Source organism: Bombina bombina, chromosome 4, assembly GCF_027579735.1.
Source record: "Bombina bombina isolate aBomBom1 chromosome 4, aBomBom1.pri, whole genome shotgun sequence".
Taxonomy (NCBI): Eukaryota; Metazoa; Chordata; class Amphibia; order Anura; family Bombinatoridae; genus Bombina; species Bombina bombina.
The window spans coordinates 1,037,463,895-1,037,535,983 of NC_069502.1; positions in this window are offsets into that span (position 1 = coordinate 1,037,463,895).

The following is a 72,089-nucleotide window of genomic DNA, read 5'->3' on the forward strand; positions in this document are numbered from 1 at the left end:
CTGATTGGATCAGCCAATCGGATTGAACTTGATTCTGATTGGCTGATTCCATCAGCCAATCAGAAAATTCCTACCTTAATTCCGATTGGCTGATAGAATCCTATCAGCCAATCGGAATTCGAGGGACGCCATCTTGGATGACGTCCCTTAAAGGAACCGTCATTCGTCGTCTAGTCGTCGGAAGAAGAGGATGGATCCGCGCTGGAGGTCTTCAAGATGGAGCCGGTCGTCATCGGATGGAAGAACATAGAAGATGCCGCTTGGAGAAGATGTTTGCCGGTCCGGATGTCCTCTTCTTGCCGGATAGGAGGAAGACTTTGGAGCACCGGATTATGGATCGCCAACCCCCGCTTGGGTTGGATGAAGATCTTGGAGCCAGGACGGATCGGTGATACCTGGATGGTGAAGACAAGGTAGGAAGATCTTCAGGGGATTAGTGTTAGGTTTATTTAAGGGGGTTTGGGTTAGATTAGGGGTATGTGGGTGGTGGGTTGTAATGTTGGGGGGGGGGTATTGTATGTTTTTTTTTACAGGCAAAAGAGCTGAAATTCTTGGGGCATGCCCCGCAAAGGGCCCTGTTCAGGGCTGGTAAGGTAAAAGAGCTTGTAATTTTTGTATTTTAGAATAGGGTAGGGAATTTTTTATTTTGGGGGTCTTTGTTATTTTATTAGGGGGCTTAGAGTAGGTGTAATTAGTTTAAAATTGTTGTAATATTTTTCTTATGTTTGTAAATATTTTTTTATTTTCTGTAACTTAGTTCTTTTTTATTTTTTGTACTTTAGATAGTTTATTTAATTGTATTTATTTGTAGCAATTGTGTTTAATTAATTTATTGATAGTGTAGTGTTAGGTTAATTGTAGGTAATTGTAGGTAGTTTATTTAATTATTTTATTGATAGGGTAGTGTTAGGTTTAATTATATCTTAGGTTAGGATTTATTTTACAGGTAAATTTGTAATTATTTTAACTAGGTAACTATTAAATAGTTCTTAACTATTTAATAGCTATTGTACCTGGTTAAAATAAATACAAAGTTACCTGTAAAATAAATATTAATCCTAAAATAGCTATAATATAAATGTAATTTATATTGTAGCTATATTAGGATTTATTTTACAGGTAAGTATTTAGCTTTAAATAGGAATCATTTATTTAATAAGAGTTAATTTATTTCGTTAGATAAAAATTATATTTAACTTAGGGGGGTGTTAGTGTTAGGGTTAGACTTAGCTTTAGGGGTTAATACATTTATTAGAATAGCGGTGAGCTCCGGTCGGCAGATTAGGGGTTAATAATTGAAGGTAGGTGTCGGCGATGTTAGGGAGGGCAGATTAGGGGTTAATACTATTTATGATAGGGTTAGTGAGGCGGATTAGGGGTTAATAACTTTATTATAGTAGCGCTCAGGTCCGCTCGGCAGATTAGGGGTTAATAAGTGTAGGTAGGTGTCGGCGACGTTGTGGGGGGCAGATTAGGGGTTAATAAATATAACATAGGGGTCGGCGATGTTAGGGGCAGCAGATTAGGGGTACATAGGGATAACGTAGGTGGCGGCGATTTGCGGTCGGAAGATTAGGGGTTAATTATTTTAAGTAGCTTGCGGCGACGTTGTGGGGGGCAAGTTAGGGGTTAATAAATATAATATAGGGGTCGGCGGGGTTAGGGGCAGCAGATTAGGGGTACATAAGTATAACGTAGGTGGCGGTCGGCAGATTAGGGGTTAAAAATTTTAATCGAGTGGCGGCGATGTGGGGGGACCTCGGTTTAGGGGTACATAGGTAGTTTATGGGTGTTAGTGTACTTTAGGGTACAGTAGTTAAGAGCTTTATAAACCGGCGTTAGCCAGAAAGCTCTTAACTCCTGCTTTTTTCAGGCGGCTGGAATCTTGTCGTTAGAGCTCTAACGCTCACTGCAGAAACGACTCTAAATACCAGCGTTAGAAAGATCCCATTGAAAAGATAGGCTACGCAAATGGCGTAGGGGGATCTGCGGTATGGAAAAGTCGCGGCTGTAAAGTGAGCGTTAGACCCTTTAATCACTGACTCCAAATACCAGCGGGCGGCCAAAACCAGCGTTAGGAGCCTCTAACGCTGGTTTTGACGGCTACCGCCGAACTCTAAATCTAGGCCTTAGTGAGAGGAGGGACAGTGTAGCTGCTGCTGATTTAATAGGGAGATCGATAGCTAGGCTAGTGTATTCAGTGTCCACTACAGTCCTGAAGGACTCATCTGATCTCTGCTGTAAGGACAGCACCCCAAAAAGCCTTTTTTAGGGCTAGAACATCAGTCTGCTTTTTTTTATTTTTTTCCCTGTGTAATCTAATTGCAGTTGCCTGCCTGCCAGTGTGTGTGTCAGGCTCACAGCGTATACTGTGCCCACTTGCCCAGTGCCTCCACTCATATCTGGTGTAACAGTAGTGTACATTTAAAAAAAAAAAACTTTTTTGACTGTGAAATAATAGCAGACAGTTGCCAGTACCCAAGATGGCCGCCAATAAGGCAGATGGAGAGGGTTAGAGAACTGTTTTTTTTTTGGGGGGGGGGATCAGGGCGGTTGGAGGCTAAGGTGGGATGCTACACCACAGCATATGTAAATATGCTAAAAAATGATTTTTTTTTAAAAAACCTTTTATTTTAGTATTCGCAGACTTTCTGCCATTACTAATTACCAGAAAGCAACGCCAAAGTCATATATGTCTGCTATTTCTGAACAAAGGGGAACCCAGAGAAGCATTTACAACCATTTGTGCCATAATTGCACAAGCTGTTTGTAAATAATTTCAGTGAGAAACCTAAAATTGCGAAAAAATTTAATTTTTTTTTAAATTTGATCACATTTGGCGGTGAAATGGTGGCATGAAATATACCAAAATGGGCCTAGATCAATACTTTGGGTTGTCTACTACACTACACTTAAGCTAAAATTAACTCTACAAGCTCCCTACATGCTCCCTAATTAACCCCTTCTCTGCTGGGCATAATACACGTGTGGTGCGCAGTGGCATTTAGCAGCCTTCTAATTACCAAAAAGCAACGCCAAAGCCATATAAGTCTGCTATTTCTGAACAAAGGGGATCCCAGAGAAGCATTTACAACCATTTATGCCATAATTGCATAAGTTGTTTGTAAATCATTTCTGTGAGAAACCTAAAGTTTGTGAAAAAGTGAACAATTTTTTTTATTTGATCGCATTTGGCGGTGAAATGGTGGCATGAAATATACCAAAATGGGCCTAGATCAATACTTTGGGTTGTCTACTACACTATACTTAAGCCAAAATTAACTCTACAAGCTGCCTACATGCTCCCTAACTAACCCCTTCTCTGATGGGCATAAAACACGTGTGGTGCGCAGTGGCATTTAGCAGCCTTCTAATTACCAAAAAGCAACGCCAAAGCCATATAAGTCTGCTATAATGGCATGTCTGGCACACAGTGTTGGGGCAAGGGTCCATCTGACCACTGATACCTGGTCTGCAAAGCATGGTCAGGGCAGGTATATCACCTACACTGCGCACTATGAAGCGGGCGTAACCCTTACACGTAACCCTTACACTACCTGATCGATACAACATCATACCTGATGTTTTAAAGCACATTATTCCAAACAATTTAGGAATGTTAGGTGATTTATGCCCTTTATGGATGAAAACCAGACTCTGCATCAACTATGTAATTTTCCGTGGGAGTTTTGCCATGGATCCCCCTCCAGCATGCCACAGTCCAGGTGTTAGTGCCCTTGAAACAACTTTTCCATTACTATTGTGGCCAGAAAGAGTCCCTGTGGGTTTTAAAATTCGCCTGCCTATTGAAGTCTATGGCGGTTCGCCCGGTTCGCCAACATTTGCGGAAGTTCGAGTTCTCCGTTCGCGAACTCAAATTTTTAGGTTCGCGACATCACTAATTAAGGATAGTAGTTCCTTATTCAAGGTAGAGTTATAACAAAGATTCTCAAATCCTGACAATGATCGCAGGATTTGTGTTTTGAGGGGGTGGGTTGAGATAAAATGTGATAGTTGGGAATATGTGTACCAGTGTAAGTCGCGGGTCCCGGTATAGTTATCAGTTCAGATGAAGTTTTAAGTTTTCAATCAGTCAGTAATATAAAGCAGGGAACAAAATTGTGGAATTTAGGGTCATTATGTAGTGGTGGTCGCAAGGAGAAGATAGGGTTTTCTAGCAATTGGGTAAGTGGAGAGGCTATGGTAGAGATATGGGAGTATTTCTTCATGTGTGTATCCCAAACTTTAAATGTTTCTTTGATCAACAGGGGGAGGGGTTTTAGGAAGTGTCTTTGGTTTTGATGGAGCCAGCATTTGCTACCAAGGGGGTCTGTAAAAGTTAATTGATGTTCTAGTTGTATCCATTCATTTGTGAGTTATATGTCTACACCAATTAACAATTCTGGTTAGGAAAGTGGCTATTTTATAGTGTATTAAATTGGGTATTCCAATTCCATTGGGTGTTCTTTTGGATGGAATAGTGTGGCTGTAGCTACACAAGGGAGTTTATGAAGCCAGATAAAAGAGATAAGCAATTTTTGTAGGTTATGTATTAGTTTATCTGTTAGCGGTATTGGGAGGGCCTGAAAAGGGTAAAGAATTTTTGGTAAAATAACCATCTTTACTGCATTGATCCTACCTAGCCAGGAGAGAGGTTTGGCGCTCCATGTTCTTAAAGTGTTTTGAATATTGTCCCTCATGTTGTTGTGATTTAGTTCTATCAATGTTGTTAGGTGTGGAGAGATATGCATGCCTAGATATTTTATTGCAACTGATTGTGTGCGGAAATTAAATTGGTTATGTATTGTGCGTATATCGTAAATAGGTAGGGCAATACTTAGTAACTTGGATTTGAGGATATTCATTTTAACATTTGAGTAGGTTCCATAGGTATTTAAAATTTGGATTAGGGGGTTATTGATGTGGTGGGGTTAGTGATATCATCCGTATAAAGTGTGATTTTGTAGTCGTGGTCCTTTATTTTAATACCTGGAATGTCGGGTAATTTTATTATGACTGACACAAGGGTTTCCATAGCTGGGATGAACAAAATAGGGGAAAGAGGGCAGCCCTGTCTTGTACCATTCTTGATGTTAAATGGTTGAGATATTGGCGCCCATTTAACAAGCTCTGTAGTGAGCTTGTGGGCCTGTGTTTCTGTCGAGTCGGAAGACTCGCCAGAACAAGCAGTTATGAAGCAGCGGTCACAAAGACCACTGCTCCATAACCTGTCCGCCTGCTCTGAGCAGGCGGACAGACCGCCGGAAATTAACCCGATCAGGTTGATTGACACCTCCCTGCTGACAGCCCATTGGCAGCGAGTCTGCAGGGGGCGGCGTTGCACCATCGAGGTCTGGCGGACCTGATCCACACTGTTGGATCAGGTCCGGCAGACTTTGTTAAATAGAGGCCATTGAGTCATTTAGTTTAATTGATGCTTGAGGATTATTATATAGGGAGAACATTTTCCCGACAAATTCTTAGGTAAAGCCAAATTTAAGGAGAGTTTTTTCAGGAAAAGCCAATCTAGCCTATCAAAGGCTTTCTCTGCGACCATCGAGATGAACACTGAGGAAAGTTGGTTGTGGGTGGCATATTCCATTAGATTGATCATTTTGGTGGTATTGTCTCTGGCCTACCTATGGGGTGTGAATCCTGCTTGATTAAGATGTATCAGAGTTGGGAGGACAATATTTTTGCGTGTTGCAAGTATTATTGCATACATTTTAATATCTACGTTCAGTAGAGAGATTGGACAGAAATTTGCCGGTGTTGTGGGAGGTTTGCCAGGTTTGGGGATTACTACAACTTGGGCTTCTAGCATGGTGGGAAAGGGTTGTCTGCGGCAGTTTCGTTGAATATAGTGATGAGGTGTGGGGATAGTAAGGAGGAAAATAACTGATAGTATTATGTTGAAAATCCATCTGGACCTGGGCTTTTCCCTTTTTTTAATGTTTTGATCACATTTTTAGTTTCTTAGGTTGTAAATGGTGTACTTAAAGATTGTAGCTGTTCTGTACTAAGGGAGGGTAAATGGCATTTATTATTATAGGATATCATGTTGGATTAATGATCAGGAGCAGGGTTTCATCTTGTAGGTTATGTAATAAAGTGTATTATTCATGAAAAGAGTGCAGAATATCTTTTGTGGTCCTTAGAGTTACATTATGTGGTTGTTTGAGTTCATATATGCATGGTTTAAAGTGTTTTCTTTTTAGTGCTCTAGCTAGCAATTTTCCAGATCTGTTGGATTCAAAGTAAAACATGCTATTGGTTTTACGGCGTAATGATTGATATTCAATCTGTAAGAAATTATCTAAATTATCCCTGGCTTTTTGTAGATCTGCGGTTATTTTAGGGTCAGTGGGTGTTGTTTTGTGAGCATAATATAGGTGAGTGAAGGTTTCAGTTAGTCTTTTCAAGATGAGTGGGTTGAAACAGTCGGGCTGAGAGTTGCTTGTCTTAAGGGTGATGTTTCTAGTGGTATGTTTTTCCTAGAGTTCACTGTGTGCCAGGATTCAATTGTTCCACTGAGATTTTTCTTCTTTAGTGTGGTGGGTCTGGTAGATGGCACAGGTTCTGTGGGAACATCTATTCCTAGGGAGGTGCAGAATGAAGGAAAGTCTTCAGGAGATTTACATATGTAGAGAGTATTGTTTTGAATGGTCCACAAATGAGTAGGGAACCCCCACCTATACAGGATTTTTTTGTTTCTCAGCATGGGTGTGAGGGGGGAGAATTCCTTTCTTCTCTGTAATGTTTTAGTAGATAGATCATGGTAGAATTGTAGTACATTGCCCCTGAACCGGACTGGTTGGTTTTTCCATGATTGGGCCAGGAGCATTTCCTTGTCTTGGAAATTTTTAAAACGAATATTAATGTCTCTCGGGGGAGCAGTTTCAGAAGGTTTAAGTCTTAGGGTTCTGTGCGCTCTCACCCAGGGTATGTCATTCGGAGGTTGGGAATCTTGTAGGTGGTGGAATAGAGATTGTAGGTATACTAGAAAGTCTCTGGGCAGTACTTATTCAGTCACGCCTCGGATTCTCATGTTTTTTCTGCTGCTTCAGTTTTCCAGATCTTCTAGTTTCATTTGCAATGTGTTTATAGCTTCTTGTTGTGAGACCACTTGGTCTGTTAGTTGTTGAATGTCCTCTTTTATTATGTATTGATTGCCTTCTAATGATTCAACCTGAAAACCGAGGGTATGTATGTCTTGTTTTATAGTGACTAACTCTTCCCTGATGTATGTACACACTATATCTGCTATGTCTTGCTTTGAAGGGAGGTTTTGTAAGATAGAGGCTGAAAGTTGAGTTTCTACTCTTGGAATATTTTGTGAGTTAGGATCTTGTTGTATACCAGTTGCAGACTTGGCACCCTGAGGTGAAGTGCGTCTTAGGTATCCATGGATTCTGAACTCTGAAGAAATGATGACATTATAAGGGATTTCCCTATTGTAGTTTTAGTGGTTTTGTAATTTTTCAGAGTTCTTCTGGAAGTCATCTTGCGTCTGTGTATATGAACAGACTAGTGTATAAGAAGATGGCTTGTAGGTGTATTGCAGTGCCTTATGTGCACACTGTTGTCAAAGCAGAGAGGTGTTTTGCAGTATAGGGGTATTCTTCTTTACATTGACCGTAGAGAGTTAAATCAAAAGTGTCACTTAGACCCAAACTTTAGGTTTTAAATAATGTTCTGTATTTAGGGTTCAGGTGTGGCGGTAGTTGTTTGCAGGAGATAGAGCTGCATCAGATCTTAACAGTCTCTTGAGTCTGGCCTGAGGCCCACTTTCTAATGTGGGGCTTAATGAGATGAGAAGGGTCCCCCAAGCAAGATCTGCAGTTTATATTCTGTAGGGCCTTTATTAGCTTTAACCCTTAAGATTTATGGGCTATAAAGTGTTTTAATTTTTGGTGTGCTTACCAGGATAGGTATATATGTCACTGCCTTTGTGATCCGGTCAAGGCCAGCAGCCTGATATAGTCGGTATCGCGGTAGATGCGTCACAGGCCGTTTAATATCTGCTGCGGATGTCTCAGTTTTTGTATAGCTCAACAGGGCCTCTTATCAAGTGTCAGCTTGTGTTAAGGTGAACGGATTCACTGATCGCTCCGGTTTTCCAAGGAGCTTGATAGTGTGGTTGCGGCCTGTTCCGGCAGGCTCTAAGGGCTCTCTATTAGGACGCTTTGCTGCGTGGTCTCCAGGTATGCGTGGGAAGGCTGTAAACGCTTCAGTGGAGGTTAGGCAGGTTCCCACAGGTTTTGGGCATATCTGTGAGGGTTGATGGCCAAGATTTGACTGCGAACTTGGGGCTAGTGAAGCAGAGCTCCAGAGTTACACTGCACTCATGGCACTGCCAGCTCCCACTATAGGTTTTGTGTTTCAATAAGGAAAACAAAAATAATTTTTATTAGGGAATTACAATCCAGCATTAATTATTGTTGTTGTTTTTAATACAGCAACAATAGATTACGAGTGGAGTGCTAACTGTAGTGCACGAGCAATATGGGCTGTTTTTTCAGCTCTTTACGTGCGAGTTGAAAGTAAATGTATTCACTTAAGCAGTAGAAAGTAATGTACGTCAGTGTAGCGCAACTTCAAAGCTCTGGTTAACTGTTACACGAGACAAAACACATACAAAATAAATTGAACAGTACAGTTACACTCATAATAATACTGATAAAAATTATTTAAAAAAATAATTGCATCAAAAAGTTATAAGGGCTCAAGGATATGAGGTCTCAGGTGTTAAAAAAAAAGGCTGCCAAAGGGCTTTAACTTAAAGGTACATACTGTATACAGGCGTTTATGTCACAAAAGTAAAAAAAATATTACTTTTGATTTAAAGTCCAGTGACTGTGGATCCTTATATCTTTCAATACATGTCCAACCCCTTACACCCTCGCAGTTGTCAAGAGGTGAGAGTGCAGATCCATAGCAGTATATATATAGATAGATAGATGTTTATATGTGTACAAATGTATTTATATGTGTATATATGTATTTACAGACATATATACACATAGAAACACATAAATACATAAGTATACATATATAGACATATATAAGTGCATTGGAGCCCTTTGCAGTCAAGTAGCTGAAAACATGAAAAATCATATTTATGCAATATTCATATTTAATAAAGTGTTTAACTGTATATGTACTGTAAATATTTCCTATTCCAATGTTCTTCACATAAGGAAACATTCAAATTATATTTAAATATATATATATATCTGTGTATATCTATACCTATATATATATATATACTCAGTCCTAATAAGACCTTTAGTGCTACCTTAATAACCTAACAGAGTATTCTTGGCAGCCCCAGCCGCCAAAATTACAGAGTCTGTAAATTGAAATGAATGTAAAGATTGGTGGTAGGCGCAAGAACAGGGTTTATAACTGAAAGTTATTCAGTGTATATCAGCAAACAAAATAATACAATAAAATGATACAATGCAATAAAATAAACTCTTAAAATGTGTGTATATATGTATATATATATATGCATAAAAGTTGTTACAACCAGTCCAGTGATAATAGTCCCAGAAACAATCTAAAAATCTGAAAAAGTTTTCACGTGAAAGAAATTCTTCTAAAAGACAAACTCCAGGTAAATTGGTGTGCCCAAAATGACCAATAGGGATAGATGAACTTCCTACTTACAAAAAACTAACTCAATCAAAATGAGGTAATTGCCGAACAGATTGTCAAGTAGTTGGCTCTCTAGTCATTGGCTCTTCCCCACAGGTAGATCTGCTTCCTTCAATGCCCCTTGCAGAAAGATTTCCTTATTGTTTATTCTCTCAGAGTAGTTGTAATCCCATTCAGAATTGATATGGAGAGAAAAATAAATAGAAAGATAGTGCAATATTGTTTTTATAAAGCACACTCAGTATTTTTATTAAATTAAAAAACAAAGGTAAAACTTGCTTACATTCTTTGACCTCAATATACATATGAGGTATCAATATCGTTTGTTATAACAATCCTTCCAAGTAATAACAACAAGTGGGGAAACCCTTTCTTGTTTAAACAATGGTTCACATATAAAATCAGCTGTTTAACCAGGGGAACATAGATTTCATCAAGATAAATCGTCCTTACGCATTTCAAAGGATCCTCTGGCGAAGAAGGCAGGTATCATCCATAAGTCACCTTTGAAACCTATGGCGAGGAGCCAATGACTAGAGAGCCAACTACTTGACAATCTGTGCGGCACATACCTCATTTTGATAGGGAGTGGCTTGATAACAGAGGGATGTACAAATGTGGTTATGGGCCATGTATTCCATGTCGTTTATAGAAAAAAAGACAAAGTTTTGCCACAGGAAGGGAAAACCAATTGAATTCTTGTGTCAATTGCCGTAGCAAAAATGTGGTATATTTGTTATGGTGTAGTTGCAATAATAAACAATTTGTTGGTTGCACTACATGAGAGGTGAGGGAGAGAATCCGTCAACATCTCAAGAGGTCCAAATACAGCTCTGATTTTGCCAGACACTTTATCCTAGATCATAAAAATGATAATACAACATTCAATTGGATGGTCATTGAACAGGTGAGAGTACCCAAAAGGGGTGGTAATATCACCAAATTGGTACACAAATGTGAAGCTTTTTGGATCTTTACCCTAGGGACTAGGATCCCCTCGGGGTTTAATAGTGTATATGACATCATCAATTACTGGGTGTAATCTCTGAGTAATGAAACATACACCTTATGCTATATAGACTTAAGTGATAGCCTTGAATATATATTACAAGGCAGTATACTTTGGTTTGCATTTGTCAGTTACTCTTCTTGTTGCACTTACATAAGAAGAATAATGGAGTTTTGAAGGGTCAAACAAGGACATAGACAATTTTCAAAAAGTATGTGGTCATTGTGGAGAAGTGTACGGGTACCTTGTTGGTACTTATATCTGCACGTTTTCTTTGAAATTGTTTCTGTGGTTGTGAAAAACATACAACAGTTAAGTGTGTCAATTTGCTCCCTTCCCCTCCCCCTTCTCTGCCTCCTAACAAGTTTTTGTTTTCTTTATATTACCTTTGCATAAATTCAGTCAATTTATCGGGTTTGCATAACATAGTTTGTTTAACATCTATCATGCATAATTAATAAGTTAATACAAGCAAGCATGGAGCATAATATATATACTCTCAAATAGACCTTTGACAGTTGACATAATTCAATCACTTAGACATTCATTTATTTTTCAGCGAATATCTGAGACATATCGTTGCACCTTTAATAGAATAGCACATCTTATAGAAATCCAAGTCCGGCTTATTTAATATTTAGTTTTTTGTCATTAAATTTGTTCTTATATAATTGAGCTTATTCTGACATATATATAATATTATATAACATTATATAATATGATATATTGTATCATACTAGATTAGAATATTTTTCTGGTTATATCGTAGATGTGTTGACTTGCTGCCTATTACGTTTCTTTCATTGCTGATTTACTATTCTTTCTCTTTCTCATTGTTATGCAATAGTTTATATGATATATTTGGTGCCCAAATTTAAGCATAGGTTTATATATATTTATATATTTACATATAATATGTATTTTATCAGCCATGTTTATAACTGATGAATGTTTTTTGATTCAACACTGTCTATTTGTTTATTATTGTGCAAACATTGACAACTACAGGGTTAAGTGATTTCTTTACCTGCAACTAATTTAAGCTGATCACATGTTATGTGAGAATAACCAATAGAGTTACAGCTTTGATTTTAAAAGACACATGTTCACCTGTTCAGGCATGTCTATGATTAAGGCTACCAAGCCGAAACATGTCAGGTGTGCTCTGACCACTGTACTTTTGTTATTTTAAGATGATCAATAAAGAAGATTTGCTTTTAAATGTTTTGGAGGGTGCCGGTACTTCATTTTTTGAACTATATATATATTAGGAAACAGGTATAATCCGCACCTCTCAAAAGAAGGAAATCCAAAGATAAAAAAAAATATCAAATTTTATTCTCAATATATTAAAAACTGTAGAAAAGGCATAAAATCAATAGAAAAAATCCACAGTCTGGTGGAAAAGAGTGCCATATATATATTATATATATATATACGTGTGTATATAGATATATATTTTACTAAAAATCATGAGATATATAAAGAAATATTTATTTAAGAATAATTAGAACATATTCTTTTGTGTGCAGAACATTGGAATGTAAAATATTCATATTTCATGTCAGGTTTAGTGCTCTTAAATAAACGTGGTTGGTTTAGCATGCCAATATGGGTGTTAGTTTTTTTTTTCAGTTTGTGCGCTCCATTAAAGATAATATTTTAATGTGGTCATGATTTTCAAAGTTAAATTTTTTTGTGTGTCGGTTTTTGCTTGCGCAGTAACTTTTTTCAACTTGCAATACAACTTCACACGCACAAAAGTGCTCCATTCATAATCTCATAATCTAGTCCTGTACTGGCTGTAGGAAATCACAAATACTCAGTCACATGTAGAGGCACACGGACACAAACATAAGCCACACATAAGACAGATGGTGCACAATGACAAGAAAAAATTATAATTGCAAAGTTCCACTGGAATATACAGTACGTGTAGCATCTTACATTTTGATATATTGGAAAGGAGAATAGCAAATATAAAGGCATAAAACATTTTGTTGCAATAGTTATGTAAGAATGACTCACACAAGGCACTTTATATATAATTCCACACAATCATTTACTTAGCATTTTATTTGATAGCTTCTTTGACAGTTCAGAGAAATATTTAAAAACTTGCAAATAAATGTTTATAAATTTCAGAGCACAATGTCTAAAATGTCATCAGCGCAAAAGTAAAAAATGGTCATGGAAGCGGAAATTTAAACGCCATGGTGCTCTTAAAGGACTATTAAATACAGTAGATTGCATAATTAACAAATGCATCATAAAAAAGACAATGCACATAGAGCAAGATTACAAGTCAAGTACGCGCTTCTGTGTGCTCACGTTTCTGGCAAATTGCGACTTTACGGGAGCAACCGTAATTTTTATATTGGACAGTATAGTAACACTCATACTAAAACTGTCTGATAAAAATTATAAGTACATTCTATTGCATTAAAAAGTTAGAAGGAGTCATTGTTATATGTCCGGTGTTAGAAAAAAATGGCCTGAAAGTTCTTTTAGATAGGGATTATATTTATTACATTTATTAATATTTCTATCTCTTAAAATATATATGTATATGAATGTGTGTGTATATATATATATATATATATATATATATATATTTATGTATGTATATATGTGTATATAGAATATACATAAATACACATATAAATACATAAATATATATGTATACATTTGTATACATATATATAAATATGTATTGCTGAGATTATGGTTACACGAGACGTGGTTGTGTGTCTGTTGGCATGAAAACGAGGCTCCATTGAATCCTATGGGTGCATGTCTACGATTGCACTTTGCATGCGCCACTGCGATCTCAAAGTCGTACAAAAATATTTCAACCCATAATCTCGCGCTCAGTACCTCTCATCTAAAAAAAAAGAAGAAATAGCACAGATTACGGGTTCACATGAGTACAATGTGTACAATGAGTAGTGGATTTTTTTTCTGACAAATATCTAAGTAAGTTTAATTTTCCTTCCCCTTGCATCATGTGAAAGCCATCACCCAATCACAAAATGCATATAAGCATATACTGTGAATTCTTCCACATACTCAGTAGTAGCTGATGCCTCAGAAAGTGTGCAAATAAAAAGTTTGTGCACATTTTGAAATTTAACTGAATTGTAATATTGTTTAGAATTGTGTGCCCTATCTAAATCATGAAAGTTTATGGTTTTAGTATACCTTTAATATAGTACCGAGTAGCAAACATAGAAGCATTTAGTTTTTTATGTTCTCAAAAAATATAATGTAAATGATCATTCCACCTCCACTAATCAGATTTTTTATTAATTAGCACTTGAAAGCATATTAAACTGTGAAACGGGCTACAACATGGCAGCATGCATTAAACTAAAACTTTACACATATTTCTTCAGTATTTAAACAACTAATAATTAAAAAAACAAAACATAGTTTATACTTACCTGATATATTAATTTCTTTCTTGGTGGTGAGAGTCCACAATTCCTTGCTGTTGGGAATTCCTCACCTGGCGACCAGGAGGAGACAAAGGCCCCTATTTATCAAGGTCTGTCGGATCAATCAACCCGATCGTTTCCGGCGATGTCTGTCCGCCTGCTCAGAGCAGGCGGACAGGTTATGGAGTAGCGGTCTTTGTGACTGCTGCTTCATAACTTGTGTTTCTGGCGAGCCTGCAGGCTCGCCAGAAACACGGGGCATCAAGCTCCAATCGGAGCTTGATAAATATGCCCCAAAGACACCCTACAGCAAGAGTCCCACTTCCCTGTCCCTTCCAATCTATTGTATAGCCAAGAACAGGAGAAACAGAAAATAAGAAAGACGAGTCGGGTAAAAGAGGTGCAAACTAAACTGCCGCCAAATAGAACAAAAAACAACAAATCTGGGGTGCTTGTGGACTCTCACTACCAAGAAAGAAATGGATTTATCATTTAAGCATAAATAATGTTTTCTTTCTTAAGGTGGTGATAGTCCACGATTCCTTACTGTTGGGAAGTGGAGTCCTGAAAAATGGGTAGGACAAAATATTGGAAAGCAGCAACTATTTACCTGAAACAACAGCCTAAAGAACCCTTCCTGCCAAAAGCTGCCTATACAGAGGCAAACACATAAAAATGATAAAATTTAGTAAAAGTGTGCAATGACGACCAAGTTACTGTCTTACAAATTTGATCTACTGAATTCTCATTCTTGAAGGCCCAAGAGGTAGGCACTGAATGAGTTGAATGAGCTCTTATATGCAAATGAGGAGACTGTCCTGCCTCCAACTAAGTCTTAAGAATCAAGCTCTTTAGCCAAGAAGTTAAGCAAACAGATGTAGCCTTCTGTCGCTTGCTTTACCTGAAAAATGAACAAATAAACTTGAGGACTGATGGAACTCTTTAGTAGTTTGTAGATAATACTTTAAACCCCTCACCATGTCCAAATTGTGCATTAACCTTTCTTTAGAATTTTTGGGATTTGGACAAAACAAAAGGCACCACAATTTCGTGATTAACTTTAGGCCAAACAACTTTAATGTGTATTTAAGAATGTTTTATCCTGATGAAAGATGCAGCACTTCACAGAAAAGAGGAGATAACTCAGATACTCTCCTGGCTGAAGAGATGGCCAACAAGAATAAAACTTTCCAGGACTATATTTAAATGTCCAATTTGTTTTTAGGTTCAAATGAAGTAGATTGTAAAACTCTCAAAACCAGGTTGAGATTCCAAGGAGGAGCAATCGGCTTTATGACGGGTCAGATTCTAACAAGAGCCTGGACAAGTCTTGCAAACTTTCTGTGAAATAACACAGAAAGAGCAGAAATGTGACCCTTCAAAATACTAGCTGACAACCCCTTATCTTAGTCCTCTTGCAGAAATGGAAAAATCAGAGGATTTCTAAATGAATGTCAACAAAAACCTCTTTCCACCACACTCACCGGAGAAACAAAGCAGTGCATCCTGTTGCGCCATGGTAGCTGTTGCTAGGGAAACGGCGCCTGCTGTTCTGCTCATTGCCTAGGGGGGAGTCGTCTCCTGTCTGCGTGCAGCGGTGACGTCATCGATGCACGCTCCCCATTCAGAAGTCGGTCAGGATCTCCTGTGGCGCGAATCCTGTGCCTATGTAAGTTACTCTATCACTGTCCAAGTATAGGTGTTACTTAGTGTTCTCCTGGGTGCTATTGTTGCTGTATGCTGGACTGTTATATTGTTGCTGACCCCTGCTTGTCTGACCACTCTGCCTGTTTACCCCTTAACTGCTGGATTGATATACTGCTGCTGAACTCTGCTTGTCTGACCACTCTGCCTGTTTACCCCTTAACTGCTGGATTAATTTACTGCTGCTGAACTCTGCTTGTTTGACCACTCTACCTGTTTACCCCTTAACTGCTGGATTGATACACTGCTGCTGAACTGTGCTTGTCTGACTACTCTGCCTGTTCACCCCTAAACTGCTGGATTGATATACTATTGCTGAACCCTGCCTGTCTGACTACTCTGCTTGATTAACCCCTATTGCTCTGGACTGACTTACTGTTGCCAAACCCTGCCTGCCTGACCATTCTAGTGGTATACCTCTGGACTGAGTTACTGTTGCCAAACCCTGCCTGGCCATTCTAGTGATATACCGCTGGACTGGCTTACTGTTGCCAAACCCTGCCTGACCTTTCTAGTGGTTTACCCTTGAACTGCCTTTCTCTTATTTCCTGCCTGTTGCCGCCAAAGACTATCCTGCCTGTGGTGAGTGCCATTTACCTCATCTTGTGAAATTTGCTCTGTGATATTCCCTATCATTCCGGCTCAACGCCGGGATAACAAGACTACTGGCCGAGTTTGGTCTGATAGTGGAATATCCAACGAGCATTACACATCCAGAGCGAACAGTGGTTGCTAGCAAAGTGAGGAAGCAAGCACGCAAAACTGGGAGCACTGCGTGAAAGTTGTTAACGCTCTTTATAAAAGAGAGCAATGTACCCGCGCTGTGCTATGTTACCCCTCACACTGCAAAACACATAGACTACAAGATCATGCTCTGCTTAGTGAGCTATTCAAGCTTACACCTAGCTACACTAATCCAGAAGTGAGTTGAGAAGCTCTAAAATGACATCTGCCACTGTAATAAAGAATTTAAGATAACCAGCATAACCTTCTTAAAGGAGTTGCAACAGTATAAAAGTAAATAAAAACACATAAAGTAACCAATTAGACAATACACACTAATTAAACAGCGCTAACTACCAGGGTAGGTTCGATATCTCTATGATAAAAAACAATCAACACACAAAAATCAAAATAAAAAGAATAAAAAAAAAAAAACCCTTGATAGAATCACTTCAAAATGAGTATATATATTAACAAGTATACATTAAAAAGCATACATAAAAAGCATACATAACAATCAGTTGTTAAAAAACATGCATACAAAGCAAAGTGAAATAGGAAAAAGGCTACTAAACCTATAATGTATGAAGCAAACAGTTTCCTAAAAAAGAGGACTATGCAATAAAATGCAAAAATTAAAAAATAATAATATACGAGACCTGCTGCAGCTGCTTGACCGAGGGTGTCCTGCGTGCCTCCCGGAGTAAAATAGAATCCCAAAATCTGTAAAACACACAAGCGCAAACAGACTCAAAAAATTTTTTATCAGGCATTTGTTACAAATTTTTTCAGTGACCAGAAGAAATCGTCCATAAACGATTTGTAAGGACTTTTACCGCATCCAATCGTTTATGGACGATTTCTTCTGGTCACTGAAAAAATTTGTAACAAACGCCTGATTAAATTTTTACTTTGTAAGTGCAATCTTAACAGCGTGGTGTGTTTGTTGTATTTATCTACACTTGAGTCTGTTTGCGCTTGTGTGTTTTACAGATTTTGACATAAAGTAACCAAACTTGTCCACTTGTACACTCTATCTGTGTTATTTGTATGCTGTCCTCTGGCTATGATATACACAGTCATATGTACCTACTAATAGCCAGTGGGTTGTGTGAGTGACAAAAGGTACTTACCCAGCAGGACACCCCCTCCACTGTGCTAACCCAGCTACCTACAGTAGAGTGCCCATCCAAAAGTGTACTAAACAGTAAAGGATACACTAAGGGAGAAAACCTACAAAGACAAACACGAGGAGGGTGAAAGACCAGTCCCAGCAATACCTGTGGCAGGCATGACACTACAACTCCCACAGGAGAATTACATTGCACAGCCTAGTACTCTCCTAGGCCCCTCTCTTCAATAGGGTATCAAAGATTCCCCATCTTCTTAGAATAAAATCCTGAACACCTAACTCTTCATATGCTCTTGGAGAGGCAAAGAAAAGACTGTGAGGTACAGGGAAGTGGGAAGGATTAGAGAACTTTTGGTGTTTCAGTGTCCTTGCCTCCGCTTGGTGGCCAAGTGAGGAATTTCCAACAGTAAGGAATTGTGGACTCTCACCACCTTAAGAAAGAAAAACATATGCATATTATTCTCAGGATAATCTTTGCTTCAATCACATCATTATATCTAGCACTTATTTAGTTTTAATCTCCCTTTAAGAAATGAAGCCAGTTCACGAAAATCAACAACAGCACAGACTAAGTTATGGTGCTAATTAACACAGTGCAGTAATTAAGTATAGATACATGGGAAATTTAGTATTAACTCCATGTTGAATGTGAGTTTTGAGGTGAAATAAGCAAGAGTATGGATATTAGTACTTAAAATGGTTACAGAAAGTGCTCAGAGTTTTACACTTTAATACAGTTAGTTAATACAGCCTCTGATAGTTCACAAACATTTTCAACTATCCCCAGATTATCTGCAAACCTCAGCAGTTCCTGCTAGAAATACATATTTGTTTTTAAAGATTTTAAATAGACTTTTCCTTTAAGACAAATTAATGTTTGTGTCCTTGAAAAAAAACTATTTTCTGTTTTCAGGTTGTGAAAGTTGTTCTTGTCGGAAAAGTAAAACACCACCCCATTTTAAACTTGAGAAATTAAAGAGACAACATGAACATACAAGTAGTTTGTCGTTGTTGTATGCTAGAGAGCATAAATTGAAATATGTTGAAATTGTATGGAGTTTTTTTAAATTGAAATTTTTGTTGTTGTTTGTTTTTAATATTGTAAGGCCTGTCATAGATATATATAATTCACGTAGATAACATTGTGCTCACTCCCATGGAGTTATTTATTTAGTCAGCACTGATTGGCTAAAATGTAAGTCTGTCAAAAGAAAGGCGATAAGGGGCAGTCTGCAGAGGCTTAGATATAAGATAATCACAGAGGTAAAAAGTGTATTAATATAACCATGCTAGCTGTGGGAAACTGGAGAATGGATAATAATGGGATTATCTATCTTTTTAAACAATAAAAATTCTGGAGTAGAATGAATATTACATTTTAATATTGGTTCCCATAGCCATACAGAAGTGTACAAGAGTCATCATTTGAATGTTAATATTAGAATAGTTAAATCAGGGGTATCAAGTTCATTGTATCCGGGAGGCCACTGGCCAAGTGTTCTTCTCCCAGGTGAGCCACTTGAACAAAGTGAGTGCACTGGAACGTAAAGGGCCAGTAAACCTAGGAAATAATGTTATATAATTCTGCACTGTGTGCAGAATTATATAACATTATTTCCTAGGTTTACTGGCCCTTTAATATACTAGAAACTGAAAGTGACATTTACCAAAGTAGTAGTGCATGGTAGGAGTTGTAGCCATTAATAGACATACACAGTGTATATTTATCTTATGAGTGCCAAGTGAAGTGATCATTCTGGAACTGAATAAAAAGTACCATTTATCCAAGCAGTGCATAATGGGAGTACACTGGACAATGCCTGCTTGTCTTTATATTTATCTTGTGAGTGCCCATATAGATCAGCTTGTTACACCTTTTAGAACCCTATAAATTGATGGAGCCAAATTAATAATTTATCTAATAAACAAGGGAGGGCCAGATTTAACTATCTTGAGGGCTGCATATGGCCCCAGGGCCTGAACTTTGAGACAACTGATTTAAATGATACACCTGATAGAGGGAATATTAATTTTTTTGTTTAAAAAATGAAGCTCTGTTCTTTTGCAGCAATTAAAATGTAGCCCACAGTCATTAATTGTAATAAATGTACCCAAACTTTCAACCGTGCCTACATAATGGAAAACTGCTGTAAATTAATAATCTGCTTATTTTAAGGTGCACAGGCATACTATTTGTTGTTCTGTAAACCTTAGCAGTTGATCACACACAACTTTTATCAAAATATTAATATGCAATTGCAAAATTGTTTATCTACAGTAGAACACCAGGAACGTTTATTTGAAGCAGTGATTGATTGAAGGATTCCTGAAACCACAAAAAGATCTACATTGCTTTAATAACTTAGAGTAATGGACCAGTGTATTGCAAGTGTGTTTGGCACCCTGTCATTTAGTAATAAGTCATAAATGTAATGCTTCAGCTGCCTCTGCTATCTGTAGCTGCGTAGGAAGCGCTATTAAATATGTATAGATGTAATATCCACAATTATTTGAAAAATAAGAAATTCTGGATTGTAACTTATTACTAAGATGTTAACAATTTAGTAAACATAAATAAGTCATAGCACAGAGAGGATTTATTCACTGATATTCAGTATTCTTTCCCTTCCTTGACTAATATTCATTTCTTATGACCTTAATCCACAAACAAATCAACAAAAGACATTTTATACATGTAACAGTAACGTATATAGTGGTCATCAACCGCTGTAATCATTGTAGGTACCTTTTTTATCATTGTTTCTCAGATTAAATAACTTTATTAATATATTTTTTTTGTCTGTTTTTATTTAAGAAATTAACAACATGATTATATTTTTTGGCAGCCAGGGAGATCTGCAATACATTTTATTAAATTGTACTGCAGCCTGGGCTTGCAAGGGATTAGAGAAAAACAGATTTGTTATTTTAAATTCAGGTATACTGAGACCTGCGTTCTTTGGAATATACCTCTAGCATTGATCAACAAAGGCCAAGTTCACTTTGATAGTATTGTTAGCTGGTTCATAGCTGTTGAAATGGCTACAAGAATTAATAGCAGCACCCACAGTTTACAAAGCTGTCAGATTTTTGGTTTGCACTTTACAAATTACAACAGGAAAAGTTTGTTTTCCTATTTATTTCAATGGGAGTTAAAAAAACGATAATTTGCACCCATTTTACACAAAGCCTGTTAATTATGTTTTGCTCATCTTATTAACTGCATGTAATAGACACTACTATAAAGAATAATTTGCAAATATACTGATCTAAAGATCCAGTATAAAACCTTTTAAAAACTTACGTAGAAGCTCCCAATTTAGCGCTGTTGAAAAGGTTAGCTAGAACACACACTGAAAGTGGGTGTATAGCAAAAATAAAACACACACTCCCCCCCTCCCCCTTCCTCTGCATATGAAAAGACTATTTACAAAAACAGGAACAGGCTGAAGTGGGTATACATCAGTATACATTAAAACTTTGTGGCTTGGTTAAGAGTTTGAAAATCAGCACAATGTTATTTAAAAATAAGCAAAACTATAATTTTTTTTTACAAAAAAACACCAAGATGAGCTATATAACTGGATCATCTACAAAACATTTATGCAAAGAAAAATCTAGTGTACAATGTCCCTTTTTGTATTTATCTCCCTCTACTAAGCATAAAGGCTCAAAATTACCTTTAAAACTATTACCAAATGTGAAACATTTCAAATCATGTAGTAAAACGCACACCTAATCAATAAAATCATGTGAATATTTAAAGGTTATGCTGTCTCTATTTTTTTATATATAAAAGGCACCTATAAATATGGATATACAATATATGTCATATTATATATTGATTTACTTTAAAAAAATTGTATCAATAAGATATTGTTTAAAACCAAGAAAATATATCTAGACATAGGCATCTGAGATACATTTAAATTATATAGTTTTAAGGTATTTTTCCAATATATTTGCTTATCAGTTGCACCTGGCTGGATCACGAGTGAAAGTAACATGTGTAAAACAGTTCAAAAATAGGAAATCACACAGTCTGACGCGTTTCATGCATTGCGCACATGCGCTTCATCAGAGGCCTCTGGCGCGAAACGTGTCAGGCTGTTCTGACTATGACCCTTTTTGGATTATCCGAATAAACTACCTTTGCTTCAAAACTCTGCTGTTCCAGTGTGATTTCCTTTTTTTTAACCCTTTTTGCATTTACGGCGGCTGGAAATACCGCTTAGTCATCCACTGGCGTGTTACTAGGACTCTTTTCCTTACACAAGGAAACTCCCCCCCTTCTCCTCTCCCTCCTACCGATAGCCTATCATCATCGAGTTTCACTGGTGACGCACCAGAAAGCATTCACCGGATACGCTGACTGCTGGCCTGCTACAGGATGCTCTTAATGGACCTGCTCCAGAGGGGTTTATCGCTCGTGTGGAGGAGAAGTTTATCGTGTGTCCAGGCACCCCATATACCACTCACTACTCAGCATCAAGTGGAAGCGGAACGGCAAAGAACTTTCATTCCACCGGTACCGGGATTGCCTGCTACCTTAAACCATTGAACTATATAGGCAGAAGCGGAGGTACTTATTTAAGGGGGGAAGTAATACTACACACTTATGTGATACCCTGGGACATCCGTTAATTAGGCCTCTACATCACGCTGTTTATAGAGACAACGGATTTAACCAGGGACTTCTTTTTTGTCTTATCATTGTGTAAAAGTGTTTTATAGAATTTTACAGTTTAAGAGAGGTGATAAGGAACATACTCTAAAATTCAAATTGTCTTTTAAAAACTTCCAAGTTGCTAAACATTATAAATGTATTTTCTTATTTTATTTTATAGTACCGTATGTTGGGTAATGAATTTAAATAGTTAGATTTAAAATTTTAATAAAGTTACATTGTACTGCAGTATTTTTACCTCTGAATCCCTAAATGTAGCGAATGCTCCTAGGCAAGCTGCATGGCTTATAAAGGGTTTTTTACTTTGTAAATTATTGAACTAAGAGCTCATTTTAAAAACAACCTTCAATTTATCTGGCCCAGTGTTTATCTACAGATCCCAGTGGATACTTCATTTATCTTTTGGCCAAGTATAAACAAGTGTAATGAATTGCTGTCATATTCTGGCTCCCATAATGTAAATTTCACAAGGTCAGTGTATATAAAATTATTTGGTGCCCTTCTAAGGGCCAGATTACGAGTGGCGCACTAAAACTTGTGCGCAAGTGATATTGGGTTTTTCGCAGGTGTGTGCGTGCATTGAAAGTAGCGTGTGCAGTACAAGTTGAAAGTAAACACATTAGCTCAATTGAATTTAAAGTACGTCGGGTTAGGGTGACTGCAGAGCTCTGGTTAACTGTTACGCTCAAATAAAAAGTGTCACAAAAACATCACAAATACATTTTAAAGTACAGTTACACTCAAAATAACACTGTGATAAAAATTATTGAAAAAAAATGCAATAAAAAGTTATAAGGGCTCAAACATATTAGGGGGGCGATTTATCAAGGGCCGAATGGCCCCTGATGTCCCTGTAAACAGCAGTTAAGAAGTAGCAGTCTTAAGACCGCTGCTCCTTAACTGGTCTGCCGCCTCTGAGGTTGTGGACATCAATCCCCTGCTAGTGGCTGATTGGCCACAAATCTGCAGGGGGCGGCATTGCACAAGCAGTTCACCAGAACTGCTTGTGCAATGTTAAATGCCGTCAGTGTATGCTGTAGGCATTCAGAGATGTCTGTCGGACATGATCCGCTGAGCGGATCATGTCGGACAGACATTTGATAAGTCGGCCCCAATGTCTCAGGTGATAGTGTCAGTATATTTATGAAAATCTTAGCAGTGCTATCCAAATAATATATATAAGTTTATGGCAGGGTTATAAACACAATACAAAGAAATAGAAACCCTTATCAACCATGCACCTACTAGACCATACAATTAATATAAATATCTGAATTCTTTTATTTAGTTAATATCCATAAACATATTGAACTATATTTGCAATAAAAGGAAACTAAATAAAAGTTTATATGCGTTAGAACCAACTCTTAAGATATGCTATTCTTCTTACAAAACCCAGAACAATATACCTTCGCAATTCAGCCTTATTTATTTAACACAATGGGACTAAAAACCTTTAACATCCAAGCAATACAATTCTAAACAGTGTTTATAAAACAATAGGATAAAATATATATTCTGCTATTTAACTGCAATTTATCCTAATACAAAATTAACCGACAATATCAGAACTTGTATAGATGAGTTACTTAGCCAATTCAGACACAGATTTGAACAAAACCTAGGCTTATAACTACCAATTTAAAATACAATATACTTCACCAATTTTGAACCAATTCGTAGCGGTCTTTAGGTCATCTCATTTGAAAGAAGGTTTTTGCACAAATCAAGGATAAGTTTTAAGCTCCTTGCTGAAGTGAACTTTTTTTTTTTCAGGTATATCGCAGCCAAAATCAGATCACTAATTTTCAACAAGTTACAGACAACTCTCTCTTGTGCATTCAACACTCCCATTATATAATCATTGATGACATCATGTGGGTGGCACTACGGGAGCTGACCTTCCCATTGGTTATCTGGGAAGTCTAAATCGGATTGGCCCTTGGAAATTTCATTTTTAACAGCCAGAAAGAACCTTCTGGCTGTAGTTCTCGCAACATAACATCAGGTGGCAGCATACAGTACAACATAGCAATACAATACAGCATTTCTGACATTTTTAAGCAAGTTAATTTTTTTTTTTTTCATAAAATGGTTATTTAATCAGATTACACTCTCTGCATTAATCATATATAACCCCAATTACAGATGGTTAATATTAGGTTATTTTTTTCTGATTATTCTGATACCAAATATGTTATATTATTAACATTTTATTATATCAAGGCAATTTAATACTGCTAATTAGTAGCTTAAAATGCATTACAATTTTATCGGTATCCTGGCATTTATATGTGAATAATAGCTTATTTTTAATTCAGTATTGTACTGTATTCCAAGTGAATCCTGTCTATGTAGATCTGAAATAAGAAAATAAATGTTAATAATCACTTCTCTTCAGGTCCATAAACATCTATTCATGTTTTTAAACACACAGAGGCTAAGTAAGATCTTTTGTGTTTTCAAAACATATACATCATTTCTATGTATATCTGAATTTATTTCCTATATAAATATCCCCTGCAGCAATCATCCACCTAATACAATGTGCTTAATTTTAATATATATATATCATGAATCATAATGTAAGTCATTTGTCTTCACTGTATTATCCTAACATTCTAACTTTTCAGTAACTTCAGTTGCCAGACTTTTTGTCTCATACTCACCACATGGGGTCAATCCATGAGGAGTTGTAAGAGTCTTTAAAACAGCATATTTCCTGTTTAGCCAGCAGTGCAGATGAGTATTTGATTTTATTTGTGTCACCTTCCCCCAAGAGGGGTTTTTGCAGTAAGTCTTCAAATAGAGATTCAGTGAGATAGAACTGTTGTATCACACGTGTCAAATTCCAAAGGGGTCCTTGAACACATTCTTTTCTCACCTCACCAAATGTTCTGAGGTTATAAAAATCTGCATATATAGTCAAATGAATAGGGTCACTGAGCTATTTCCTTTAGAAAAGAAATGTTTGTGTTTCAAAAAGGCTCTACTGATCGTCAATCCTGATAGACGTGTATTAGAAGCTGTGTTCAACAAACTCATGTTTAATTAATCCTGAGTTCTCATCTAACATATACAGTGTATAAAATATACATATATATATATATATATATATATGTACACATATGTAATATTCATCATAATATTCATATACTCTGACATAAATCCCCCTTCCAACTTCAAATAGATGTAGGACACATGTATTTGAATTGGCTTAAAGTCAGTGGTATTTGATGAGGATCAACCGTATACCTCATAGACAGTCTCTTATGAAGAAAGTTTGTTATTTTGAGCTTTCATGTTTATCAGTTAGGCATCTTTAAATTACAGTATGTCTTTAGTGCATTTGGGGATATGACACTTCATTCTCCCTCTATGACTTGTAGTTGGGACCTGGGATGACATGCCCGCAGTTGATTTATATGTACCCATTTATCTATGAAACCTTCATTTTTGGGGATCCGTATTTTATAGGCCACTGGAGATATTTTGTCAGTAATGACAAAAGGACCTTTCCATGAGGGAAGAAATTTCTTCTCCCTAACCTGATCTCTTCCAAAGTTATAAAGATAAACTTTATCATTTATTTCATATTCCTTTTTGGATGTTTTGAGATCATAATAGGTTTTAGTGGCAGTTGCGGCTCTTTCTAAATTCCTTTGAGCAAATGCAAAGGCATATTGCAGGTGCTTTCTTAAGTTTTCCACATATTGATGTGTATTGGCAGCGTTTATCAAATTTTGGTCTGATGTACGGTACAGCAGATGCTGAGGTAGAACCATTCTTCTACCAGTCATCAGCTCAAAAGGTGACATCTTGGTAGCACTACTTGGAGTTGCTCTTAATGCCATTAAGACTAGAGGTAGTTTTATATCCCAGTCTTTACCTGTTTCACTCACAAACTTTTTGAGGATTTTAACAATGGACTGGTTGTAACGCTCTACACCACCACTTGAGGCAGCTCTATAAGCAATATGGAGCTTTCTGTTAACCCCTAGTATTTTCCACATTTTTGTCATCACTTCGCTAGTGAAGTGGGTCCCCCGATCTGACTCGATTCTTTGGGGCAGACCAAATCTGGAAAATACATGGTTGATGAGCAATGCTGCACATGTTTCCGCACTATTGTTAGGTGCACTAATGCACTCTACCCATTTAGTGAACAGGCATGTCACTGTTAACATGTACTTGTTACCTCTTGATGACCTTGTTACCGGACCAATAAAATCAATTTGTATATCTGACCATGGCATTACCATCCCCCTTTTCTGCAATGGCGCTCTATGCGTTGGTGCAGTGGGTTGGAACTGTGGACAGATTAAACACCCTTGACAGTAGGTTTGAACATCTTTCAACATGTGTGGCCAAAAAGCGTAGTCACGCAATATTTCGTACGTGAGTTTGGCACCGCGATGACCAGATGTGGGAGCATCATGGGCATGTTGAAGCATTAGACCTCTGAACTTGGTGGGTACTACCCACTGTTGGATGCCAGTTTTGGAGGTTCTAATTAACAAACCATCCTGTAATTTGAATTGTGATTTAGATTTTATTAAGATTCTCAGATCTTCTTTGCCAATATAATCATCTTTTGAGATGGGGTTGCTTTCAGGATCTTCTATGTGTTTATAGAAGATGCCTACAATGGGGTCTTCTTTTTGACTAGTGATCAGGTCCTCACTAGGAGAATCCTGACTCCATTGTACCAAGTTAGGCTCACTCTGTTGTTTTGCCTGGTTTCTGGTAATGGCTTCTACCTGAATTGCACCCATTAAGTGTTCAATATTAAGGAGTTCTCCAGTTATGGCTCCTTGTTTGGCTAATGAGTCCGCAAGGTCATTGCCTTCCTTATCAGGACCTAAAACTCTGGAATGACCCTTGGTCTTTTTCCAGTGTATGGTTAAATCATTGGATACTACCAGATTATCAATCTCGCAGAACAATTTGCCATGCTTGACTGGTTTGTTATTGCTTTTCTGCATGCCATTTCTTTTCCAAGTTGGCAGGTATTCAACAAAACTGTCACGCACATAATTTGAGTCAGTTATGATCACAAATTCATGAATACCATGTTCAATAGCCATTTCAATGGTTTTGAAAACAGCAGTTAGTTCTGCAACTTGACTGGATCTTGGTCCAATGTTGAAACCTACAGATATATTTGAGAATCCGTTTGCCCCAGTTATACCAATGCCAGCGACTAATCTGCGCTCATTATCAATAGTGGCATGGTAAGAACAACCATCAACATATACCCAAGGTAATGTTTGACAATGGTCCTCATTGTACATTTTATATGGGGAAAGCAATTGTTCCTCCAGAAAATCATCTTCTGATAATTCTTCCCCAGGATCTCTATCAGTACAGTCGTGGAGCTCAGCAAGTCCTTGTGCGACTGGATTCTTTTTATTCTGCTTGTAGCGAATTTCTAATGGCCAGCCTTGCAAGGAAAGAGTCCACGCTGTTATGCGGCTATTAGACAAATTCCCATCTCTTATTCTCTCACTTTGCAAATATAGCAAAGGCTGGTGGGCCGTTTCTACAATAATTTTCTCGCCCTGTATATAGCTGCGGAAATTTTGTAGAGCCCATACAGTAGATAAGAGGGCTTTTTCGCAATCGTTAAACTTTATTTCTACTGGGGATAGATTTTTGCTCGCATAAGCAATGGCTTTGTTCAAATTATCATGCTTTTGGTATAACACAGCACTCATGCTTATATCTGTGTAACCTGTCTCTAAGAAGAAAGGTTTACCACCTTCAGGGTACGCTAAGCAAGGTGCTTGAGTGAGTTTTCTCTTCAGCTCTCTGATGGCTGTCTCTTGAGACTCACCCCAGTGCCATTTCACATCTTTCTTTAGAAGAAGTAGTAGTGGTTTAGCTAATTCCGCATAATTATCAATGAATTTGCGAGAATAATTCGTCATACCCAGGAATGATCTCAATTCCTTTAAGTTAGTTGGGTTTTTAGAATTCACTATAGCTTCCACCTTTTTCTTCTGGGGATTTAATCCATCAGAGGTAACTTCATGTCCCAAGAAGTTTACACGAGTGCGGCACCATTGAGCTTTTTGCAGGGATAATTTGACACCTGCCCTTTTAAGTTGGCTGAGGACATGTTTAAGTTCTGTGATGTGTTTTTCAAAGTCTGTGCTTTTGATTAAAACATCATCAACATAAGATAAGGTCCCCCTTTCCAGTGCGTCAGGCATAGCCTTATGCATGAATACAGCAAATTCATGTCCAGAATTTATGTATCCAAATGGAAGTCTCTGGAATGCATATTGGACCTTTTGGAAGGAGAATGCTAGCTTATATTGGTCCTCTTCATGTACCTTTATGGTCCAATATCCCTGTGCACAATCAATGGCAGTGAATATTTTGGATCCTTGCATTTGTGCTAGGCACTGGTCAATGTATGGTACAGGCCAGCCAGACATGTATACTCGTTTGTTTAGCTGTCTTAAGTCAGCACACAAACGCCATTGTCCATTGGGCTTAAGGACACCTAGAATAGGATTATTATAAGAGCTGTGCACCTGTCTGATAATACCTCTTTCTTCCAAATTCCTTATGATCTCTGCAAGAGAATCATATGAGGCTAAGGGAAGTCTGTATTGTTTGACAAATACAGGTGGTGCATCGGGATCTGTTTGTATTCTTGCAATGTGCAAGTCTGTAGTACCACAGTCATAAGAATCCTTAGCAAAAATATCCTTGTACTCCATCAGGAGTTCTCGCAGCTGTTGGCGTTCATCATCGCTGGAACAGCCATTAGCTAAGGATATTTGCTCTTCGACTATTTGCTGAAATCCTGGAAAGATTTCAGGCTGTCCTATTTCATAGGCTTCTTCCAGTCTAGAGGTGAGATCCCCTTGATTATAATTTACATTGCTCCCATGACTCTGGGTATTGGGGTAATCTTGCTGTTTGATTGGCTGATCAAACACTAGAGAGGCTTCTTCAATTTTACAGATGCCTTCCTCTGAGCTGAAGGGATAAATAGACTGAATATTAAATAGACCCTCTGGCATAGATGCAAAGGATTGTTCTATTAATTGTTCTTCAGTTAGGTATCCTTCAGGTATTAGCCCAATTACATTATTCTGGAATCCAAAAGTGTAATAACTTGATTCCAGTGCATATCCTATGGTAGTTCCCTTGGATAATGTTATATCCTGTGGGGTCATGTTATGCACAATAATATTTATTGGAACAGTTCCAATATTCACCATAGGAGTGTAGGTTACTGAGACACCCAGATTTTGTATTCTATGGGAGAGGCAAATCAGTGTTTCAGAAGTTTTTAATTTCTGACCTCTCTTTACCTGTAAGGGTAAAAGAAATTTATCAGCCCCAGCAGGAATTATAACATCGCTAGATACCTGCATATTCACAGCATATGGCAATTGCTGGTTTGATTTCAGGGCTGCATTTTCATCCTGAAATACTTCAGGGTCCCCCTTTAACCTGCTCCAGAGGCAAGAATTAATCAAATCTATTTGTATGGCATATCTATGTAAGATATCATTGCCAATGTATATTTGATTATGGGGAGTATTTAAAACTAAAAACAGGTGCTTCACTGACTTATTACCAATAGAGATAGATAATAAGCACTTAGCTGTGATGTTATAGCTTTCAGACCTGTCATCCAGGCCGTTGACACAGTGGTCTTGGGGAGAAAGATATTTAATCACTTTAGGTTCAGCTATTTGCGTTAATAAACCTTCGCTTATATAGCTAGCTTCCTGTTTTAAGTTTATTTTAGCATACTTTGTTTTACCAAGGTCATGCACTTGTATAGGGATAAATAGATCCTCTTTAACTCTCTCAATCCCTGTGAGGTATTGAGTGTGGCCTCCCCCCTTAGGGATTTTATGATCCCCCTTGTGGAGTGATATGGTTAATACATCGCCATCTAGGGAAATATTCGCTATCTTTCCAGGCGAAATTTTAAAAGTATTACCATCAGAGCCACTAAAAGGAGTCTGATCATCTATTTGTAGAATAGTGATTTCAGGTACAGAGTTATTTCTGAAATGAATCTCCACAGCATCTGGTTTCTCTTCCACCACGTGACAGCTATGTCGGGCGCGAGATGTACCAGATTTTTCATAATTGATAGGCCGTTTAACTTGCGACCAAATTACATTATTTATGCAATCAATTATGGTGCTTAATCGTTTCAGGAGATCACTACCAATAATTAAACGATCAGTTGGCAGATCCACTATAATGACAGGGTGTCTTATGACCCTGTTCCCCAATTTAAATTTTAACCAGGCAGTACCGTAGACTTTTAGGGAGTCACCCCCAACACCTATCAGAGAACCGTCAAATTCTTTTATTTTAGGTTTGTGGGGTGTTAGCTCATTTAGCTGTGTGTAGTATCTGTGGGATAAGATAGTTGCCTGTGACCCAGTGTCAATTAATCCCCTGATAGGGTTGGAGACTGAATCTTGCAGCTCAACTAGTACATAATATCTTCCTGCAGTTTCTATCATTTCACACATAAAATTTTGCATTCTCATACATTTGTGGGCTTCGCCACGTATTACCTGAGTTTGCCATGCTTTCCGATGCAGAAGAAGCTTCATACCTACCTGTTTCCTCTATGACAGGGTCGGCTGGATTCTTTTGTACTGCATCTGTGGAAACAAGGTTAAGAGAGAGCTGCAAAGGAAGAGATTTGTTAACTTTTTCCGGCTGATGTCGCTCATTGTCACAGCTAATTTGTCCGTTTCCGGTCTGTGGGGAGATAACATGATTAGTATCATTGATATTTATTACTACATTTTGTATATCTCTACCCTCCCCTTCAGGTGATACTGCAGTATTTATGACTGTGCCTGTGGTCCACTGCTGACCACTGGCTGTACCCCTAAAAAAGTATTGTTCGGTTGCTGAGCCGTAGATTTTTGACTCATATTAGCGATTTGTTCGCTCAACCGATTTAATTGGGTAAACAGCATATCTACCTGATTGTACAAGTTACCTCTACCCCTGGGCCTATCTCTTGGTGCCCCATTGTACTGATTCCTGGACCATTGGGTTCCCTCAGTGTCAGGGCCACTATTTCTATTCTGGCGTGGTTGCCCCTGGGGTTCAGCTTGTTCAGTATTAATATTTTGGGGAGCATTATATACTTGGGGTGTCTGGTTACCCTGAGAATATCTTCGCAGTTTATTGTATCTACCCTTGCGCGGATACCAATTATTTGGTGAGTATTCTTTTTGTGAGTAATTATTCACCTGATTATGTCCCCCACTTTGGTTATAGTCTCCCTGCGCCTCAACCTGTGTAGGGGGAGGGGCAGAATTAAACCTCTGTGGAGATGGCCTGTTTTGACTGGCCACCTCTGCATAAGTCCTCTTGTTAGACTCCAAATTGAGGGGGCTAGGTGACACCCTAGTTTCTGCCACAATTTTGGGTTTTGACTCCTTTTTAACCCCCTGTTCACTGGATTGCTGAATAGAGTATAATTTTGTACTCTCTTTGATCAGCCATTCCAATGAGCAGTCCTCATCAAAATCTCTAGCTAAGTTAATTTTGATGGGTGTAGGCAGTGCTTCAAAAAATAAATTTACAAATTCTGAGCCGTCAAATTTGGGATTATCTTCAGCCATACTGTACGCATTTTTCAATACAGAAAGGAATTCGATTGGACTCTGATTCGCACGACACTTTAAACCATATACCGCTATCTTCGCGGCAGTTTTAGTGCGATATTGCCCGAATTCTTTTCTGCATTGTCGTTTTACCCCATTCCAGGAATGAATATTCATATCCTTTAGTGAGGCAAAGAATTTGTGATGCTTACTGTCAAATACCCAAGGCAGAAATTCAATTTTCAATTTCTCACTTGTAACATTCATTATAGCTAACGCATTTTCAAAAGCCTGTAAATGATCAATTACAGATGTTGTTCCCTTATTGGAGAATATAGGTACTGCGCGTTGTACGAAGGTGATTATTTTATGGGAATCATAGACTTTATCAGACTTATTTTGGGACTCTCTGTTAGAGTTTCCCTCCCCCGCATCAGCTGCGCTACAGCTGTCCTCTGGATTTACATCCTGAGGGGATTGTCTATTTGGGAAATCTACTTCTGACCCGTTAGGGGTCATTTGTCTATGTTGTTCTATATATTTTCGTACCTCGTCCCTTACGCGTTCGCTAAAGGAGTTAGCATTATCTGTATTATTCTCACTGCTAATATAGGGGTTTTCATTATGGCGATATGACCTTTTTAAATCGCTTAATTCTCTCTGGCTTTGCGCAAGCTGTTTATTTAAATCTTGTATCTGCGCGATTAAGTCCATATTGTGCTTATCTAAGGTGGCTAGGTTTTGGGCAAATTCATCCATTTTATTTTTGGCTATTTTTAAACCCTCTTCGCGTCTGCGCGAGGAACGAATACTATTTTCTAGCTCCTGTATTTGCAATCGTTTGTCTGTGACACAAAACGACATTTCGTCAATTATGCATATTAAAAGGGGCCAGGATTTTAGTATTAGTTCGTCTCGCTTTTTGGGAGCTTCGCATTGATTAATCATTAATAATTCCTGGAAGAATTCATTCTCTTCATTCCACATATTATTATTAACGGTAATATTTTTAGCCCTAGTTTCAAGCATATCCATAAAATCATTTAATTCACCCGCAATATTAAACTTCCCTTTAAGGTAACTTAAGATATCTTTCTTAAGGACCTGACCTTTAGTAATAGGTATGGTTATGGGACCAATTTCATTGCTATGTGTAGAATTAAATGAGTCACTTCTGGCTACAGACATTATTGTATTGGTTTAGTATTTATTTAACTAAAATGCTAATACAATTTTTGCCAATAAAAAGAGAGAAAAATTTTATATTTCAAAAAAAAAAAATATTATTAATTTTGAAATATGAAAAATTAATATTCCGAAATATGAAAAATTAATATTTTTGATTAACTTTGAAAATATGAAAAATTAATATTTTTGATTAATTTTGAAATATGAAAAATTAATATTTTTATTAATTTTTCAAAATTAATCTTTAATAATACTTCAAGATATTAATGTCAATCTCGAAATATGAAAATTAATATTTCAACTTTTCAAAAAAAAATTATATCTTCAAAATATTAATATCGAAATATGATTTTTTTTTTTTTTTTCTCTTTTATAATAATTTCTATTTACTTACAAATATATTATATCAATTATGATGGATATTATTAAATCTCATGCAATGCCTCCAATTATTATGTCAGTATATTTATGAAAATCTTAGCAGTGCTATCCAAATAATATATATAAGTTTATGGCAGGGTTATAAACACAATACAAAGAAATAGAAACCCTTATCAACCATGCACCTACTAGACCATACAATTAATATAAATATCTGAATTCTTTTATTTAGTTAATATCCATAAACATATTGAACTATATTTGCAATAAAAGGAAACTAAATAAAAGTTTATATGCGTTAGAACCAACTCTTAAGATATGCTATTCTTCTTACAAAACCCAGAACAATATACCTTCGCAATTCAGCCTTATTTATTTAACACAATGGGACTAAAAACCTTTAACATCCAAGCAATACAATTCTAAACAGTGTTTATAAAACAATAGGATAAAATATATATTCTGCTATTTAACTGCAATTTATCCTAATACAAAATTAACCGACAATATCAGAACTTGTATAGATGAGTTACTTAGCCAATTCAGACACAGATTTGAACAAAACCTAGGCTTATAACTACCAATTTAAAATACAATATACTTCACCAAATTTGAACCAATTCGTAGCGGTCTTTAGGTCATCTCATTTGAAAGAAGGTTTTTGCACAAATCAAGGATAAGTTTTAAGCTCCTTGCTGAAGTGAACTTTTTTTTTTTCAGGTATATCGCAGCCAAAATCAGATCACTAATTTTCAACAAGTTACAGACAACTCTCTCTTGTGCATTCAACACTCCCATTATATAATCATTGATGACATCATGTGGGTGGCACTACGGGAGCTGACCTTCCCATTGGTTATCTGGGAAGTCTAAATCGGATTGGCCCTTGGAAATTTCATTTTTAACAGCCAGAAAGAACCTTCTGGCTGTAGTTCTCGCAACATAACATCAGGTGGCAGCATACAGTACAACATAGCAATACAATACAGCATTTCTGACATTTTTAAGCAAGTTAATTTTTTTTTTTTTCATAAAATGGTTATTTAATCAGATTACACTCTCTGCATTAATCATATATAACCCCAATTACAGATGGTTAATATTAGGTTATTTTTTTCTGATTATTCTGATACCAAATATGTTATATTATTAACATTTTATTATATCAAGGCAATTTAATACTGCTAATTAGTAGCTTAAAATGCATTACAATTTTATCGGTATCCTGGCATTTATATGTGAATAATAGCTTATTTTTAATTCAGTATTGTACTGTATTCCAAGTGAATCCTGTCTATGTAGATCTGAAATAAGAAAATAAATGTTAATAATCACTTCTCTTCAGGTCCATAAACATCTATTCATGTTTTTAAACACACAGAGGCTAAGTAAGATCTTTTGTGTTTTCAAAACATATACATCATTTCTATGTATATCTGAATTTATTTCCTATATAAATATCCCCTGCAGCAATCATCCACCTAATACAATGTGCTTAATTTTAATATATATATATCATGAATCATAATGTAAGTCATTTGTCTTCACTGTATTATCCTAACATTCTAACTTTTCAGTAACTTCAGTTGCCAGACTTTTTGTCTCATACTCACCACATGGGGTCAATCCATGAGGAGTTGTAAGAGTCTTTAAAACAGCATATTTCCTGTTTAGCCAGCAGTGCAGATGAGTATTTGATTTTATTTGTGTCACCTTCCCCCAAGAGGGGTTTTTGCAGTAAGTCTTCAAATAGAGATTCAGTGAGATAGAACTGTTGTATCACACGTGTCAAATTCCAAAGGGGTCCTTGAACACATTCTTTTCTCACCTCACCAAATGTTCTGAGGTTATAAAAATCTGCATATATAGTCAAATGAATAGGGTCACTGAGCTATTTCCTTTAGAAAAGAAATGTTTGTGTTTCAAAAAGGCTCTACTGATCGTCAATCCTGATAGACGTGTATTAGAAGCTGTGTTCAACAAACTCATGTTTAATTAATCCTGAGTTCTCATCTAACATATACAGTGTATAAAATATACATATATATATATATATATATATATGTACACATATGTAATATTCATCATAATATTCATATACTCTGACAATAGAAAAAAAGGACAAATTATCTGAAATATTATTTTAAAAATTAAAACCGATTAAATCGATTTAAGTCAGTCTAACTAACTAGTGATTTAAATCAAATTCACCCTGCTATAATCTATACATATTTAGATCACTGAGTCTTTCTTTGTATGTTTTATATTTTAGATCATGTACCATTTTAGTAGCCCTCCAATTTCTATTTTATTTGTATCCTTCTGGAGATATCGTCTCTAGAACTGTACACAATATTCCAGACGAGGCCTAACTAGTGATCTGTAAAGTAGTATAAGAACCTTGCTATTTCCACTGTTAATACCTCTAACAAAACAGCTATATATTCAACTGGTCTTGCTGGCAGCACTGCTGCATTGTCTACCAAATTTTAAATAGTCTGACATAATAAGTCCTTTTCCTCTTTAGTTACACTCAGTAATGTACCATTAAAACTGCACTTGGCCTTTGGGTGTTTGGATCCTTTATGCAAAATTTTGCTCTTGACAATATTAAAATTTAGATGCCATTTGCCCAGTCCTCTAGTTTTTTAATATAATTGCTCATTTGATCAACTCCTCTTGGAACATCAAATTTTTGTTCATCAGCAAACAAGCACACCTTCTCCTGGAGCCCACATCCAACATCACTACGGAACATGTTAAACGAAACAGGCCCAAGAACTGATCCTTGGGGAACACCACTAGTAACTGACCCCTTATTTGAATGGACTCCATGAATTTAAACCCACTGCCTTCTATCCTTAAGCCAGCATTGTACCCACTTAATCTCGGCATCATGTATTACAGGACCGCATATTCTGGTATTACAAGTCTATGCTAAAACAGAATAATCAGAGAAATAGTCAGAAAATGTTTTGCATGGCCGACATCCCTTTAGCTCAACCTGTACTTTTAATTTATTGCATGGCCGTGCTTGGCATTGCTCAAATTACAAGTTGTGAGGTATGTGTTGCACTCAATCGCAAAACATAACGTCTCTAAAAATGTTAGCGTAACATGTGGCCTGAATTAAAGTGTTAGGACTAGAATGAAAGTATAACAAAACACATGTATACATTATACATATCAAATGCAAAATATAAGTTTATTATTGAATCAAATGTATACTTTTTTTTAAAGGAATATTGTATATATGTGTGTAAATTTGTATGCATGTATCTATATGTGTATATATGTATGTGCACACATACATACATACACATATACATACAAACAAACAAATATACACGCAAACACATACATGCATATATATTTATATATATATATTTATTTTTTTTAAAGAAAGTGAACACAATTTTTTTGTTTTTAAAATAGAAATACTTTAAATAGCAATGTTCTTCACTAACAAGAAACTTATTTTTAAATATATATATATATATATATATATATATATATATATATATATATATATATATATATATATATATAAATAAAACAATAATAATCTTCTTCTATTTGAAGTATTTCTTAATGCAATTTTGACTTATACGCACTTGGCCTAGTGCATCTTCGGGTTAGCACGTGAGAAGTCTATAGGGAACGTGAGTTAGCTTGGCTGTTCTCTCCAAAGTCCAGATGTTAGAGAGTTTCACTTAAGTGGAAAGATTTTACTTTCAACTTGTAATACAAAAGCAAGAATAAAAATGCTATTGATTTAACTTGAGCAGTGTTAGTGCTCAATAGAACTAATAGTTTTGGGCTCCACATGTTATCTAGGCCTAAATGTATTTAACTGGATATAAAAGCACACCTTCCAACATTTAACAGTTTATTTCTGGATCAGGAAGTTGAGAGGGGGCTTGTGGTCAGTGGTCTTGTGTTTGGTGGGCAGGACCACAACAGGAGGGATGGTGTAGCTTGTGTGCAATGGGTGGAGCCAGACATACTATTGATCAGCTTGGGTGTAGTCAAGGGTGTTGTGGGTGGGGATGCAGGCTGTGGAAACTTGGACATTTGCCTTGACCAAGGAAGCTGCAATAAATAAAGACAACTAGAGGGTCCACAAACCCCTGCCATTCTCAGGTTCTAACTTAGCTATGTAATTGTAAGGCCCTGAAATAAACAAGTCGGTTCTCCTGAAAAGTGTAGGATGTCCTTGTCCTGGAATTCATTTTACAGTATATTTATGAGTCTGCTGAAATATTGCTAGAACCTGCTGCAAAATGTTTTAATGCTCCAGGATAGCCACGCTCTTTATTGAATTACTGTGTTAATATTTTATATTATTCAGCTGCATTATACTTTACTTAAAAGCAGTATGTGCTAACAAAGGGCTCCCATACCCATTACAGTTTTGCAAACAGATGCAATAATTCTTCTGTTAGCAATATAACAGTAATGGGAACATACACTGTATTTACACATGAGTCATCACACTTTTTAAAGTATCATAAAGCATATTAATTAAAAAAACACAAATGCTTGTTACTGTGGAATTCATTAATGAAGTGGTTTAAATAAAAACTGAGTTGTACTGCAATGCAACTGTAACCTATAGTGCAGAGGATTTTACAGATCACTGCTGTGTGGCAGGATCGATTCATTGCAGCATTGTACTTGGCACAAGAAGTGACATTTTTTTGCTGCAGTGCTCAGCTTCACAAACCTGACTCATTCTTCTTGATCATTTCTGCTTATATAAGAGGTCATATAATGATGGTCACAATTAAACATAGATTTAAAGGAAGTAGTGATCTTCTTTAGTAAACAGGTACCAAGGTTTCCATAAGGTAACTAGATCCGTGATTTGAAACTTGAATTTCTTTATTTTCATAAAAAAAAGTATTTGCAAGCAGATTATGTACGGTACAATTTCTATTATAGTTTTGAGTAAATTCATCTTCTTTGTTCACACTGTGAGGCCCATTTATCAAGCTCCGTATGGAGCTTGAAGGGCCGTGTTTCTGGTGAGTCTTCAGGCTTGCCAGAAACAGCAGTCTAAAGACCGCTGCTCCGTAACCCTGTCCGCCTGCTCTGATGAGGCGGACAAGAATCGCCACAATTCAACCCGATCGAATACGATCAGGTTGATTGACACCTCCCTGCTGGCGGCTGATTGGCCGCGAGTCTGCAGGGGGCGGCATTGCACCAGCAGCTCTTGTGAGCTGCTGGTGTAATGCTGAATACGGAGAGCGTATTGCTCTCCGCATTCAGCAAGGTCTTGCGGACCTGATCCGCACTGTCGGTTCAGGTCCACAAGACCTTTTATAATTCGGCCTCTGTCTATAGTTTTTTATTTGTTATTTTAATGTGCACAGTAAGTTAAGGGGACATGAAACCCAAAGATTTTCTTTCATAATTTAGGTAGACCATACAATTTTAATCAACTTTCCAGTTTACTTCTATTATAAAATATGCTTCATTCACTTGATATCATTAGTTGAAGGAGTAGCAATGCACTTCTGGTTTCTAACTGAACAAATGGGTGAGCCAATGACAATCGGTATATATATATGCAGCCACCAATCAGCAGCTAGAACCTAGGTTCTTTGCTGATCCTAAACATACCTAGATAAACCTTCCAGCAAGGATAACAAGAGAAGGAAGCAAATTAAATAACAGAAGTAAATTGGAAAGTTGATTAAAATTGTATGCTCTGTCTAAATCACGAATGTCTAATTAAGACTTTACTGTCCCTTTAAGTAAGTTGCAATAGGGGTGTCTCATATTTGCAAATAAGGGATTATCCTGATTTTCTTTTTTCAAACACCACACATGTTACTATTGGGTTACTGGTAACAAAATATTGCTGCTAACATTCATGTACAAAGCAAGGATAGGCACAGGCAAAGGCTGTGGCGGACATTTTCCAAAGTACAGACCTTAGTGAAGGACACCAAGATACATTTGAAATTAAAAACATTTTATAGTGTGTGGTGTTATTATACTGATGCAGATACCACTGATCCTATAATCAGCCCTCCTCTGGCTATACCCATGAGCCAGTGGGGCATATTTATCAAGCTCCGTATGGAGCTTGATGCCCCGTGTTTCTGGCGAGCCTTCAGGCTCGCCAGAAACACAAGTTATGAAGCAGCGGTCTAAAGACCTCTGCTCCATAACCTGTCCGCCTGCTCTGAGGCGGCGGACAGACATCGCCGAAAATCAACCCGATCCAATACGAATGGGGATGATTGACACCCCCTGCTGTGAATCTGCAGGGGGTAGCATGGTGCAATGATAAATGCCGCTCGCACATTAATAAATAGGCCCCAGTGTCACTACTGTGTCTTTGTATAGTGCTGGGTGTTATTATACTGATGCAGATACCACTGATCCTATAACCAGCCCTACTCTGGCTATACCCATGTGCCAGTGTCACTACTGTGTCATTATATAGTGCTGGGTGTTATTATACTGATGCAGATACCACTGACCCTATAACCAGCCCTTGTCTGGCTATACCCATGTGCTAGTGTCAGTACTGTGTCATTATATAGCGCTGGGTGTTATTATACTGATGCAGATACCACTGACCCTATAACCAGCCCTTGTCTGGCTATACACATGTGCCAGTGTCACTACTGTGTCTTTGTATAGAGCTGGGTGTTATTATACAGATGCAGATACACATCCAGTATTTCACTCAGGCTTTATTTATTCCATAACTTATCACCCAATATCGCTAGCAGTCTCTTGACAAGCCACTAACTTTATTCACACTACATATTTTTTTTTATTCCTATTATTTAATCAGAAAGAAAAAATATACTAAGGTTGTGGCGGACACTGCAAGGGCTAGTCACGGACACCAGTGTCCGTGTACGGACACCTTGCCTATCCCTGGTACAAAGAGACACAGACGCTCTTATACATCAGCAGTCTGATTCCTGGACATAGGCAGTAAAAAAAGTGCATGCCTCACCCCCTTACAACCTAGGGTGGCATATGACCCATTAATAGACAGGGGTGAATCTGCTCTTACTCATGAGGCATTATTTGACCTTCTGTATATCATGTAGCTGATTTGTATTTTATTATTCTATTAACCTATTGAACAACCAGTTTGGAGTAATACATATGGGAGGAATCTGAAACCATAGGTTCCATTTATGAAAAGATTAATAATAAATGCAGGTGGCAGATGCTTCCTTTCTAGCCCCAAATGTGGTATGACAGGTTTCCTGGCTGGATATTGTATCCACCAGCTATTTGGTAAATGGGAACCTTTGTCTCTTTCCTAACCAACATTAAATCCATATATACCTTGTAAAGAAGAAAATCTATACCCTCTAGATATCTCTATATGAACCTTTCTCTATTTGAACCTTTTTAATAGTGTATGTGATCACAGTACGGACCTTTTCATTGTTTATTGCCAGCTCGTTTAGCATTAAATATTTGGTGAAAAATGTCTCTGTTTTAACATGTGTCACTACTGTTTTTCTGGGCATAATCCAAATTCTTGCTAAGGAATTACACATTACCATGGCCATTTTTCACTAAATAAATGTCAAACAACACTTTTTTAAGTACTCAGAAAACATCTTTTCAAAGATTTTGGACATGGGTTAAACACCCATAAATTACTCGCCATTTTGGAAGAAATTAGTAAGTAATGTCACCAGATACAAATGTTACCTGCTCAATCAATTAAAGTAATACATAAAACATACATACATATTTTTTTCAAATCTAAGGCAATTTTGCTCACATTTTGTGAAACGCTAGGATTTACCATTGAGACAAATAAAGGGGACTTTCAGTCATGTAGTATAAAATACTTCAATTTTCCACACGGCTATTGGCTAAGAGGTGGAAACGTCACCTCTCAGCCAAATAAGCTTTCTGCCGTGGGCTGCCTTAGCATCTCAGTGCGGTGAACGCTGCAAACAAATAAAGGAGCTTTCAGCATGAAGTATTTTATACTTCATAACTGAAAGTCCAATTTATTTGTTTCACAAATGCTAGGATTTACCATCACTTTAAGTAATAAGGATTTTTTGGGGTACCTCCAATTAAGACTCTATGGGGTTGATGATTGAAACCTCTCTGGGCTGGCGAGTTTATTAAATAATGCTTGCAAGTCCTTCTATTTCCCTTGTGGAATGATCTAAAGCCCCTTTTTACCCTGAAAACAGGGTGGCTCGCTAAGGGGCGTACATTGCATTTTCATATGAAAAGGGCACAATAAAATTTGTATTTTAAACGTAACACAAAACAAATATTTGAACCATTTAAACAAAAACAAGCAGGGAAAAATTGTATTGTTAAGGTGTATCAAAAATCGTAATGAAATTCTTCACCAAAAATCATATTTTAACAAAAATGTAAAATGTGTCTGTAATTTACACAGGAATAAATCAAATTAAATATGCACAGCGTAAATCATAATTTTAGTACACAGAAATATATACTTATAAATACAAAATGCAAAGTGTAATTGTTGTTTTTTCTTCGTAAAATAGGCCGAACATGGGAGTTCCATGGGCGTATATAAAAATGTCTTTCTAATCCCAGCGTAATTCTATAAAGATTTTTGCACTGCGGTTTTTTCTCGCCAACTAAAAGGTGGCAAGTTTTTCTCAAAACAATATGAACACTTATAACCCCAACAGAAAAACAAATGCATACAAAAATATAGGTGAATGTAAGATGCTATACTCAGAAAGCAGTGTAATGTGATTTATATTGGCTACAGGATTTAATTTTTAAAGTGGTCCCCTCCTCCATGCTAACTTCGCAAAGGAGCCATCTCGCCACTTTCAAGGACTGCCCCTTTTTTACGATCATTACACCGGGGCAGCCCTGCGAGAGTCAGTGAGAAAAAGTAGCTTTGAGCAGGCAAAGTTTATATCATCGACCCCTATATATTTGAGCTAGATATGTGCATTTTGTTCAAATTCGGAATTTGGCTGAATTTTGGCCGATCAGAGATTCGGATGCATCTGAATTTCCGAATCGGCACATCCTGAAAAATTCGGAATTTTTCATTGTTCCTAAACCGCAGTTCCCCAACACTAACTCTGTCTATAATAAAGCTATTAACCCCTAAACCACCGTTCCCCGATGTCGCCAATACTAACTAAACCTATTAACCCCTAAACCACCATCCTGAAACATCGCAGACACAAACTAAACATATTAACCCCTAAACCGCCGCTCCCAAGCATCGCTGCTACTAAATAAAGCTTTTAACCCCTAAACCGTACCCCCCACACACATTGCCAACACTACCTAAACCTATTGAACCCTAAACCGCACCCCCCCACATCGCCAACACGTACTAAACCTATTAACCCCTAAACCACACCCCCTCACATAGCGCACACTAACTATACCTATTAACCCCTAAACCGCTGGCCCCCACATCGCAACAACCTAAAGTAAACTATATTAACCCTTAAACCTAACACCCCTACCTTTTAAACCTAACCCTCTAACCCTAACCATAACCCTAAACCTAACACACCCTAACTTTAAAATAATTAAAAATAGACCTAAATTAAAGTAACAATTATTAACTAAATAAATAGTATACTTATTTAAAACAAAATATTCAGGAAAGATTCTGGGACGCCCATTATTTGCATCGGCCGACGCAGGAAGAGCCAGTTTACCCTGTCAAAGGCCTTCTCTGCATCGGTCGAAAACAAGACCATAGGAATCCCCATCCCCTTTGCATGGTTTATTAACTGTAATACTTTAGTGGTGTTGTCCCTGGCTTCCCTTCAGGGGACAAAGCCCACCTGGTCTGTGGAGATAAGGTTTGGCAAATGTTTATTTAATCGGTTTGCTTGTATTTTTGCAAGAATCCTCATATTTGTATTTATCAATGAAATGGGCCTACAATTTTCAGGGCTGGTGGTCAGTTCACCTAGTTTAAGAATGACCGTGATATGGGCTTCTAATAAATTCCTTGATAATAAGGGTTCATCCCTCAAGTTGTTGAACAATGTAAGTAAGTGGGGGGAAAGTGTGTCTTTAAAATTTCTTATAGTAGCAGGATGTGTATCCATCTGGCCCTGGGCTCTTGCCTGTAGGTATGTCTTTAATTGCTTGGTGTAACTCATCCCTAGTTTTTAGGGAGTCCAGGTAGTCTGCCCCCTTATTTCCAAGGACTGGTTAATCCAATCCTTGAATGTAGTTATTAGTATTTTCTCGTATTTGCATCACTGTCTTCCTTTCCTGTGTACTCATGCCTTTGTCTTCTATGTTATATAAGTTTTCATAGTAGGTTCGGAAGGTTGCAGCAATTTTAGAGCTACTCTTTAGTTGTATACCGTCTTTAGATTTGATATAGTGTATCTATGTATTTAATTGTTTCCTATGGAGGGTTCTCGCCAGTATCTTTCCTGGTTTGTTACCTTCCTCGTAGTAGTGTTGTTTTAGATATAAGGCATTACGTTGATGTACTTCCGTCAAATGTTGTTTAAGTTCATATTTAGCAGACACTAGATTTTGTTTTGATGGTTTCATTAGAGGGATCAGATTCGCGTTTTGTCTCAAGGGAGTTTAGTTTAGCAAGGAGGTTGGAATGCTATTCTCTAAATTGTCTAATGAGTCTTGCCCGCTGTTTGATTAATTCACTGTCTATCAAGCTTTTATGGGCCTCCCAAATGTTTATTACCGATGAGAATAAGGGTGTGTTGATTTCAAAGTATTATATTAGTGCTTTTTGGAGGTCAGTCATGCCTAACGAGTTATCTAAAAGGGTGTCATCTAGTCTCCAAATTTTAGTGGAAATTGGGATAGCTGGCCACTGTATAGAGCAGGTTACTGGTGCATGACCTGACCATGTTATGGTGCCTATGTTGCATTGGTTTGTTATAGCATGTCTGGATGAATTGGTGTATATGTCCTAGAGTAGCTATTATGTGGTGATGAATAGAAAGTGTAATCTCTATCAGATGGGTGTAATGTTCTCCATGTGTCATGTAGTGCAAGACTATTAATGGTGGTTTTAACTGATTTTAATGCTAAACTGGAAATGCTCATCGTCACTTTGGAGGAATCCATAGAGGGATCTATTGGTAGGTTAAAATCGCCAGCTAGGTATGCTGTTCCCTTAGCATGATCTAATATTAAATTTGCTATTTTCTTGAGTCTGATTAGGTGCATAAGTGGTTATTAGTGTGATGTGGTTTTCATATAGTAGTCCCACTAGTAAAAGATACTGGCCTTCTAGATCTTTTTTAACATGGTTCATTTGGAATGGGAGCATTTTATGTAGTACTATTCCCACACCACCTTTTTTGCTTGGGCCTGAGGCAAAGAAAGCTGTGGGGTATTGTGGGTTATGCCATTTGGGTTCTTTCCCCTTCTGATAGTGGGTTTCTTGTATAATCAAAATGTGGCTATTTAGTTTATTGAGCTCTCTAAAAGCAATTGAGCATTTTCCGGGGCTATTTAATCATTTTGCCTTTATAGTGGTTAAGTGGAGAGAGTGATCATGGAATCTACTAGGTTTGGAAATAATTTTCACAGAGAAAGGAAAAATAAAAAGGAAGGGAAGGATGTTAGGGTTGTTTGTTGGTGGTTGCGTTGATTTCAGTGTGAAGCTATGGTATAGAGGAGGGGGAAGGGTATGTAGAACATAGGAGGTAAGGTAATACGGTTGGAATGTAAATGGTTGTTCCTGAGGCAGAAAGGACTGTAACACAGAACAAAATCGACAATGAACATGATGCTCATCGCTATTCATTGGTAAGCTAACCTGATTGGTATTTGATCTTTTAGGGGTAGTATCCCCATTTCTGGCTAAGTAATGGTCATTGTGTGTGCTGCTCTAGTGCTTGTGGCAGCGATGGAACACTAAGATTTTTGGCATAGGTGGTTTAGGAGGGGAGCGAAGTTTAGCGGTAATGTATTTTTCAGGAATTACCAGAAGGAGAGCTATACATATTGTCTTTTCTTTGTGAAGTATTATTGGTAGTGCTTTCTAAGTGTTTGTTTGGTTATGTGTATAGTAGTTTTACATTGTTATAATCTTTTTTCCTATATTACATGTTTAATCCTTCTGAGAAAATAATTTTTACCTTCTCTGAGGAGTAGGTGTCCATATGTGATCATACCCTTGAGACTCTACTAAATATAGTTAACTGTTAGCTAGGTAAAAAATGTAAATCATGAAGCTTACTATCCTACTCATGAACAGTAATAAAAAATAGTAAAACGCATGAATATAAACAAATAGGATTAGCTATAAAAACAGTTATGAACAAATAACTCAAGGACATTATATAATTACTCAAGAGAAAGGATACAGGTGGTAGGTTTGTAATCCTGTATATTTGGATACCACCATTATTATCAGTTTAGTTCTGTGTTTGCAGGATTTGGCAGTGATTGCTGGTGACAGATCCGTGAATAGATGAATTTCTTCTCCTGCATGGAAGATGGGATACTTTGCTCTGGCACATTGGAGAAGTTCCTCTTTGTCCTTGTAGCTCAGGAATTTTACTATGATGTCCGGTGGCAAAGATTTACAATGGGGCTTTGGTCTTAAAGCCCTGTGGGCCCTTTCAATAGGAATATCCTGATTTGAAGAATTTCCTTTTATGATCCTGAATAAGGCTTCAAGGTATCCTTCTATTGCCGGAGGGTGTACGGTTTCTCATACAACCGTTATTCGCAAATTGTTCCTGCGGCATCAATTGTCCAAGTCCTCTACCTTTTTGGAAAGGAATTGTAGTTTGTCTGCTTGATTTTGTAGTTCAGTGGTAGTGTTCTGGAGTGTCCTCATCACTGATTCTTGGTTTGCTTCCAATTGGCTAGGGCACTTAGGTCCTTACAGAGATCTCTGAAGAGATTCCTAATTTCTTGCATAACGCTTTTGATATCCTCTTTAGATGACAGGTGTTGTATATCGCTTTTAGTTACGTATTGCGGTGATGAGGTTTCTGTTTGGTGGACTTGCGTCGTGTTATGTTGCCAGTTAGCCATGCCTCATTTATTTGTTTCTGTCTGAGATATTGGCTTAATGAATTAGAGGATGTTACTGTCTGTTTTGCTTTATTTTTTTTTGCTAGGAATTACACATAGAGGCCCATTTATCAAGCTCCAGATGTAACTTGAGGGCCCATGTTTCTGGCGAGTCTGAAGACTCGCCAGAAACACAAGTTATGGAGCAGAAGTCTAAAGACCGCTGCTCCATAACCCTGTCTGCCTGCTCTTATGAGGCGGACAGGAATCGCCATAATTCAACACGATCAAGTACGATCGGGTTGATTGTGAGCTGCTGGTGCAATGCTAAATACGGAGAGTGTATTGCTCTCGGCATTCAGCGATGTCTGTCAGACCTGATCCGCACTGTCCGACAGACATTTGGTAAATCGACCTCATAGGCTTTACTAAAGATGTAAAGATGGAGAAGATGTCATATACTTGGTTTCCAATTTATTGTTGATTTTTTATATGGACTTGAGAAGCTGCAACCCACAAATATAGCTTCTCACGTTTGCTTTGCAGATGTATATATGAGGTTGAGATGGAGCTAATTCTTGTTTCTGCAGCAAGCTAAAAAGCTGCTGCTTTATTTTAATGCCAGAGATATATGTATATGAATGTAATTGGGTTTCAGTATAAGTACTGGTTCTCAGAAGTTTGGAATGTTATTGAAGCTTGTATCTGAGGTTACAGAGCTTGTTCGGTATTTGCTCTGCTGAGAATGCTTGCTAAGTGGTAATTTGTCAGCTTTCTGCCGCTATTTATATATTATGTCTGTCAGTTCCCAGATTTAATTTTTGTTCTGTGTCTGTGGCCAGTTTTAGGCCTAAACCTTGAAGGGATATACTGCAGCTCCTGTGAGTTTATGCTGTTTCTATGCGGCAGTGTTTGTGTCTCAAATCTTTACCTGTTGCAGGCTCATATCCTCCGTTGAAGTTTAGTGGTCTGGGCGCTGTTGGTCTGTGTACTCACTACGGGTTATGCCAGCGGAGAGTTCTTTTGATGGCTGCGGTGTGAGACTCACCATTTTGACGCAGTTGAGAGGTCATGGCTGTCAGGCCACACTTAGCTTCCGGAGCTATGTGCCGCTGAACTTTGATGTTATCGAAAGACGAGTGGTTCTACTGGTCCTGCGGCTTTTCTCCTGTACTTTGGGTCTTAGGATGGGAAATTAGGAGAGGAATTATGCCATTCTAAACTAATTTAGCCATAATGGGGATTAGGAGCCCTTTTTTTGTGCGGCCATCTTCCTGCGTGGCCAGACTCAGCCCTCGTGTAATCATTTTTAATATAAGTGTTGATGGTACATGCAAGGATATTATGCAATGTTTGCAGTGCTGCTTACTATGCTCCAATGTGCCATATCTGTATTTCTGTTTCAGATTATAGTCACTTGCTTAGGGAAGTGGAATGACGGCTTATGCATACATTTTGTCATATACATGCCCGCTGCTGATGTGTCATTGCGGGTCATGCTTTGATGACATCAACGTTTGGAGACGCAACACGTACACTGATATGGAGTTTTGGTGCTGTGAAGACATCGATCAGTGTATATATATATATATATATATATATATATATATATATATATATATATGGTACTAGATGTATGGGGATGTTCTATTGATTTTGGATTTCATGCTAGTCATGTTATGCATTCGATAAAGGGACCGTAATGGTTCCAGAATGGTATGCTTTTTAACTTCTTTTTGCATTAAATGTTAAATTTGATGACATTTTCCTGTGTGTGCTTTATCTATATAGCTACTGTTTGGAAGCACCCTGGTAGTTGTCTAATGGGAATATGGAGTGCATTTCTCATCTAATATAAGACTATACATGTGTGTGTATATATATATAATGCAAAGAGATGGGATCCAGCACTCACTTTATATTTGCAGCTATCGGGGTGCACTTCAAAAAATAGCATGTAACTTAGTGAAATCCGGAAAGCACTCTCCGTTTTCAAATCATACTTTAAGTTTACTCAAGTAAACTTTTTCGGGGTTTCCCCCGTCCTCAGACTTATTCAAAACACAACAAAAACACTCACCAATATATACACGTTCCCCTCCACCAGTCAATTGCACTATCAGGCTCCATGGCCTCCATCCAGGGCAACTGCGCATGCGCAGAGGACGGTACAGAGCACTGATAGGGACAGTCTAAAAAAGCAAAGATAAAAAATGATCACACCATATTCCTATACAAGCTTTGTTAGCAAAAAGATTATCTCAAAAACCTTTCTCCGTGGATACTTTCATTTATCAAATAATCTACATTTATTAATTTCACCGGACCTATTATGTATGAGCATACCAGCATGTCCCAAGCCCTAATTAATGTCAATTCTAATTAGCATTGTCTTGACTTGGATTGTGTAAACTGAACCCATTGGTTACACTTGTGCCCCACTGTTACTAGTACCACATATACATCATGCTACATAGAGTTTAACCTGTAATACCAAGCCAGGGTCAGAAAGTACCCAACTGTCTTCTACAAAAAACACTGGAAATCCTGATTTGCATTTAGTCACTTGGGATACAAGGTATCCAAAATAAATATCCACTGGGACTCTCTTTGTAGTAAACACATGGCCTTGTCACCTCTTCTTGTTAAAAGTGGGATATGATCTATAATAATGTACCTAAGATCAGAGACCCCATGCTTATTGTCCAAGAAATGTCTAGCCACTGGCTGCTCTGATTACCCATTTTAATGGCCATCCGGATAGCAGACCGGTGTTTAGCCATTATTGTTCTAAGGTCATCCTGGGTCTTTCAAACATAAAACCTGCCACACGGACAGTGTAGCAGATAGACAATGTACTTTGTAGAACATGTCACCCTATGCCTAATGTAGAATTTTTTTGTTGGTCCACGGATGTGTGAAAAATTTACTCTGGGTTAAACCACCACAGATTGTACAACCACTGCAGTGCAAGCAACCATTCTCAGTGGTATCTAACCATTCTTGGTGGTATCTAACCATCTATCTTTCTGTGTATAGTACTCTTTGTAATCCGGACGCAACAGTAAATCTTTTAAAGAGCGCCCTCTTTTGAAACCAACCATAGGGTTCCCATCTGGTTGAATGGTAAAGTTATGTCAGTAGAGAGAATGTCCCAATGTTCTTTAAGGGATCTAGGAAAGTTCATCCTTTCAGGAGTAAAGGTGGTCATGAAGATCATTCTATCCTTGTCCTTCTTCTCCACTTTAGTCAGTTCCTGTTCCTGTGTCATGTTAATGGTTTCAGCCAAAGCCTGATGGGTCTGGGCTGTGCCATAACCCCTTTCTTTGAATCTCTGATGCTTTGCCAAAATCTGTTCCTTCTTTTTCTCATCCTCAGAGTTGTTGCGGACCACTATCTTAAACTTTGACTTAGGTAACGCACGTTTCAAACTGGGTGGGTGACAACTTGTCTCATTCTGGAAAAGTGTAGTACAAAAGCCAGTCTTCCCCTTAAAAATTCTGAGATCCAGAAAGTCAATTTGTTCAGTGTGGTAGGTAATTTTAAATTGCACCTGAGGATTAACCCCATTCAATTCTTCAAACCATTGTAGAAGTTCAGCTGTGCTTCCAACCTAGACAACAAACATGTCATCTATATACCTTTTAAAAAATGCTACTCTTGCATCCAAGAATAAGTTGGTTTCTTTCATCTCAAAGCGTGCCATGAATAAGTTAGCATGGGATGGGGCCACATTGGACCCCATTGCTGTGCCAGAAATATGCAAAATAACTCTTTTTTAAATTTAAAGTAGTTATACTTCAAACAAAAATCAAGAAATTGCATAATGACATCAATTAGAGGCCCAGTATAAGGGTATTTTGAAAAGTGATGGTAGACAGCAACCATTCCTTGCCCATGTGGAATTATAGTGTAAAGACTGGTCACATCAAGTGTGACCAGTATATCACTGACATCAAACATAGGCCAAGTTTGTAACATCCTGATCAGTTCCATTGAGTCAAGAAGAAATTATAGGGTATTGCGCACAAGGGGCTGCAACAAAGAATCCAGATATGTAGCCATTGGTTGCAAAATGGAGCCCTTTGCAGACACAATTGGTATGCCCGGAGGGCATGTAGGATTCTTGTGCACCTTAGGTAAGGTGTAGATTACCGGTGTTATGGGAAAATCCACTTGCAAATTGTCCCTTAATGGCTTAGTAATGATGTCAAGCTGCATCAGGTTCTCCAGTTATTCATCAATCTAAGTTTTAAAAGATGTTGTAGGTTTCATAGGCAACTGCCTGTATGTACTGTTATCTGATAGTTGATTCAAAAGCTCCTTTTTATAATCACCGTAATCTTGAAGTACCAAGGCACCACCCTTGTCGCCTCCCTTATGACCAAGTCATCAACATGTTTTCAAGAATTGTGAAAGAATGTATGTTAATGACCAAAATACCAAGAGAAACACAGTTCATAACAATCTAACAAGGATGGAAAGACAGGCTCTTAAAAGCTTGCAAGAAAATAAAGACTTGGTCAGAAGGGAGGCCGACAATGGTGGTGCCTTGACATAATTACACTTGATCGTGAATATGAACTACTGAAGCGGTAGAGAGCTTATTTGTTTCAAGCTGCTAGGTGATGCGCACACGTGAGAATATGGTGTAATAATATTTTATCTATGCTTTTTTAGATTGTCCCTATCGATGCTCCGTACCGCCCTCGGCGCATGCACAGTTGCGCTGGATGGACGCCATGGAGCCTGATGGTGCAATTGACTGGTGGAGGGGAATATATGGGTGAGTGTTTTTGTTGTGTTTTGTATAAGTCCAAGGACTGGGGAAGCCCCGAAAAGGTTTGCTTGATTAAAGTATTATTTAAAAACCGAGACTGCCTTCCGGATTTCTCTAAGTTGTATATAGGCTTTATATATATATATATAGGTATCCAAAACACCAAAACTCGCCCACAAAGGAAAAATGCCTGGGTGCAAATTTGTAGAAGATATGCAGCCAAAAGAAAATGCACTCTCAGGACTTTCATAAACAGGTTACTTTTATTTCTGTAACGTTTTCGGAGGTCTTGCCTCCTTCATCAGCATAAATAAAGTGAAAACAAACAAACTCTTAAATAGTGACATACTCACTCAAAATCATTTCAAACCACTACCTGTGCTGGCGCCAAAATTACCGGTGTTGGAACGCATAATGCGTTCCAAATGTGCTAAGTGGCGGAAGTAGTGCGCCAAACTACTTCCGGTTGTCAAAATTCTATAGCCGTAAATAATCGGCTTTCTCTATGTGAATGCCATAATTATAAAACCATTGTGGCATATTATCTAAACGCATAAAGCAAACTCTTAGCGTGCAAACGATTGTGCTAATACTTTGAATAGTGATAGTAAATGTGACAGCCGCTTGTTGCCATGACAACTTAAACAATGCTGGAGTGTAATCCTGTACAGGGACAGACTAACAGTAACTATGTTTCTGAATACACCAAAGTGTGTTAAAACAGGCATGATGTTTGGCTACAATGTGAGTGTTTAAAGATGGTGTATATATTGATAAAAGAGGATAAACAAATCTAATTATTAGGCACGCCAGCTGACATATTGTGCTATATATATATGTGTAGTGTTACCTTATGTTGAAGATATTGAGTCAATATGTTCAATATTCATAGAGGAATCTCATATGGAGATATGTGCCTCCGATATATAGCCTTCAAATTCTACATAACTAAAATATTAACGATTATCGTTTATCTGCAATCTTCCCATTAGTATGAGCTGTTAACATGCATACTATTCCTATCCTCTGTCAAAAACCCTTTATGTATTTTTGAAATTTATACCGCTCACCTAGTTCCTATTGAGTGATGGGGTTATATATTAACACCATATTAATTCTCGTTATAAGAGCTACGTGGGTCATATATGTATATTCCACTGCTATCTTGTGGCTAACAATGCCCTCATATGCTCCCTATTTAAACACTCCAAAGCGTTTAGGCACAAACGTACAAAAGATGAATAAACTTAAACTTAAAAAATAAACTTAAAAAATAATAATAAATAAAAGCAATTGATGTGACGGTCTTTCCATTAATTTAAACACTATCCCATTCGGGATGGATTTAGCTCTAATAGTCCTTGATTTTCGTATATGCAGAATAAAGAACGTTGAGTCATTCACTTCTGTATTTATGTATAATGTGATCCACTCTGTGTTTATTTCTGTGCGTTCTTCGTTGTCTTCTATTGCCCCCTGGACCTCTAGGTTAATATTGCCTTTAGGATTGAATGCTTAGTATGCATCATATTCTCCTGGTTATTGTGCCATCAAATTATTTTCCATGTTGTTGTTTTCTTCTTCCTGGGATGCTTAAGGATCTAGTGTCCAGTTTTGGCTATGTGTACTGCTATGTGTGAAAAAACTGGTAACTCCAAGGCACCACTATCCGACTTCCACGCAGGTATTAGAAATACCAAAGACTCCTACCCCTGGTGCTGTGTGCCAACATGGTTTAGGAGCACCCCTAGAATGAGGCACGCCGACCATACGGCGCACATAATAGTCTAGGTGCCGTACCCTGCGCTTGTATCACATTATATAGCTGTATTACACCAAAGCCTTAAAGTCAGGGGTGGTGTTGAGCCCCCCTGGATAAATGGTACCCAGTCGGTACATCCATTGTGCTTCCCGTTGCAGAAGTATTTTACCTCTGTCTCCCCCTCTATCTAATGGGGGTACATGATCAATGAGTGTGTATCTTATTGATGCCACCGAGTGTCTGTACTCTGCACAGTGTCTCGCTACCGGTTGTTCTGATTCCCCGGATTTGTGAGCCGACCTTATGGCATGCCGATGATTGGCCATCCTTTCTCTCAGGGTACCTGTCGTTTTACCGACATAGTGCCAAGAGCATGGGCATACCAATAAGTAGATAACAAACGTGGTCGTACAGGTAATCGAATGTCGTATGTGGAACTGCTTGTTGGTATGGGGATGGTTAAATATTCTGGTACTTATAAGTCCATTACAGGTAGTGCATCCTAAGCATCGATAAGATCCTCTGATGTTGGTATGTGTCCTGGGATTATAGCTTGCCTTTGAGTCAGTTTTGACTAATAAGTCTCGCAGATTTGTGCCCCTCCTGTAACCGACCATAGGCGTAAGATGTTTGCTAAATTGTAATTTTGGATCAGTGGAAATGATAGGCCAATGTGTCCTTAAAGAGAGTCCAGCATTTCTGGTACTAGGAGAAAATGTAGTTGCCAGTATAATTCTGTCATCTCTGGTTTGTCTAGGTTCTTGGGCCAATAGTTGTGCTTGTGTTATTTGTGACACTTCCTTCATCATCTGGCTGATTTGTTGGGCCTTATATCCCCTCTCTTCAAATTTTGCACCCATTTCAGACAACTGGGTGGCTCCTAATATAGGATCCGAATTGTTTCTAACTGTTCTGATAAGCTGCGATTTCAATATACCCTTTAGTAATGCTGGGGGGTGACAGCTATCTGACCTCAATAGGGAGTTCCTATCCGTGGGTTTACTGAATAGTGTGCATCCTAGTCCCTGTGTGGTTTTATATACTTTGAGGTCAAGAAAGTTAATAGACTCTGTGTCACTCAACATTTTGAATCTAACAGTGGTCTGTGTATTGTTGATCGTTTCAAACCACTCATGGAGGTCATCCATGCCCCCTCTCCAAATCAAAAAGATATCGTCAATATACCTACGGTAGAAAATGATGGATGAATCACATTTTCCCCATAGGTATATGTTCTCAAAATGTGACATGAAGATGTTAGCATAGGAGGGGGCCATGGTTGACCCCATGGCCGTACCCGCTATCTGAAGAAAGAATTTGTTTTCGAATCTGAAATAATTCTTGTGTAAACAAAATTCAATGAGAGATAGTAAGTATTCAATGGGGGGTCCCTCATAGAGGGGATTATTCGTGAGGTGTGCCCTAACTGCTTCTAATCCCTCCCCGTGGGGAATGATAGTGTACAGGCTGTTCACGTCCATGGTGACCAAAATGTCACCAGTCTGGACGTGAACAGCCCCCAACAGTCTAATAAATTCGCTGGTATCCAGCAAAAAGGATTGTGTTCCTCTGACAACCGGCTGTAGCAGCAGGTCAATGTACTGTGACACCGGTTGGCATAATACCAAAGGTGCATAAGGATGCAAAGGCAACTCCGGGTCGTCCTATCGTGTCGGCAGTAGATTCCTTATGCCAACCGGTGTCACAGTACATTGACCTGCTGCTACAGCCGGTTGTCAGAGGAACACGATCCTTTTTGCTGGATACCAGCGAATTTATTAGACTGTTGGGGGCTGTTCACGTCCAGACTGGTGACATTTTGGTCACCATGGACGTGAACAGCCTGTATATTGACGATATCTTTTTGAATTGGAGAGGGGGCATGGATGACCTCCATGAGTGGTTTGAAACGATCAACAATACACAGACCACTGTTAGATTCAAAATGTTGAGTGACACAGAGTCTATTAACTTTCTTGACCTCAAAGTATATAAAACCACACAGGGACTAGGATGCACACTATTCAGTAAACCCACGGATAGGAACTCCCTATTGAGGTCAGATAGCTGTCACCCCCCAGCATTACTAAAGGGTATATTGAAATCGCAGCTTATCAGAACAGTTAGAAACAATTCGGATCCTATATTAGGAGCCACCCAGTTGTCTGAAATGGGTGCAAAATTTGAAGAGAGGGGATATAAGACCCAACAAATCAGCCAGATGATGAAGGAAGTGTCACAAATAACACAAGCACAACTATTGGCCCAAGAACCTAGACAAACCAGGGATGACAGAATTATACTGGCAACTACATTTTCTCCTAGTACCAGAAATGCTGGACTCTCTTTAAGGACACATTGGCCTATCATTTCCACTGATCCAAAATTACAATTTAGCAAACATCTTACGCCTATGGTCGGTTACAGGAGGGGCACAAATCTGCGAGACTTATTAGTCAAAACTGACTCAAAGGCAAGCTATAATCCCAGGACACATACCAACATCAGAGGATCTTATCGATGCTTAGGATGCACTACCTGTAATGGACTTATAAGTACCAGAATATTTAACCATCCCCATACCAACAAGCAGTTCCACATACGACATTCGATTACCTGTACGACCACGTTTGTTATCTACTTATTGGTATGCCCATGCTCTTGGCACTATGTCGGTAAAACGACAGGTACCCTGAGAGAAAGGATGGCCAATCATCGGCATGCCATAAGGTCGGCTCACAAATCCGGGGAATCAGAACAACCGGTAGCGAGACACTGTGCAGAGTACAGACACTCGGTGGCATCAATAAGATACACACTCATTGATCATGTACCCCCATTAGATAGAGGGGGAGACAGAGGTAAAATACTTCTGCAACGGGAAGCACAATGGATGTACCGACTGGGTACCATTTATCCAGGGGGGCTCAACACCACCCCTGATTTTAAGGCTTTGGTGTAATACAGCTATATAATGTGATACAAGCGCAGGGTACGGCACCTAGACTATTATGACTCTGTGCGCCGTATGGTCGGCGTGCCTCGTTCTAGGGGTGCTCCTAAACCATGTTGGCACACAGCACCAGGGGTAGGAGTCTTTGGTATTTCTAATACCTGCGTGGAAGTCGGATAGTGGTGCCTTGGAGTTACCAGTTTTTTCACACATAGCAGTACACATAGCCAAAACTGGACACTAGATCCTTAAGCATCCCAGGAAGAAGAAAACAACAACATGGAAAATAATTTGATGGCACAATAACCAGGAGAATATGATGCATACTAAGCATTCAATCCTAAAGGCAATATTAACCTAGAGGTCCAGGGGGCAATAGAAGACAACGAAGAACGCACAGAAATAAACACAGAGTGGATCACATTATACATAAATACAGAAGTGAATGACTCAACGTTCTTTATTCTGCATATACGAAAATCAAGGACTATTAGAGCTAAATCCATCCCGAATGGGATAGTGTTTAAATTAATGGAAAGACCGTCACATCAATTGCTTTTATTTATTATTATTTTTTAAGTTTATTTTTTAAGTTTAAGTTTATTCATCTTTTGTACGTTTGTGCCTAAACGCTTTGGAGTGTTTAAATAGGGAGCATATGAGGGCATTGTTAGCCACAAGATAGCAGTGGAATATACATATATGACCCACGTAGCTCTTATAACGAGAATTAATATGGTGTTAATATATAACCCCATCACTCAATAGGAACTAGGTGAGCGGTATAAATTTCAAAAATACATAAAGGGTTTTTGACAGAGGATAGGAATAGTATGCATGTTAACAGCTCATACTAATGGGAAGATCGCAGATAAACGATAATCGTTAATATTTTAGTTATGTAGAATTTGAAGGCTATATATCGGAGGCACATATCTCCATATGAGATTCCTCTATGAATATTGAACATATTGACTCAATATCTTCAACATAAGGTAACACTACACATATATATATAGCACAATATGTCAGCTGGCGTGCCTAATAATTAGATTTGTTTATCCTCTTTTATCAATATATACACCATCTTTAAACACTCACATTGTAGCCAAACATCATGCCTGTTTTAACACACTTTGGTGTATTCAGAAACATAGTTACTGTTAGTCTGTCCCTGTACAGGATTACACTCCAGCATTGTTTAAGTTGTCATGGCAACAAGCGGCTGTCACATTTACTATCACTATTCAAAGTATTAGCACAATCGTTTGCACGCTAAGAGTTTGCTTTATGCGTTTAGATAATATGCCACAATGGTTTTATAATTATGGCATTCACATAGAGAAAGCCGATTATTTACGGCTATAGAATTTTGACAACCGGAAGTAGTTTGGCGCACTACTTCCGCCACTTAGCACATTTGGAACGCATTATGCGTTCCAACACCGGTAATTTTGGCGCCAGCACAGGTAGTGGTTTGAAATGATTTTGAGTGAGTATGTCACTATTTAAGAGTTTGTTTGTTTTCACTTTATTTATGCTGATGAAGGAGGCAAGACCTCCGAAAACGTTACAGAAATAAAAGTAACCTGTTTATGAAAGTCCTGAGAGTGCATTTTCTTTTGGCTGCATATATATATATATATATATATATATATATATATATATATACTGTATATATATATATAAATATATACAGTATATATATATATATATACTGTATATATATACTGTATATATATATATATATATATATATATATATAAATATATATATATATATATATATATATATTTTATAAAACCCATTATTCTCAATTCCTACAGTTTGATGGTCTTATGTACATGAAACAAAGACCTCCAAAAATGTTTTACAAGTTTTTATTACAAGACTTAAGACTTATATATACACATATATATATATATATACGTATATATATTATTATTATTTTTAAACAACTTTCCAATATTCTTCTTTTATCAAATAATCTCGGTAAACTTTGTTGCTACTCAGTAAGGTGTCTGTAGCACTATATGGCAGCACTATTTCCTGTCATGCTCCAGAAATGTGCTTGCTGCTTATCAACATATCTCTTCTACAAAGAAAAACATAAGAACAAAGCAAATGTGATAATAAAAGTGAACTGGAAACTTTTTAAAAATTGTATGCTCTGAAAGATATCTCCCCTCATCCTTTCCCACTCTTGAGAGAGAGTGGGTCATGTCCCATATCCTTTTTCCGGCACCGTCCAGTGGTGACAGTAACCCCTGAGGGGAGATATAACAGTTCGCCCTGTACCATTTCTTTATTAGCCCAGCTTTAAAATATTAGTATTTTTTTTTCTCTTGGTACCCCTAACCTTAGCCTCCTGAGTTTATGTCGGCTCCGTCCCCTCACCTTTACCCTTCCTTACACCAATGAGCTTACTTTGTAAGCAAAGGAAACTAAATCCAATAGAAACCTTCCAAGTACCTACTTTATTTCTCAACCATTTTTCTTACCTGGTGATCCCAAAAAATGTTCAAGTCTGAATAGTCTTTACAGTAGGACCAATACACTGTTTGTATTGAAAGACATTAGATAGAATGACAAATGGTTAATTATTCTAATACTGTTATTTTAATTATGTATGTTTATTTTTGGTGGATCACCTAATTACAACCTAGACTATGATAAACCACTGATGATTGAAATACACAAACGTTGCTTAAGCTACATACAGTATATCCCCTAATCCAGTGTTTCTGATAATACCATTCCCAAGCTCTTGTATCTCTATTCTTTTTGGTCCAAGAGTGACCAGATTCTACATTGGGAAATAGTCCATTCGAAATATAAAAAGGAGGTTGGTTAGTATTCATATAGGTTAATGGTTCTCAACTAGTCGCACTTATACCTAGGGACATTATATTTATCTTAATGCTATCTGGTACTGAAGGTGTAAAGCTGACAGTTTTCACCATTTCTATGTTTAATTTGTAACTAATACTCTAAATGTTAATATGTTTGTGTATATTATGGACTCTACGGATAGTCTGGCAATTGTATAGATATATGCTTATGTCCATAATTACATTGTAACCTTGCTTGTGTTATATATCGTGTATATGTTTATAACCTCAATAAAAATACATTTAAAATAAAAATAAAAATTGTATGCTCTGTCTGAATCATGAAAGAAAAATGTTAGGTATCATGTCCCTTTAAGCTTGTGGCTTCTTAACTATCGGTTGCAGGAGTATCTCAGGGGCTTCCTCTGCAGCTTGGTAAATTGAATCTATAATGTTAGTTTATAATAGACCACTGACCTCAGACCACTTTATTTTATGTTGCTGTTCTGATTACTCTAAACTGAAACTGTATCTCTAAAAATGTTGGGTTACTAAATTGGACTGGCTGCATGGCCTTCCCCCTAAATGGCTTGTAAAGGGAAATAAACAACATAAAAAAACATTGCTAAATACATCAATATAAATACTGTATATAAATATATATATATATGTATATATAGCAGATAGAAGACAGCACTCTCCGGTCTTAATATAACAGAAGATTTATTTCAAGCAACCTCCGGTCTGAGGAAGGGGAGTATTTCCCGAAATGTCACTTGAAATAAATGTAACACATTATAATGGCAATATATAGAACAGGTTTAGAAATCAAAGAGGTGAAAATCAAGAGCACTGATCATACACTCAGAATCCCTAACAGGGTCAGGTCCATCCAATCATGAATCCTCCATAAAGTAATATGTCAATAGGCAGATGAGGATGACAGACAGCATATTATCATATTATCATTATCAGTATCCATGTATCAGTATCCATGCTTGCCTAAATAACAGGCTATAAATGCTTTCTAGAGAGATTAGTAATTACATATAGTGAAGCAAAACAAAACCGAAAATAGTGTAATTCATTACAAAATATATAGATATCCACAAATATGACCACTAAAATAAGACTTTAGTACGCTATAGTATCAGCCATTACCACAGGAGAATAGAAGCAAATACTAAATCTGTTCACAGAGTGACAATATACAATGATTAAAGAACCCAATTAGCCACTACCTATACTCAACACATGTGTCCATATAGCTGAACATAGCTAGCTTCCTAAATATGTGAACACAACATGCCAAAAATATGACCCATAGATCCCAAAAGTAAAAAAACCATAGCGTATGCGCATGTCAGGAAAACACAGCCGATACAATTGTAACAGTAATCCAGTTATAAACAAATAAAGCGCTAACTTTCTGATAGTCAGTCACAGTGTAAACCCGTTACAGGGACTATGCAAACATAACTGAAAAACAGCGGAGCATAACAAATTAGACCCTGGAACTAAACCACAGTGCAACGAAAAGCAGGGGAAAAAATGACTGAAATATTCAAACTCGTGAACATGTGGATTACTAGCCACTATATAAAACAGATGTAAGCAGAAAATGTAGAAACAACACTTGCCATAAAGCTGCAGCTCATACCTTTACTCGGCGATGAAGCCGTACTCCCAAAATAGGAAATGTGCTCATAATGAATGAACCACCTGTGTTGCCTAATATAACGTGAAAGACGTGTCAATTGGTCCGAGATCAGCAGTAGGTAATTATTTTGCAGTCAAAACAGCTGATCCCTAAAGGAAAACTGAAACCATGACAATCCACCCCAGGGACCTACATACATCAGCATATGCACCACAGGACCATCTGCTAGTAATAAACCATGATAGGAGAGTGACAAACCCAACCGCACATAACCAAACGCATATACAACCTCTTGGTTTACTGGTAAACAAACTGGTTTAGAATGAATTAAAGTACAATTCGAGACAAATACAACTACAAATCAGCTGTTTATCACACAGTCATAAGGGCCCACACATACTGGCTAAATTTTCTACATACATCAAATCTGATGGACCAATGCCACCTTTAATATACAGTATTATACCAAGCCAGATACCCACTAGTATTTGAGCATGTGTATTAAAGAATTACCAACAACTCATATGTACTTATACACCAAATAGCCGAAGTTGGACATAAGTCAGTCACATAAGGTAGACCAATAATCAGTAAATGAATAGTAACATCCAAGTTAAACCTAGTAGTATGATGCGGGTGGTTCACAACAAGAATTGGATTATAAGTAGGACAATGTGAGAACAGCAATGTATAGACCACAAGACTTAATAAAACTGAAAATGATGATCAGCTAAAAAATCTAACACATGGAATAATGTTGTCTATCGATCAGGGTAATCAAAAATAATATTGCAGTGTGGTTCACAATGGTAGGTGGAGTATCTGTCAGACAAGGGGAGAATATATCACAATGATCAGTAAAACATTGAATAGTCAAGATGGACATTCAAACCTTGAGGACTAAGGGTGTTCAACCTAAAGATCCATCTGGTCTCACATCGAAGCAATTCCCTAATGCCTATCACCACCCCTTCTCAGGGGGACCACCATGTCAATGAGCCCTTAGTGTGGCTATAGGGTGTTTAAAATCCAGAAAATGTCGGGCAACAGGCTGATCAGAATGTCCATCTTTGAGGGCAGCCCTAATGGCACTCTTATGATTTGCCAGTCGTTCTCGGAAAGGTTGTGCTAGTCTTTCCTACATAGTATCGACCACATGGACAGGTAAGAAAATATACCACAAATTGGGACGTGCAAGTGAGTCGATGCCTAATCAGAAATGTTTTCGTGGAGTTAGGATGGTGAAACTTCGGGCCAGTCAGTAGGGAGCTGCAAGTCAAGCAGCTGCCGCATTTAAAGCAGCCAGTTTTAGTATTGGCTAACCATGTCTTCTCTTTGCGCCAGGGATCAGTTTTCATCAAAAGTGTTTTTAAATTGTGTCCACTCCTGTGTACCACTCTAGGTGGAGGCATTTCTTTAAATGGTAAAGATGGATCCTCTCTAATTAGATACCAATTCTTCTTGAGATTATTCCCAATTTGCTTGGTGACTGGAGTGTAACTAGTGATGAAATTGATACATGTATCACTCTTGTCATTTTCAGCCTTCTGTTTCCTTTGGATTAGAGAAGTTTGGTCTAAATGGCTCACTCCATTCATTATTTCAGTGACCATATTCAGGCTATAGCCTCTTTCCAGAAACTTGTTTTTCATTTCTTGCAGTTGTGACAGTTTAAGCTCAGGATCAGAATTGTTCCGGGTAACTCTCATAAATTGAGACTTAATAATGCCCTTCTTTAACTGTGTAGGATGGAAGCTGCTACTTTGAAGAAGAGTGTTGCGATCCGTAGGTTTAGAGAAGAGGGTGGTTATAAAAACACAACCACCCTCAGTGTCACACTTATAGATGCACAAATCCAGGAAATGAATCCTAGATTCATCACTGTCACTTTTGAGTGATATTGATTCTTCAGCATTATTGAGAAACTGGATCCACTCTGAGAGTTTCTGTTGAGAGCCACCCCAAATCACAAAAAGACCATCAATATACCTACGATAAAGTAGGACATTAGGGTTCTTATCAGAAAAAAATGTATTGCCTCTCAAACCACGCCATTAACAGGTTGGCGTATGACGGGGCCAAACTTGACCCCATAGCCATGCCTACTAGTTGTAAATAGTATGACTCTTCAAACCTGAAAGAGTTATGAGTGAGACAAATTAACAGCCAATCCAGTAATGTCTCGATTGGAGGACCTTTGTATAAGGTACTTGATAGTAGAGCCTGTCTGACCGCCTCCACACCTAGATCATGTGGAATTATGGTGTAGAGGCTATTGACATCAAGGGTAACTAGAATACATATATATATATATATATATATATATATATATATATATATATATATATATATATATATATAAAGACACAACTCCAATCCCGAAAAAGTTGGGACAGTATGGAAAATGCAAAAAACAAACAAACAAAAATAGTCATTTGAAAATTCAATTCCCCCTGTACTATATTGAAAACACATTATTAACACATTATTTGATGTTTTACTGTGTGAATTTAATGTATTTTTTAAAATATACACTCATTTCAAATCTGAACACTGCAACAAGTTCCAAGAAAGTTGGGACAGGGGCAATTTAGGACTAATAGCAATGTGACAAGTTGGAATAAGAAGGTGATGTGAAACAGGTGAGGCAATTGTGTAATCATAGTATATAAGGAGCCTCCAAAAAAGGCCTAGTCCTTCAAGCACAAGGATGGGTCAAGGCTCGCCAGTCTGCCAACAGATGCATCAGCAAATAATACAACACTTTGAGAACAACATTCCCCAAAGACAAATTGGTAGGATTTTGGGCATTTAACCTTCTACAGTGCACAATATAATTTAAAGATAAAGGGCAAGGCAAAAAAACACTTCTGAATGAGCATGATCTCCAATCCCTCAGATGTCATTGTCTCAAAAACCGTCATGAGTCTTTAATGGATATCCTGGGCTCAGGACTTTGGTAAACCTTTATCAGTCAACACCATTCGCTGCTGCATCCAGAGATGCAAGTTAAGACTTTATTATGCAAAGCAGAAACCATACATCAACACTGACCAGAAGTGCTGCACAGTGGAATCATGTTTTGCAGTCCGACAAGTCAACATTTCAAATAGTTTTTGGAAAAAACAGCCGTTATATTCACCGGGCCAAAGAGGAAAAGGACTCCGGACTTCATCAATGGTGAGTACCTATTTTGGGCTTAGTGTTAGTTTTTTTTAGTTTTTTTCGGGTTGTTTTTATTTTTTTTTAGATTAGGGCTTTTTTATGGGCTGCAAAAGAGCTAACCCCTGTCAGGTGATACCACCTCTTGTTAAATAATTGGGCTTCTATATTTTCAATAGCCTAGATTTAGAGTTTTGCGGCCAAAGGGGTGCGTTAGCTACGCTTGTTTTTTTTCTAGCGCTGCTTCCAAACAACGCTGATATTTAGAGTTCTCTGAAGGGCTGCGTTAGGCTCCAAAAAGGGAGCGTAAAGGCATATTTTCCGCCACTTCAACCCTAAATACCAGCGTTGCTTACGGTAGCGGCTAGCTGGAAAAACGTGCTCGTGCACGATATCCCCATAGGAAACAATGGGGCAGTTTGGGCTTAAAAAAAACCTAACACCTGCAAAAAAGCAGCATTAAGCTCCAAACGCAGCCCCATTGTTTCCTATGTGGAAACACTTTCTAAGTCTGCACCTAACACCCTAACATGTACCCCGAGTCTAAACACCCCTAACCTTATACTTATTGACCCCTAATCTGCCTCCCCCGCTATCGTTGACACCTGCATTATATTATTAACCCCTAATCTGCCGACCGGACACCGCCGCAAACTACATTATACTTATGAACCCCTAACATTGCCGACACCTATATTATATTTATTAACCCCTAATCTGCCACCCCCAACGTCGCCGCTACCTTACCTACACTTATTAACCCCTAATCTGCCGACCAGACCTCGCCGCCACTATAATAAATGTATTAACCCCTAAACCGCCTCACTCCCACCTCAAAAACCCTATAATAAATAGTATTAACCCCTAATCTGCCCTCTCTAACATCGCCGACACCTAACTTCAAGTATTAACCCCTAATCTGCCGACCGGACCTCGCCGTTACTCTAATAAATGTATTAACCCCTAAAGCTAAGTCTAACCCTAACCCTAACACCCCCCTAAATTAAATATAATTTTAATCTAACGAAATAAAAATTTTTAAAGTCTTCCTATTTGAAGCTAAATACTTACCTGTAAAATAAACCCTAAACTAGCTACAATATAACGAATAATTATATTGTAGCTATTTTAGGATTTATATTTATTTTATAGGCAACTTTGTATTTATTTTAACTAGGTACAATAGCTATTAAATAGTTATTTACTATTTAATAGCTACCTAGTTAAAATAATTACAAAATTACCTGTAAAATAAATCCTAACCTAAGTTACAATGACACCTAACACTACACTATCAATAAATAAATTAAATCAATTAACTACAAGTACCTACAATTACCTACAATTAAATAAACTAAACTAAATTACAAAAAAACCCCACTAAATTACAAAAAATAAAAAAAGATTACAAGAATTTTAAGCTTACACCTACTCTAAGCCCCCTAATAAAATAAAATGCCCCAAAGAAATCAGCTCTTTTGCCTGTAAAAAAAACACAATACCACCCGCCAACATTACAACCCACCACCCACATACCCCTACTCTAACCCAAACCCCCCTTAAATAAACCTAACACTACCCCTCTGAAGATCTCCCTACCTTGAGTCGTCTTCACACAGCCGTGCACTGATGGCCCAAAAGAAGACATCCGGAGCGGCAGAAGTCTTCATCCTATCCGGGCAGAAGAGGACATCCGGACCGGCAGACATCTTCATCCAAGCGGCATCTTCTATCTTCATCCATCCGACGAGGAGCGGCTCCATCTTCAAGACCTCCGGCGCTGAACATCCTCTTCCTACCGACGACTACCGACGAATGAAGGTTCCTTTAAGTGACGTCATCCAAGATGGCGTTCCTCGAATTCCGATTGGCTGATAGGATTCTATCAGCCAATCGGAATTAAGGTAGGAAAAATCTGATTGGCTGATTGAATCAGCCAATCAGATTCAAGTTCAATCCGATTGGCTGATCCAATCAGCCAATCATATTGAGCTCGCATTCTATTGGTTGTTCCAATTGGCTGATAGAATCCTATCAGCCAATTGGAATTCGAGGGACGCTCCGGATGTCTTCTTTTGGGCCATCGGTGCTCGGCTGAGTGAAGACGACTCAAGGTAAGGAGATCTTCAGGGGGGTAGTGTTAGGTTTATTTAAGGGGGGTTTGGGTTAGAGTAGGGGTATGTGGGTGGTGGGTTGTAATGTTGGGGGGTGGTATTGTGTTTTTTTTACAGGCAAAAGAGCTGATTTCTTTGGGGCATGCCCCTCTTAAAGCCCTTTTAAGGGCTGGTAAGGTAATAGAGCTGTTAACTTTTTTAATTTAGATTAGTGTAGGGAATTTTTTTATTTTGGGGGGCTTTGTTATTTTATTAGGGGGCTTAGAGTAGGTGTAATTAGCTTAAAATTCTTGTAATCTTTTTTTATTTTTTGTAATTTAGTGGGGGGTTTTTGTAATTTAGTTTAGTTTATTTAATTGTAGGTAATTGTAGGTACTTGTAGTTAATTGATTTAATTTATTTATTGATAGTGTAGTGTTAGGTTTAATTGTAACTTAGGTTAGGATTTATTTTACAGGTAATTTTGTAATTATTTTAACTAGGTAGCTATTAAATAGTAAATAACTATTTAATAGCTATTGTACCTATTTAAAATAAATACAAAGTTGCCTGTAAAATAAATATAAATCCTAAAATAGCTACAATATAATTATTTGTTATATTGTAGCTAGTTTAGGGTTTATTTTACAGGTAAGTATTTAGCTTTAAATAGGAAGACTTTAGTTAAAAAGATTTAATTTATTTCGTTAGATTAAAATGATATTTAATTTAGGGGGGTGTTAGGGTTAGGGTTAGACTTAGCTTTAGGGGTTAATACATTTATTAGAGTAGCAGCGAGGTCCAGTCGGCAGATTAGGGGTTAATACTTGAAGTTAGGTGTCGGTGATGTTACGGAGGGCAGATTAGGGGTTAATACTATTTATTATAGGGTTTTTGAGGCGGGAGTGAGGCGGTTTAGGGGTTAATACATTTATTAGAGTAGCGGCGAGGTCCGGTCGGCAGATTAGGGGTTAATAAGTGTAGGTAGGTAGCGGCAACGCTGGGGGGGCATATTAGGGGTTAATAAATATTACGTAGGTGTCGGCGATGTTAGGGGCAGCAGATTAGGGGTTTATAGGGATAATGTAGGTGGCGGCAGTGTGCGGTCAGCAGATTAGGGGTTAAAAAAATTCTTATAGTGGCGGCAATGTGGGGGGACCTCGGTTTAGGGGTACATAGGTAGTTTATGGGTGTTAGTGTACTTTAGAGCACAGTAGTTAAGAGTTTTATAAACCGGCGTTAGCCCAGAAAGCTCTTAACTACTAACTTTTTTCTGCGAATGGAGTCTTGTCGGTAGAGGGTGTACCGCTCACTTCAGCCAAGACTCTAAATACCGGCGTTAGGAAGATCCCATTGAAAAGATAGGATACGCAATTGGCATAAGGGGATCTGCGGTATGGAAAAGTCGCGGCTTGGAAGTGAGCGTTAGACCCTTTCCTGGCTGACTCTAAATACCAGCGGGCGGTAAAAAGCAGTGTTAGGACCCCTTAACGCTGCTTTTGACGGCTAACGCAGAACTCTAAATCTAGGCTAATATGTTTCATCTGAATATGGTTAAGATTGTGTACTAGAAATTAAACAAATATCACAGTCAATATGTCCCTGATGACCAACTTGGCCTATCCGGCTGTTCTTTCCTTTTGGTCACCATTGTGTAGCAATGCTCTTTTGATTGACTAATTGGCTTTGCTATTTGGCTTTTCATATATTGATCCTGAGTTTGCTTGTTCAATTGCTCATGAACAACTCTGTCTCAACACAGTCATACAAGCCAGCCGTCTTGCCCACATGGGCAGGGTGTGTGCACTCACCAATGCTTAGGCTTATGACATATAGAGCATATATATGCAGCACATTATTAGTTATACCATGTCATAAAGGATGACTCAAGGCACTTTCACTGTCGTAATCGAAAAGTTTATGAATGCCATACTCAACAAGTAACATCCTTTCATAGGATTCCCTCACAAAGAGGATGTTTGGTTTGATCTCAAGAGGGACTAATAGAATATGGGGGGCATACCTAAAATGTGGGGGATAATGCACTCCACCCATATTGCGTTGCGGCCACTGTGGAGCCAAAAAATGCACCAACACTTTGATTCTTTAAATGTGTTTGTGGAGTATTCTGGATCCACTCATGGCTACCATATCCTCAGGACCTTGTCTGTGTGGCCACAGTTGGAGGCCACAAAGTGACAACATGGATGAATCAGTGTTCAGTACAAATGTACAGCACGCATACATACATTTACAATGGACAGTACAGGATTGGAGGTCCCTTTTAAATGCACTCAGACGTATATGTGTACTAAATATGTGCCAACCAAGGTTTATTTTGATCTTTGAAATGTTTCTTATGTTCCATACATCAATAAGCACACTGCCATACAATGTTGGTTGTCAGGTCTGTGGCAGCACAACTACGCAGGGATTCTGTAGGGGCTGTGCACCGACAAACAAAGTCTGCGCATGACAGGACAAGAGAGGTATTTCAACGCCAAAAGTCCACTCAATCACTGACAGCACAGAATTTTTGGTGGCTCAGCAACGTCCAGGATCTCATCCCTTTTCACAAGATCTGCAAATGTTAAAAAATGTGTTAATGTCATATATGTATTCATTTTAAAGACTTTTAATAGTCTTTAAAATTAACATTCACAGTAAACACTTGTGCCTTGTCAAAATGTTGGTCTTCATCTATCAATTTGAACAATTTCACACAAACAATTATATCTGAAAGATGATCTGAAATTATAAATTTATGATGTTTGCAAATATGTCTCCTCATTATACACTCACTGGCCACTTTATTAGGTACACCTGTTCAATTGCTTGGTAACACAAATTGCTAATCAGCCAATCACATGGCAGCAACTCAATGCATTAAGGCATCTAGATATGGTGAAGATGACTTGCTGAAGTTCAAACCAAGCATCAGAATGGGGAAGAAAGGGAATTTAAGTGACTTTGAACATGGCATAGTTGTTGATGCTAGACGGGCTGGTCTGAGTATTTAAAAAACTGCTGATCTACTGGGATTTTCATGCACAACCATATCTAGGGTTTACAGAGAATGGTCCAAAAAAGAGAAAATATCCAGTGAGCGGCAGTTGTGTGGAAGAAAATGCCTTGTTGATGTTAGAGGTCAGAGGAGAATGAGCAGACTGGTTCGAGATGATAGAAAGGCAACAGTAACTCAAATACTTATCGTTATAACCAAGGTATGCAGAATACCATATCTGAATGCACAACACATCGAACCTTGAAGCAGATGGGCTACAGCAGCAGAAGACCAAACCAGGTGCCACTCCTGTCAGCTAACAACAGGAAACTGACACTACAATTCGCACAGACTCACCAAAATTGGACAATAGAAGTTTGGAAAAACGTTGCCTGGTCTGATGAGTCTCGATTTAAGTTGCAACATTCAGATGGTAGGGTCAGAATTTGTCATAAACAACATAAAAGCATGGATCCATCCCGCCTTGTATCAATGGTTCAGGCTGGTGGTGGTGGTGTAATGTTGTAATGTTGTGGGGGATATTTTCTTGGCACACTTTGGGCCCCTTAGTACCAATTAAGCATTGCTTTAATGCTGTGGTCTACCTGAGAATTGTTGCTGACCATGTCCATCCATTTATGACTACAGTGTACCAATCTTATGATGGCTACTTCCAGCAGGATAATGCACCATGTCACAAAGCTCAAATCATCTCAAACTGGTTTCTTGAACATAACAATGAGTTCACACTTCACTGTACTCCAATGCCCTCAACAGTCACCAGATCTCAATCCAATAGAGCACCTTTGGGATGTGGTGGAACCGGAGATTTGCATCATGGATGTGCAGCCGACAAATCTGCAGCAACTGCGTGAGGTTATCATGTCAAAATAAACCAAAATATCTGAGGAATGTTTCCAAAACATTGTTGAATCTATGCCACAAAGAATTAAGGCAGTTCTGAAGGCAAAAGGGGTCCAACCTGGTACTACCAAGGTGTACCAAATAAAGTGGCCGGTGAGTGTACATTACAGTTCTGAATTTCATTAAAAAGGGTTAATAATAACCTCATGCATAGTTGTTTTGCAAATGAGTGACATGCATTTAGAAATAAGTAAGGGTACTTTTCCATTAATGGAGCACCACTCTGGCACAATAGAGTTTTGTTCTGTTATTGCCAAAGTACAGTAGAAGCTGAAATCCTCCATCTCCACTCTCTTTGTTGCCCCTTCCTGGGGGATTCAAGGAAGGCAAAGCGTCAATCCACGAGTTTCACTTGGGGTGGATGCCAGAGGATCAGCAGTGCTCTGCACCAATCCTCTGGCATCCACCCCAAGTGAAACTTGTGGATTGATGCTGCGGCACACTTGAATCCCCCAGAGATTGGAGATGGGGGAATTTCATCTTCTACAGTACTTTGGCAATAACAAAGAAAAATATATATACCACAATTTAGTGGCAGTGGCGGTCTAGTAATGGAAAAGTATTCTAAATTATTTCTTATTAGAAGGATATAGGTGGCATAGATTAGCTAATAGTTCATAGATATTAGTAAATAGTTAAAATTTAGAACTAAGTAGTTCATAGTTAATAAGAAATAATTAATTGTTAATAAGAAAGTTAAGTTATTTGAATACATTTGTAAATAGTTCATAAGAAATAGTTAATAGTTATTAGAATACATTTGTAAATAGTTAATAGTAAGTAGTTCATAGGTAGTAGGATATTGTTAATAGTTCATATTTTGTATAACTTCATCCTTTGTTTTTTTTTCTGCTCAGATATGTTTTTATCTATGTTAATATAATTTTTAAAACAAAGTGTAAATTACCAAAAAATATAAATATGTCTATAGCTGTAAATACATTTATAATTTTATTTCTTAATGTTTGACATTTTACTTTTCAATTTTTTATTTAAATATCAAGTTACCTGAGGAATTAATTAGATATCAGTATAATGAAATCTGGCATTTCTGTCACAAATGAGTCTTGAAAAATATTGCCATAATTCAGAGTGTATGAAATATAAATGAAACATTTTTTGTAGCCAAACGATTTGTACATAATTTGACAATGGACATTCTGCAGTGTAGGGCCCATCCCACTCCCTTCATCCTGCCTCCCCCGTTGCTGCTGAACCGCCCACCCGCCTCCCGGTTTCCCTCCCACTCCTCCCGTCAGCACCAGCAGATGATCGTTAAAGATAGTGACACACACAGTGTAACTGTCTGTAATGATCAGGCATCTGCCTTCAAATTTGGTGCTCCAGTTCCATATGCAGGCAGATGCCTGGAGCTCAGGAACCTCAACTCTTGGCCAGACGAATATATTCATTATGCGGTATGATGATCTTCGTACCACATGACATATATACATCCAAATGGGTTAAAGGGGACAAATAAAGGAGATAAAATAAACAACATACACAACTTTACAACTTACCCAAGGACCCTTTATTGGGGGAAGGTTATCCCTGCACTGGAATTACTAGAGTTTTATATGCGTGTGTGTGTATATACTGTATATATATATATATATATATATATATATATATATATATATATATATATATATATATATATATATATACACACATACAAAGGGATCTACTCCAACATTTTAATCTAGCCCTTAATTGCTAATGTAAGTTTCAGGAATTAAGATTAGAACATGATATCGTTTTTTAAGAACATGCCTTTATAAACTATTATATGGAGGGCTATAGTAGAAAATGTTGTGCTCTGTGTGATGATGATTCTGCTGAATCTAATCTGTCAATGACAGTAGCACTATATGCCCTTGGCACAATCTTTATAATAGACTTTGCTATTGATTTACAACCTCCTGGCACACCCTGCAACTGCATTGCTTTCCAATCTGCACTAAATATTGCATTTGTGTTTAAGAGAATCCTTTGCCGTTTTAAATCTTGCAGTACTTTTTCTCCTCCAACAATGTTATTTTTATTGGTTTGTATTATTTATTGTCAACAAATTTATTAAAAATATATGATGGGAAATAATGAAATGCAGTGGGAAAATAGTCCTAAATAAAGCATTGTCTTGGTAACAAGCAGCTAAGGATTATATTCCACCATTCCCAAACGTAACTTGGAGTATAGGAACTGAGGATACACAAAGAAACTAATCACATAAATAAAAGAGAACATGCTTTTATATATATATATATATATATATATATATATATATATATATATATATATTATATATATGTATATGTATATATATTGATATGTGTATATAAACATATAAATATATATGTATATATTCATATAGATATATTTTTTTATTTATTGCAGGCCA